At 42.2% G+C, this 72,089-nt stretch overlaps 3 protein-coding genes and 1 long non-coding RNA gene across 4 annotated transcripts in view; all 4 read right to left on the reverse strand.

The window, feature by feature from the left end:
* Nucleotides 1-24,924: 24,924 nt before the first annotated feature.
* LOC147020778 (uncharacterized) lies at nucleotides 24,925-28,932 on the reverse strand. Its single transcript, XR_015062111.1, has 3 exons — nucleotides 26,977-28,932; nucleotides 26,554-26,655; nucleotides 24,925-25,799 (listed from the first exon to the last, which is right to left on the reverse strand). It is a non-coding gene; the product is annotated as an uncharacterized LOC147020778 (long non-coding RNA).
* Nucleotides 28,933-30,759: 1,827 nt separating this feature from the next.
* LOC147020779 (ubiquitin carboxyl-terminal hydrolase 17-like protein 5) lies at nucleotides 30,760-42,137 on the reverse strand. Its single transcript, XM_085893808.1, has 8 exons — nucleotides 41,984-42,137; nucleotides 34,737-34,824; nucleotides 33,257-33,324; nucleotides 32,577-32,647; nucleotides 32,305-32,387; nucleotides 31,989-32,100; nucleotides 31,612-31,752; nucleotides 30,760-30,948 (listed from the first exon to the last, which is right to left on the reverse strand). Exons 1-8 carry the CDS (start codon nucleotides 42,135-42,137, stop codon nucleotides 30,760-30,762), a joined length of 906 nt encoding a protein of 301 aa, XP_085749934.1.
* A 22,294-nt stretch (nucleotides 42,138-64,431) lies between these two features.
* LOC147020780 (uncharacterized) lies at nucleotides 64,432-65,758 on the reverse strand. Its single transcript, XM_085896729.1, has 2 exons — nucleotides 65,055-65,758; nucleotides 64,432-64,918 (listed from the first exon to the last, which is right to left on the reverse strand). Exons 1-2 carry the CDS (start codon nucleotides 65,201-65,203, stop codon nucleotides 64,666-64,668), a joined length of 402 nt encoding a protein of 133 aa, XP_085752855.1. The 5' UTR covers nucleotides 65,204-65,758; the 3' UTR covers nucleotides 64,432-64,665.
* LOC147020781 (ubiquitin carboxyl-terminal hydrolase 17-like protein 5) overlaps nucleotides 65,363-72,089 on the reverse strand; it is a 12,597-nt gene continuing 5,870 nt past the window's right edge. Inside the window, exons 4-10 of the mRNA XM_085893809.1 lie at nucleotides 67,535-67,602; nucleotides 66,857-66,927; nucleotides 66,585-66,667; nucleotides 66,268-66,379; nucleotides 65,891-66,031; nucleotides 65,693-65,746; nucleotides 65,363-65,482 (exon numbers count right to left, since the gene is read on the reverse strand). Of these exons, the coding sequence (XP_085749935.1) occupies nucleotides 65,363-65,482; nucleotides 65,693-65,746; nucleotides 65,891-66,031; nucleotides 66,268-66,379; nucleotides 66,585-66,667; nucleotides 66,857-66,927; nucleotides 67,535-67,602 (649 nt within the window). The remainder of the gene's footprint in view (nucleotides 65,483-65,692; nucleotides 65,747-65,890; nucleotides 66,032-66,267; nucleotides 66,380-66,584; nucleotides 66,668-66,856; nucleotides 66,928-67,534; nucleotides 67,603-72,089) is intronic.

The raw sequence follows: 72,089 nt of genomic DNA on the forward strand, positions 1-72,089 counted from the left end.
AATTCCAAATGGTTCCAAAGTGTAAATTCTAATGTGTTCTAAAGTGTAAATTCCAAATGGTGCCAAAGTGTTAATTCTAATGTGTTCTAAAGGGTTCTAAAGTGTAAATTCCAAATGGTTCTAAAGTGTAAATGACAAATGGTTCCAAAGTGTAAAATCTAATGTGTTCTAAAGTGTAAATTCCAAATGGTTCCAAAGTGTAAATTCTAATGTGTTCTAAAGTGTAAATTCCAAATGGTTCCATAGTGTAAATTCTAATGTGTTCTAAAGTGTAAATTCCAAATGGTTCTAAAGTGTAAATTCCAAATGGTTCTAAAGTGTAAATTCCAAATGTTTCCAAAGTGTAAATTCTAATGTGTTCTAAAGTGTAAATTCCAAATGGTTCCAAAGTGTAAATTCCAATGTGTTCTAAAGTGTAAATTCCAAATGGTTCTAAAGTGTAAATTCTAAATGGTTCCAAAGTGTAACTTCTAATTTGTTCTAAAGTGTAAATTCTAAATGGTTCTAAAGTATAAATTCTAAAGGGTTCTAAAGTGTAATTTATCAAGGGTTATAAAGTATAAATTCCAAATGGTTCCAAAGTGTAAATTCTAATGTGTTCTAAAGTGTAAATTATAATGTGTTCTAAAGTGTAAATTCCAAATGGTTCCAAAGTGTAAATTCTAATGTGTTCTAAAGTGTAAATTTTAAATGGTTCTAAAGTGTAAATTCTAAAGGTTTCTAAAGTGTAATTTATCAAGGGTTCTAAAGTGTAAATTCCAAAAGGTTCCAAAGTGTAAATTCTAATGTGTTCTAAAGTGTAAATTCCAAATGGTTCAAAAGTGTAAATTCTAATGTGTTCTAAAGTGTAAATTCTAAATGGATCTAAAGTGTAAATTCTGAAGGGTTCTAAAGAGTAATTTATCAAGGGTTCTAAAGTATAAATTCCAAATGGTTCGAAAGTGTAAATTCTAATGTGTTCTAAAGTGTAAATTATAATGTGTTCTTAAGTGTAAATTCTAAATGGTTCTAAAGTGTAAATTCCAAATGGTTCCAAAGTGTAAATTATAATTTGTTCTGAAGTGTAAATTCAAATGTGTTCTAAAGTGTAAATTCTAAATGGTTCTAAAGTGTAAATTCTAAAGGGTTCTAAAGTGTAATTTATCAAGGGTTCTAAAGTGTAAATTCCAAATGGTTCCAAAGTGTAAATTCTAATGTGTTCTAAAGTGTAAATTCCAAATGGTGCCAAAGTGTTAATTCTAATGTGTTCTAAAGGGTTCTAAAGTGTAAATTCCAAATGGTTCTAAAGTGTAAATGACAAATGGTTCCAAAGTGTAAAATCTAATGTGTTCTAAAGTGTAAATTCCAAATGGTTCCAAAGTGTAAATTCTAATGTGTTCTAAAGTGTAAATTCCAAATGGTTCCATAGTGTAAATTCTAATGTGTTCTAAAGTGTAAATTCCAAATGGTTCTAAAGTGTAAATTCCAAATGGTTCTAAAGTGTAAATTCCAAATGTTTCCAAAGTGTAAATTCTAATGTGTTCTAAAGTGTAAATTCCAAATGGTTCCAAAGTGTAAATTCCAATGTGTTCTAAAGTGTAAATTCCAAATGGTTCTAAAGTGTAAATTCTAAATGGTTCCAAAGTGTAACTTCTAATTTGTTCTAAAGTGTAAATTCTAAATGGTTCTAAAGTATAAATTCTAAAGGGTTCTAAAGTGTAATTTATCAAGGGTTATAAAGTATAAATTCCAAATGGTTCCAAAGTGTAAATTCTAATGTGTTCTAAAGTGTAAATTATAATGTGTTCTAAAGTGTAAGTTCTAAATGGTTCTAAAGTGTAAATTCCAAATGGTTCCAAAGTGTAAATTATAATGTGTTCTAAAGTGTAAATTCTAAATGGTTCTAAAGTGTAAATTCTAAAGGGTTCTAAAGGGTAATTTAACAAGGGTTCTAAAGTGTAAATTCCAATTATTTCCAAACTGTAAATTCTAATGTGTTCTAAAGTGTAAATTTCAAATGGTGCCAAAGTGTAAATTCTAATGTGTTCTAAAGTGTAAATTCCAAATGGTTCTAAAGTGTAAATTCCAAATGGTTCCAAAGTGTAAATTCTAATGTGTTCTAAAGTGTAAATTCAAAATGGTTCTAAAGTGTAAATTCTCAAGGGTTCTAAAGTGTAAATTCCAAATGGTTCCAAAGTGTAAATTCTAATGTGTTCTAAAGTGTAAATTCAAAATGGTTCTAAAGTGTAATTTATCAAGGGTTTTAAAGTGTAAATTCAAAATGGTTCCAAAGTGTAAATTCTAATGTGTTCTAAAGTGTAAATTCCAAATGGTTCCAAAGTGTAAATTCTAATGTGTTCTAAAGTGTAAATTTTAAATGGTTCTAAAGTGTAAATTCTAAAGGTTTCTAAAGTGTAATTTATCAAGGGTTCTAAAGTGTAAATTCCAAAAGGTTCCAAAGTGTAAATTCTAATGTGTTCTAAAGTGTAAATTCCAAATGGTTCAAAAGTGTAAATTCTAATGTGTTCTAAAGTGTAAATTCCAAATGGTTCTAAAGTGTAAATTCCAAATGGTTCTAAAGTGTAAATTCCAAATGTTTCCAAAGTGTAAATTCTAATGTGTTCTAAAGTGTAAATTCCAAATGGTTCCAAAGTGTAAATTCTAATGTGTTCTAAAGTGTAAATTCTAAATGGATCTAAAGTGTAAATTCTGAAGGGTTCTAAAGAGTAATTTATCAAGGGTTCTAAAGTATAAATTCCAAATGGTTCGAAAGTGTAAATTCTAATGTGTTCTAAAGTGTAAATTATAATGTGTTCTTAAGTGTAAATTCTAAATGGTTCTAAAGTGTAAATTCCAAATGGTTCCAAAGTGTAAATTATAATTTGTTCTGAAGTGTAAATTCAAATGTGTTCTAAAGTGTAAATTCTAAATGGTTCTAAAGTGTAAATTCTAAAGGGTTCTAAAGTGTAATTTATCAAGGGTTCTAAAGTGTAAATTCCAAATGGTTCCAAAGTGTAAATTCTAATGTGTTCTAAAGTGTAAATTCCAAATGGTGCCAAAGTGTTAATTCTAATGTGTTCTAAAGGGTTCTAAAGTGTAAATTCCAAATGGTTCTAAAGTGTAAATTACAAATGGTTCCAAAGTGTAAAATCTAATGTGTTCTAAAGTGTAAATTCCAAATGGTTCCAAAGTGTAAATTCTAATGTGTTCTAAAGTGTAAATTCCAAATGGTTCCAAAGTGTAAATTCCAATGTGTTCTAAAGTGTAAATTCCAAATGGTTCTAAAGTGTAAATTCTAATGTGTTCTAAAGTGTAAATTCTAAATGGTTCTAAAGTGTAAATTCTAAAGGGTTCTAAAGTGTAATTTATCGAGGGTTCTAAAGTGTAAATTCCAAATGATTCCAAAGTGTAAATTCTAATGTGTTCTGAAGTGTAAATTCCAAATGGTTCCAAAGTGTAAATTCTAATGTGTTCTAAAGTGTAAATTCCAAATGGTTCTAAAGTGTAAATTCTAAATGGTTCCAAAGTGTAACTTCTAATTTGTTCTAAAGTGTAAATTCTAAATGGTTCTAAAGTATAAATTCTAAAGGGTTCTAAAGTGTAATTTATCAAGGGTTATAAAGTATAAATTCCAAATGGTTCCAAAGTGTAAATTCTGATGTGTTCTAAAGTGTAAATTATAATGTGTTCTAAAGTGTAAGTTCTAAATGGTTCTAAAGTGTAAATTCCAAATGGTTCCAAAGTGTAAATTATAATGTGTTCTAAAGTGTAAATTCTAAATGGTTCTAAAGTGTAAATTCTAAAGGGTTCTAAAGGGTAATTTATCAAGGGTTCTAAAGTGTAAATTCCAATTATTTCCAAACTGTAAATTCTAATGTGTTCTAAAGTGTAAATTTCAAATGGTGCCAAAGTGTAAATTCTAATGTGTTCTAAAGTGTAAATTCCAAATGGTTCTAAAGTGTAAATTCCAAATGGTTCCAAAGTGTAAATTCTAATGTGTTCTAAAGTGTAATTTCAAAATGGTTCTAAAGTGTAAATTCTCAAGGGTTCTAAAGTGTAAATTCCAAATGGTTCCAAAGTGTAAATTCTAATGTGTCCTAAAGTGTAAATTCAAAATGGTTCTAAAGTGTAATTTATCAAGGGTTTTAAAGTGTAAATTCAAAATGGTTCCAAAGTGTAAATTCTAATGTGTTCTAAAGTGTAAATTCCAAATGGTTCCAAAGTGTAAATTCTAATGTGTTCTAAAGTGTAAATTTTAAATGGTTCTAAAGTGTAAATTCTAAAGGTTTCTAAAGTGTAATTTATCAAGGGTTCTAAAGTGTAAATTCCAAAAGGTTCCAAAGTGTAAATTCTAATGTGTTCTAAAGTGTAAATTCCAAATGGTTCAAAAGTGTAAATTCTAATGTGTTCTAAAGTGTAAATTCCAAATGGTTCTAAAGTGTAAATTCCAAATGGTTCTAAAGTGTAAATTCCAAATGTTTCCAAAGTGTAAATTCTAATGTGTTCTAAAGTGTAAATTTCAAATGGTTCCAAAGTGTAAATTCTAATGTGTTCTAAAGTGTAAATTCTAAATGGATCTAAAGTGTAAATTCTGAATGGTTCTAAAGAGTAATTTATCAAGGGTTCTAAAGTATAAATTCCAAATGGTTCCAAAGTGTAAATTCTAATGTGTTCTAAAGTGTAAATTATAATGTGTTCTTAAGTGTAAATTCTAAATGGTTCTAAAGTGTAAATTCCAAATGGTTCCAAAGTGTAAATTATAATTTGTTCTGAAGTGTAAATTCAAATGTGTTCTAAAGTGTAAATGCTAAATGGTTCTAAAGTGTAAATTCTAAAGGGTTCTAAAGTGTAATTTATCAAGGGTTCTAAAGTGTAAATTCCAAATGGTTCCAAAGTGTAAATTCTAATGTGTTCTAAAGTGTAAATTCCAAATGGTGCCAAAGTGTTAATTCTAATGTGTTCTAAAGGGTTCTAAAGTGTAAATTCCAAATGGTTCTAAAGTGTAAATTACAAATGGTTCCAAAGTGTAAAATCTAATGTGTTCTAAAGTGTAAATTTCAAATGGTTCCATAGTGTAAATTCTAATGTGTTCTAAAGTGTAAATTCCAAATGGTTCTAAAGTGTAAATTCCAAATGGTTCTAAAGTGTAAATTCCAAATGTTTCCAAAGTGTAAATTCTAATGTGTTCTAAAGTGTAAATTCCAAATGGTTCCAAAGTGTAAATTCCAATGTGTTCTAAAGTGTAAATTCCAAATGGTTCTAAAGTGTAAATTCTAATGTGTTCTAAAGTGTAAATTCTAAATGATTCCAAAGTGTAAATTCTAATGTGTTCTGAAGTGTAATTTATCAAGGGTTCTAAAGTGTAAATTCCAAATGATTCCAAAGTGTAAATTCTAATGTGTTCTGAAGTGTAAATTCCAAATGGTTCCAAAGTGTAAATTCTAATGTGTTCTAAAGTGTAAATTCCAAATGGTTCTAAAGTGTAAATTCTAAATGGTTCCAAAGTGTAACTTCTAATTTGTTCTAAAGTGTAAATTCTAAATGGTTCTAAAGTATAAATTCTAAAGGGTTCTAAAGTGTAATTTATCAAGGGTTATAAAGTATAAATTCCAAATGGTTCCAAAGTGTAAATTCTAATGTGTTCTAAAGTGTAAATTATAATGTGTTCTAAAGTGTAAGTTCTAAATGGTTCTAAAGTGTAAATTCCAAATGGTTCCAAAGTGTAAATTATAATGTGTTCTAAAGTGTAAATTCTAAATGGTTCTAAAGTGTAAATTCTAAAGGGTTCTAAAGGGTAATTTATCAAGGGTTCTAAAGTGTAAATTCCAATTATTTCCAAACTGTAAATTCTAATGTGTTCTAAAGTGTAAATTTCAAATGGTGCCAAAGTGTAAATTCTAATGTGTTCTAAAGTGTAAATTCCAAATGGTTCTAAAGTGTAAATTCCAAATGGTTCCAAAGTGTAAATTCTAATGTGTTCTAAAGTGTAAATTCAAAATGGTTCTAAAGTGTAAATTCTCAAGGGTTCTAAAGTGTAAATTCCAAATGGTTCCAAAGTGTAAATTCTAATGTGTTCTAAAGTGTAAATTCAAAATGGTTCTAAAGTGTAATTTATCAAGGGTTTTAAAGTGTAAATTCCAAATGGTTCCAAAGTGTAAATTCTAATGTGTTCTAAAGTGTAAATTCTAATGTGTTCTTAAGTGTAAATTCTAAATGGTTCTAAAGTGTAAATTCCAAATGGTTCTAAAGTATAAATTCTAAAGTGTAATTTATCAATGGTTCTAAAGTGTAAATTTTAAAGGGTTCTAAAGTGTAAATTATAGAGGGTTCTCAAGTGTAAATTCTTGAGGGTTATAAAGTGTAAATTATAGAGGGTTCTAAAATGTAAATTATAGAGGGTTCTCAAGTGTAAATTATAGAGGGTTCTAAAGTGTAAAATATAGAATTTGTGGTCACAGTCAGCTGAACTGTCCCACCAACGGGTCGAACTCGCACACACACAGCACACACCGGACGCATAAATGGCTCCTTCAACATACGTCGAGATAGCATGATGTTTTCTCCAAAGTGTTATATTCCACAACGGAATATAAATGTGTATTTGTTTTTAAAATCACAGGTGTCAATGAAATAGTTTCTTTGAAAGAAGTTTTCTTCCATTCTCAGGACGATGTTCGGGTAACCATTGTACGGAGCTGCCTTGTGTGCAAAGAGAGTTGTTGAAATGTACGACTCGCATGTTAATGGGAATATTACAGAAATTAACATGTAATTGATCACTTTGCAATAACATTTATATCACTCTTTGTCCATTTGGCTGAAACAGGTTTAAAATTGAAAAATGAAAACCCTGAAATGCCACGATCGTGGAGGTCGAGTGCTGCAGAGCATCAAAGTCCTGTTCTCCAAGTGTGACGTCAATGATTCAGGAAAAGCTCCACCAGGAACGTTTAACCTTTAACCTTTCCCGGGGGCGGGGGGGGTGTACAAGGCATTCATATAGAAACAGAATCTTGGAGGGGGAAGTAGTGGCAACCAGAATTTGCAATAAAGAGGGGAGGGGGCACAGCATAATTGTGGAGGGGGAGGGGGCACAAGTATAATTTTTATGGACGGGGAGCGGCACAAGTATAATTTATATGGAGCGGGAAGGGGGGCACAAGTATAATTTTATGGAGGGGGAGGGGGGCACAAATATAATTTTATGGAGGGGGAGGGGGGCACAAGTATAATTTATATGGAGGAGGAAGGGGGGGGTACAAGTATAATATTAATAATTAAGGAGGGGCTGTACACGAACATTGTGCGAGATCTTTCACGAACAACAGAATTCCCTCCTGGGGGAGTGGGTATTTACCAGTAAACTAAAAACATGGAATGAAAATATTTCAAACTTTACACCCACAAGGATTTGTGGGAAAAGGCGGGAAAAGGATCGGTTTCAGTTTTTTCATTCTCACACCCTCAGAATGATGCACTTGTAAACCTGGAATCTTAAAACGGTCAAACAACTCCCAGGATGGAGGGGTCTTGGTGGTGAGTATAGGGGACTATGATGGAGTTGTTGTCGATCAGGATGTGTGGATCATTATTCATGCATCAATGAATCTCCCTGTGACGTTTCTTTCCGGTGCACACGAGCTAGTACTGCAGTATACGATGATAACTCCACCAAACACCGTTAATGATGGTGTTTCACTCTCGTCGGGCACATTGTACTCACTTTGGAGCCGTGAAATGAAGGGCCATGGAAGGAACGGTGCCCTTGTGTCTGACATCGCCTTGATGATGTGTTGGCGCATCGTACACAATGTGCATGATGAAGTGTGCTCACCTGCACGTGATAAAAAACAAAAACTTGATGATCATGCCACTGAATGATTATGGTTGTAGGGTAGAGAAACTAAGTGAAGATATAGATGAACAGGACGAGGTACACACCATCACCCCCACGACTCCCCGACAGCAGGTGGTTCACCAAGGGTGCTGTGTACGTCAGGCATTGGAGCGTGGCGTTCAAAAACAAGTGTTACCACCGTTCTTCAAACCTGCCCCAATGCCTCGACTTCTTCGCCACTCCAAGGAGAGCTCACCCGGTGTGTGATGGTCAGGTGTGGGAACATGTCTCCCATTGTGATCATCATCTGCAGGAAGCAAAACCCAAATATGGTGTCATATACATATATTTGGCATCAACTCCATGATATCACGGTACGAGTTCAACAACACACCGGTGTAGATCCAGAAAGCCAAAAGGAAAACCCACATTTGGTGGTGTTTGGTTCGCAATGGGGGGTCTTGTCACTGTTGAGAGACGCGTTCAGCGCCCTCTCAACATTCACGTTCTGCCTCATCGCAGATTCTGCAGGAATGGAAAACAGAGATAAAGGGTTACTGAGAGATAAAATAAATAAATAAACAAATAAATACACAAGAAAACAAATAAATAAACAAATAAATAAATACACAAGAAAATAAATAAATACACAAGAAAACAAATAAATAAATACACAAGAAAATAAATAAATAAATACACAAGAAAACAAATAAATAAATAAATACACAAGAAAACAAATAAAAAAATTAATACACAAGAAAATAAATAAATAAACAAACAAATAAATACACAAGAAAACAAATAAATAAATACACAAGAAAACAAATAAATAAATAAATACACAAGAAAACAAACAAAAAATTAATACACAAGAAAACAAATAAATAAATAAATACACAAGAAAACAAATAATAAATATCTCAATAACGATCATAATCTTGATCCAGTAACAATCATGATGTTGATCCAGTAAAAATCATGATCTTGATACAGTAACGATCACGATCTTGATCCAGTAACAATCATAATCTTGATCCAGTAACAATCATGATCTTGATCCAGTAACGATCACAATCTTAATCCAGTAACAATCATGATCTTGATCCAGTAATAATCATGATCTTGATCCACATTCTTTCATGAAGATAACAATTCCCTGAAGATTTTTCCTCCTCTCAACATCACTGTCATCTCCTTGTTGAGAATTTCTCTCTTTCTTTGTGAATTAAAGAATAAAACAAATTCAAACAACGGTCTCCAACCTCCTGCCCTCCCTCACCTGTACTCCCTCACCTATACTCCAACCACCTGTACTCCCTCCACCTGTAGTCCCTCACCTGTACTCCAACCACCTGTACTCCAACCACCTGTACTCCCTCATCTGTACTCCACCACCTGTACTCCAACCACCTGTACTCCACCCACCTGCCCTTCCTCACCTGTACTCCACCCATCTGCCCTCCCTCACCTGTACTCCACCCATCTGCCCTCCCTCACCTGTACTCCACCACCTGCCCTCCCTCACTTGTACTCCACCCACCTGCCCTCCCTCACCTGTACTCCACCCACCTGTCCTCTCTCACCTGTACTCCACCCACCTGCCCTCCCTCAATTGTACTCCACCCACCTGCCCTCCCTCACCTGTACTCCACCCTCCTGCCCTCTCTCACCTGTACTCCACCCACCAGCCCTCCCTCACCTGTACTCCACCCACCTGCCCTCCCTCACTTGTACTCCACCCACCTGCCCTCCCTCACCTGTACAACTAGAACGGGCACTCATAGAGCGCATACCTTCGCCGCCACTACTTTTTTGTTCTTGGTATGAGTGTGGGGAACTGGTTTGATGCAAATCGAATAAGAATTGACTGAGTTATGCCGAAAACCGCATATTTTTCAAGGGCGTGACCCCCCCCCCCGACATTTTACCCTAACCTAACCGGTGACATGTGTTATGACGTCATTGTGTCACAAGATTGGGCATTAAATTCTGAACATTTTGGTGCTGGGTTCATGTAAAGCGGACAAGAATTGACCGTGTTATGACAAAACCGCATATTTTTCAAGGTCGTGACCCCCCTGACCTTTGACCCCTAACCGGTAACAAGAGTATGGGCGTCATTGTGTCATATTGCATATCACAAGATGAGGCGTTGAATTCTGAACATTTTGGCGTTAGTTGCATGCAAATTGAATAAAAATTGACCGTGTTATCGTAAAAAGACGATTTTGACCTTTTCGTGACCTTGACCTTGACCTTTGACCCGAACGATCCCAAAATCTAATCGAATGCTTCCTGGCTAATAACCAATCATCTCACCAAATTTCATGCAATTCGGTTTAACATTTTTTGAGTTTTACGAATCACAAGATTACAAACAAATAAATAAATAAATAAATAAATACACGCCGACCAAACCCTAACCCTTTCACAGAATACGAAGGTAACAAGTCGAAGTGAACGAGGAACAGGGTCCAACACAAACGATAAAAGTCCAAACGGTTGAACCTCCAAAGAGCGTGACAGTTATCAACTCGGACCAAACACAACTGCAGAGTCACGTCACATTTTGTTGCTTAGCAACAGCACAAAAATAACCGACATCCAGGTCTCTTATTCCGACCAACGGAACGTTTTTTCCACAATCGATTTCATTTGTTTGATTTGATGATAAATTTACATTAAAAACTGAATAAATGTTTTTTAAACTAAGTTAACCAAACCCAGATAACCAAACTAAGTTAACCAGCACTTTTCGAGGTTCACGGGATGACAGGTCAGAGGGAGCGGACTTCACTCTCATCCACCTGGTGGGGGTTAAACTGCCAGTCTGACTGTAAACTGTCGTCCTGGTGATGTTCAGCGCAGGGTGATGCATCAATGAGCACACCTGATCCTTTGGAAACGACGTTAAGTCGGCTATCCAATCTGCTAGCATTCACCGAAGGACGTTAAATATCCCTTAAAGGACGTTATTGGGTTAAGTATGATTTATTAATTGGTTTCAATGACTGAAGAAAACTAAAATCGAATGTGCGAGAATGTTTTTATTTCATGACTCGTAAACTGTAATTGTTATATTCTCCTCTGACATTTATATCATTTCATCACTCACGTCGGGTTTTTTGTTTTTCCCCAGGAAACTCCAGATCCTCGTAATTAATACATGCTCCAGGCGGTGTATTGGTACGATTTATTGTGTGTGATCGTTTGGCAAACATCTGCGCTGACTAATTAAATTAAATTTTTGACTAAATTTCGTTAGATTTTTTCGAATTATCCGTTCACATCATAACTGTGAATGTGAAGAAGATCCGATTTTAATATCGAAACGGATTGGAAGACACCACGTCAGTTTCACACAAAAAACCGTTAATCACGTGACTCGTTTTCCTTCTCTCTGAAAGACGTCACGGTGACGACATTGGATTGATCACGTGACTCCTTTTCTCTGAAAGACGTCACGGTGATGACATGAGATTGATCACGTGGTACAGGCGGTAACTTCCGGTAAACATGAAGGATCGTCCAGATGAACCGCTGAAGGAGGTTGGTGCCTGCACGGCAAAGCCCATTCACTGTATTTATCATTTTTGTTTGTGTTTGTGGAATAATGGTGATTTATTTCGTCGTGGTTTGGTGTAACGATGGTTTTTAAAAGGGTTCGGGGTTCGAATTTCATCTGATACCTGCAGAGAGTGATCGACGACGGAGCGGTTTGAGGTGATGGTCAGAAGGAACTGAACACCGGAACACAATGGAGATCGTGTGTGTGTGTGTGTGTGTGTGTGTGTGTGTGTGTGTGTGTGTGTGTGTGTGTGTGTGTGTGTGTGTGTGTGTGTGTGTGTGTGTGTGTGTGTGTGTGTGTGTGTGCAGGTCATGTTACATCGGCTCTGATAACTCGTCATCATGATGAAGGGAATGAGATATTTACATTCCCAGATATTTAATTGTTTGGGGTATTTACCGGAAAGTTCACTCACGTCACAATGGTCCCATTGTTCACGCAAACAAAGCAGCACGTCATCAATCATGCTCTGATCACGTGGATGGTTCTAGAACCATGACACAGCTGCATCACCTTTGAAAATCAGAACTACAACACGGCTGCAAACCTCTCCACGTCTGGGAAATATTGTATCAAGATGAATTATAATTGCTCACCTTGTACATCGGATGTTTTTATCCCACACACGTGACCTGAGGTGCAGGGTTCAACAATTGGTTTACTTCTGTCCGTCTGTCCTTCTGTCTACAAATGTCGGTTGATTATTGAGGAACAACTTGATTTCAATTTAATGTTTTATTTTGAACATAAATCTGAAAACGAACCTGATGTTTAACACTACTTTGCTCTGAATTCGTCCCGAGCACACACGTACACAGAGGAGTGATCATTTTTTACTCTCTCCCTCTCTCTCTGTCTGTCTGGAAATCAAACAAAATTTAAAATTATTCCAAACAGGAAACTTCCTGTTATTCATGACGTCACAAAGGACACAAACAACCAAAACATTTTCAAGCAAATTTCACTGGATCACAAGGGTCAAGAGAACTGGTGATTTGGAAAAAAATGTATTTATTACAGGGTTACTGAGAACCGAGAATGATCAATGCAGAGACATACTTCAAGGGCACTCGGTCGAGCGCATACCTCTGCTCCGCAATGCCTGATCCAGTGAAACATATCGAGACGAATAACTTTTTGAAATATCGTGCCATATATCGGTTTTTGCCCCATCTCTTAATGGTGAAGAATCACTTTGAAAATTAAATAATTATCACATCCGGATCTTCAGGAAAATTCTATCAATTCTTTCTGGTCACTCACCCAACATGCCCTCCAAGTTTTGTCCGAATCCATCCACAACTTGGGATATCATGCTAATTATCGATTTTGGCCCCATCTCTCAATGGTGAAGAATCACTTTCATAATTCTACCTGCCGGATCCGGATCCGGTTCTTCACCAAAATCGAATCAGTTTGTCCTTATCACACATCCAACCTGTCCAAATGTCATCCAAATCTGTCCACAACATTTTGAGATATCCTGCACATAAACAGACAGAAAGGTGAAAACATACCCTCCTTACACCTTCGGTGGTGGGGGTAACAAACCCTTCTAAAAGGTTATCTCAAGACGAGAAAAATGAGTTTAAATAATCGAACATTTGCCATATTTGCCAAGATGAAATCACCGACGTCAAGGTGAGAGATCATTGTCGTATTTCAGGAAAATACGGAGGACCTGCTCATCAAAGTCGTAATCTCAATTACAAACTTCCTTTTTCATTCCTGTCTTTATTTACAATAATGCAAACTACAACAAACTCAATTTGTTCATACATGAACTCTCGACAGTTGGGAACATATCTCCTCTTCCTAACACAGACCAGAACTACATCTCTTGCACCAAATCAATTTGAATGAAGCACAAAACTCTTATAAGATTTCTTGATTAGTGCAAATGTATTGATCCAGTTCATTATCGAAATTTGCTTCAAGTTTCATATCATTTTCTAATATCCAGTCATTTCTCAAATCAGGATGAAATGGAACTCTTTTCATTAAGAGGTGTAGAGTAGGTATATCATTTTGACTACATGGACCACTTTGACAGATTTAATGAAACACAACTCCCTCCTCAAGAGAACTTTTTCACAAACTTAATAAACGTCATATTGATGATAAAGAATATCAACGCACACAGAAAAATTTGTGGAATGAGGTCAATATCAAAAACCTACGTGAATACCACGACCTCTGTGTCAAGACTGATGTTCTGCTGTTGGCCGATGTGTTTGAAGCCTTTCGAGAGGTCTTTCAGAATAAGGATTCCTCAGGATTAGACCCAGCTCATTATTATACAGCACCCGGTCTCACTTGGAGTGCGATGTTAAAGATGGAATGGATCTGGGGATGGATTCCTTCAAAAAGAGTGGGGATGGTGGGAGAGCGACAAGGGGCTCACCCACCTCCAGACAGACCGAGCTCCTGCTCCTGAGGAGCTGCTGCGGGTCATCAGGTGCAACCACCAGACCGACTGCAGCAGCTTGAGGTGCACATGCAAGAAGCACGACGTTGAGTGTACTCCTGCTTGTGGAAACTGGAGAGGGTCAAGTTGAACAAACAACACAGCTGGCATTTGGCGAAAATGAAGATGATGAAATTGTTGGCATCTGAATGCATATTGTACATTGACACAGATTACCCATGGTGGGGAGATGCTGGCAAGATGGCAACTACTCATCTTCTGTGCAGATCGATGCTTCTCTTGCATAATATTGTTACGAATCTGGAACCCATCACACACAACAGCCAGAGTCCTTATAGATCAGTTATATCGGTAAGTATGTGTTTCTAGGTAGGGTCCCGCCCTATGTTTAATGGGTGATTAATTGTATGTGCGTTGTGAATTATTTTATAGTTGGGATTTTTACACCACCAACAACGACAACAACGCCCATCTTTGCTTCTTCACCACCAACAACAACTACAGCTACTACTACTACATCCACTACAACAACGCCACCCCGCACTCGACCGGTCGCCATTACACACGTGTTTTTGGCTGAGGACGTGGGCGGAGCCTTCGTTGCCTCGGGTCGAAGCTCCGTTCCGAGGAGGGGCAGAGAGCGTTTCCTCCAGCCAATGAGCGGAGGGCGAGCACCACACACGTGCCCCAGCCAATCGGGAGGCCGCCATGAGTCGCCTGACAACCCACCGTCCAATCAGGAGGCGAGTAGCGGGGAGAGAAGCGCCTCCCTCCTCAAGAAAGCGGAGAGGACGGCAGTTCGGAGGATCGTGGCGATTGCGGCAGACGGTCGGAGATTGGCTTGGTCTGGACCAGTTTTTCGGGAGACCGTGTGATTGTGGCGACTGCAGAGGGTTCTGCAGATGGTCGTAGTTGGAGCAGTCTGCGGTCCTTTGGAGGGCAGGTCTGGTGGTCGAGCAGCCAGGATCCTAAGCCGTGGACTTCGGGTCGTGGGTTCGAGTCCCACCAGTGGTTCGGAGTCGGTGTGGCCACACGAAGCGGACAGGTACCCCGGCCCGGCTTGACCGAGATCGACCTACGGGTCCAGTTATTTTGGGTGTGTTTGTGTGTGTGTGTGTGTGTGTGTGTGTGTGTGTGTGTGTGTGTGTGTGTGTGTGTGTGTGTGTGTGTGTCCGTGGGCCACATCTGTTAAATAGAGCTGTTTAAGTGTTTTCTTTTCATATTACATTTCTTTTATTTGTGATAACTCTGCTCTGTGTCTCCCCTCCCCGAATATTGCTATAAATAAATCCCTTTTGTAAAATGTTCCAGCTCGTTTCTGTGTTTCTTTCATTGGCTTGGCACGCTGTGTATTGAGAGATAGCGAGGGTAAATTGTTCATTTGGTCCGGCGCGGCTCTGGTAACTCCGCTCGGTTTCGCCGGATCCGAGTCGTTACCTGCGTCTCGGATCGGACAGACTCGACCGAGGGTGTGGTTCCACGGTAGTTAGACTGCGTGGGTATTGAGGTATATTGAAATTAGGCAAGTAACCCTGGAGTAGGAACTTGGGTGGAGCCAAAAGCCAATGGGTGGAGAGAGGCAGAGCCAGCAAGCAAATTGGTAAAAAAGACTGAGCCGCAGGCGAATGGGTAGGTTGTCGATCCCAAGTCAGACAGAACGAGCCAACAGGAATGAAGAAAGGAACGATGGGCAGGAACAACGCCGACTCTGGAACGACACACGAGGAACGACGACGACTACGACCGTCCTTTTATAGATCCGGTGGGGCGGGGTCGATGACCCGAAGCGGTGTCGTCACCCGAATCGGGCGCTCTGGTTGGGCCCCGACCAGCACACGAGCTGGTCGCCATGACTGGAAGCGGCTCCACTTCACTTCCGGCCAGATGGTTCCAAGCTGAGGAATCGTCTCGCTCCGAGCACCATGACATGAATGACCTTGCACCGAACTCCGTGATATGAATAGCTTTGCACCGAACCCCGTGCCGTGTCCCGGCGACCCGTGGTTGGCGCTGGTCCATGTGCCTGCTCCACGGTGCACCACGCGGCCCGAGCGATCCGGCCGCACAGCATGCCTCTGCCTGGTAGCAGCTGCATCGAGGCGTAGGTGTGGGAGGATGTTGGCCGTCTGCAGGAGACATTTGTTGCCGTCGTGGTGAGTGAAGACCGATGGTAAGATGTCATTGTAACCCCATGCGCAGACCCGACAAAAGACGTGGGTAATTCGTGCCCCGTTCTTCATGATGATAAAGTATCATGGCCGTGCGCGAGTCCACCATTAAGCACATGGTCAGCGTGCGGGTCCACCCACCATCGAGCATCGTGTTTGCGGTTATCAAAGGCGGTGGGATGCACGGTGCCAGCCCTAATCTGTGTCAGGGAATTAAGGGAAAAGTTTGGATATAATTATGTATGTCGGGTTGAGTTGAAGAAGAAGATAGATATGATTATTAAATGGAGAGATGGGTTGAAAAGAACACGCCTCGTGCGGCCTGTACAGAGGGTGGAGGTTGTTTATTGTTTGCTGCATCGCTTGCCCTTCGTAAAGATGTATACATTGTGTGTGGCTGCAGTTTTTACAGGTGGCTGTCTGAGTGCAGTGCCTGCTTTGATTTTTTCAGGAAGAAGATGAAAAGAGTAGGAATGAAGACAAATATAAGACCTAACTGTGAGATCCACACAACCCACTGTCCCGTTGCCCTGCTAGACAAAAGGGAAGGGACTATCTGAACGTATATTAATGGAATAACTGTCGAGAGACCGCTGTATGGTGGTTGCTATTGCTTTGGAGGGAGGTGGTTTCCAAAACCGCAACAATATCATGGACATTTAAAAATGGTAATGTCCTGGAATTATATCGTGCCAGTGTGGATTCAACTCCAAGGATGGGGGTCTGGGTCTCGGATCAGGGACCAGCAGGAGAACCTTGTAGGTGTCGAGATGATGATGGCCCACTCTGCTCCTGGTTTTTCCAAATTTTTAAGGCCTCACATAGACTATCCTGAGGTGCTTTTTGTGTTGTTAATAATGTTAAATGGACAATATGCATCAAACGTTTTTGAATCAAACCTTGTGTTTTTATACAAGAGTCTACAGGCTCATGGAGGAGTTAAACAACAAAGGGCAGCCAGCTTACAAACCACCAAAGGGTATGGTGGTGGTTGTGGGTGTAGACATACAAAAGGAGGAATCACACAAAAAGCCAGGTGTGTCCTTGATCTGCCCCCACACCGCATCAGTATTTCACATGTTGATTGAACACATGAATATAGTCCATAACGGGCAATAACGAGAACTATACTGGGAAGAACGTATACCTCCACCAGGCTGAACAGTTGATATTTGATCCCACTGATAGGATGGATCTGGATCAGGACCTGAACCTGAACGAAATTACCATCGGCTTGTTCTTGTCATCTCACCAACTCATCAACCTCGTTTTGTCATAAGTCATCCACAACTTTTTGAAATATCGTGCCACATATTGTTTTTCATCCTATCTCTAAATGATGAAGAATCACTTTAAAATTCTTGTATTTTTCACCAAAATCTAACGATTTCGTCCTTGGCACACACCCAACTTCTCCACTAAATTTTGTCCGAATCCATCTTCAACTTTTTGAGATATCCTGGTCACAGACAACCAGACACACAGGCGTGAAAACATAACCTCCGTCGACCTTCAGTGGGAGGTAAGGAAAGGAAACCCAACTGCCCCAGACCACGTCAGGTCCAACTCATGCACGAGAGGCTCGCCCAGGTGTAAGGCACCACCAGGAAGCAATCAGCACCCTGGGATCCCTCCAGGGCCCAGGCTCTCTTTCTCTCTTGGGAGAACTATTCACACAAGTACTTCAGCTTGCAGCATTGAGGCCAAGAGGACCCGAAGGTCTTCAACATCAGCAACTGAGCTACACTTTCTCCATCACACCATTTACGAACCTCTTGCACTGCACACTCCAACTGACTAGTTCTGTACATGTACCTTGATTGAAATACTGTTCCGAATCTGGAAACCATGCGCACTCAACATTCAGGTCCCAAAGTTAGTTATTTCGATAGTATGTCTTTATAGTTAGAATCCTTCCTTCTGTCTAATGGGAATTACATGTGTGCGCTTCGAGTTATTTTTTCGCTCGGTTTTTCCTTGTCAACTACTACGACATCCACTACAACAACGCCACCATCCCACACTCGACCGGTCGCCATTGCCCACGTGTTTTCGGCTGAAGGCTTGGGCGGAGCCTCAAACCCCTCAGATCGAGGCTCCGTCCCAAGGAAGAGCATGGACCGTTTCCACAAATTATCGCTTGCATTGAAGTAACAACTGCTGTGATACTTACACACACAGAGTTAATTAAAATCATTTACCTCCCTGTCTTTGCTTGCCATGACATTCGCTGCCATTGACCATTGCCACTCCTACGCCACGGTAACTAATGCACCGATCTCCATCGTAACCGTAATAACGTGACGTCATTATCGGCCGGCCGCGCACTGGCCGACACAGCCACGCCTGCGCAGCAACGTGTCCTTTCATTGGTTGGTAAATTAATGGCCATAACTTGGGAAGCACTTATCCGATTAATATCAAACTTTGAAAAGGCACGTCAACAGGGCCCCAGCAATATACCTGGCACGTTTCAATTAGATCGGACCAGTGGTTGTTGAGAAACAGCGGTCACACACACACACACACACACACACACACACACACACACACACACACACACACACACACACACACACACACACACACACACACACACACACACACATTGCTGGAATTATAGGGAGATAAATAAACCCCTGTTAAATGTTCCAGTTCGTTGTTCGTGCTTTCGTTGGCCTAGCATGGTGCGGGTTTGAGAATTAGTAAGGCCGTTCGGGCCGGTAAGTTGCCACTTGGACCGACGGATCTTGGTAATCCCTGCTCGGTTTACACCCGGATCTGGCTTGGTAAACGGTCCGTTCCGCCCGAGGTCCGTCGAGGGTGTGGTTTTCCCCGGTCGTTGGACGACGTGGGTATTTAGGTATATTGAAATTAGGCAACTAACCCTACCCCACGCCGTCAAAATATTGGCGACCACGTTCCGCCAAGGGATCCATGAACTCTCGGACTTATCCGAGAGTCACGACCTAAATTCCGGGTGTTCGGTGGGAGACGACTCCACTGCTCCACCAAGTGGTCGTTTATCGCCACCGACCACCCCCCCCGGCCCGCAACAATACATAATTTCACCCCCACCTTGGCGTTTGTGTCTATTTGCAATGGGCATGATGTTACACAATCAAACTTCATGAAGAAGTTGTTGCAAGGTCAGGTCAGGTATGGGAGCATGTGCCAGAACAGCGCGTCGCTGCGTCCACTTTCCGCCGGTACTCCAGGGGCCTCCGTCTGGCCATCCCCCAGGCAGATGCCAGGCCCATCCCCATCTCCTTGAGATGATGGTCAACCTGCTGCAACCATGAGGCACGTGGTCGGCCCACTGGCCTCCTCCACTCATGAGACTCCCTCGCTGAGAGAATCTGGTGAGCAGGATCAGCGTCAGGAAAACGAGCCACATGCCCATACAGCCGCAGCTGACGCTCACGGACTATGCAGGTAACAAATCTCATCCGAGTCTCTCTCAGCAACCACTCGTTGGACACAAAATCCGACCAGCGATAGCCAAGGATTCTCCGAAGAGACCTGGTACCAAAGGAATTAAGTCTCCGTCTCAGATCCTTGGTCAAAGTCCAAGTCTCGCACCCATAGAGCAAGACTGGAAGTACCAAGGACCTGAAGACTCGGACTTTCGTCCTCCCGCACAGGTACCGGCAGCGCCACACCCCATGATCCAGTGAATCCATGACTCCCCAGGCCCGACCCAGACGTCTATTGACCTCCGGCTCACAACCTGCGGAGACATGAATATCACTGCCAAGGTAAGTGAATCTATCCACGACCTCAACATCCTCACCACAAACAGACACAGACAGGACAGCAGCATCCAAGATGTCACCGAAAGCCTGGATCTTAGTTTTGACCCAAGAAATCCGTAATCCCAACGGCTCCGACTCCTCATTCAGCACCTCGAGGGCCCCCAAAAGGATGTCTAAAGTCTCCGCAAAGATGACTGCATCATCTGCAAAATCAAGGTCCGAGATCTTGACATTGCCAAACGATGCACCGCAACTTGATCTGTCCGACATCCTCCCTAGAATCCAGTCCATACAAGTGCTGAAAAGTGTGGGGGCAAGTACACATCCCTGACGAACTCCAGTAACAACTGGAAATAAGTCAGAGATGGTACCACCACACTTCACAGCACTCTCAGTACCAGAGTAGAGTTCAGACATCAGATCGATCAGTTTTGGTGGCACCCCACGAAGACCAAAAATCCTCCAGAGGACATCCCGATTCACTGAATCGAACACTTTACAGAGATCAACATAGGCTGCAAGCAGCCCCTGCCGAAACTCTCGTCTGCGTTCGGTGAGGACATGAAGTGCAAGGATACGGTCAATCGTTGACCTCTTTGGTGTAAAGCCTGACTGCTCTGGACGCTGTTGCTCAAGCAGATGGTGGCGAACCCTATCAAGAATTATCCAAGCAAAGACCTTGCCCGGCACTGAGAGCAGCGTCACCCCTCGGTAGTTGTTGCAGTCTTGGCGATCACCCTTCCCTTTCCAGAGAGGGACAACAAGGTCCCTCTTCCAGTCAGCTGGGATGATGCCTGTGTTCCAGGCAGAGCACAAAACTGCATGCAACGACACGAGTGCAGCATTTCCCCCAGCCTTGAGAAGTTCAGCATGGATGCCACAGATCCCTGGAGCTTTGCCCCGTTTCAACTGGTTCACCGCAGCCCGTGTTTCCACAAGCGATGGTGGACCACAGTTGATTCGAGGGTCAGCAACAGGGATTGTAACACCCTTGACGTCCAACTCGGCAGCTGGGGGATCAGCCTGGTACAACCGCTCAAAGTAACCGGCCCAGCGGGCCTTCACTTCAGACTCCTCTGTCAAGAGCCTACCACTCTCTGCTCGAACTGCAGTGCTCCGAGGGATGGGCTTGGATGAACGTAATGCGTGAATTCCCCTGTAAGCGGGACGAGAATCAACTGTCCACAGGTGATGCTCTACCCCCTCACGATTCCTCGCACATAGGCCTCCTTGTCCACCCTCAGTGCACGTACAGTTTTACGCCTCAGCTCCCTGAACAGCTCAGCTCTGCCATTCAGCCTGGCCCTGCGACTCTGGTCAATGGTATCCAGTGTCCCTTGAGAGACAAAATTCTTCTTTGCCCTGCGGTGAACTCCAAGGCATCCACCGGCAACATCAAGGACCGTGGTCTTGAAGGTGCTCCACAACTCTTCAGGACCCCCAAAGCACCCAGACCCCCAAGTGTCCACTCAGCCTGTTCGCAAACTCCTCAGCTACTCTCTCATCCCTGAGCTTGGCAACATCCAGCCTAGGCTGGGATGGTACCATTCTCCAGGATTTAAGGTGCAGCTTTAGAGTTGCTACAACAAGCCTGTGGTCAGTATTGAGGAACTGAGCACTCCGGTAGACCCTGCAGTTCTGGATCATCCTCCAACGACCGTCAATGAGGACATGGTCAATCTCCTTTGCCACACCGCCAGCGTTGGAATACCAAGTCCAGCGATGAGCTTGCGGGCGCTGAAACCATGAACCAGCCACCCTAAGTCCATGACTTCTTGCAAAGTCAAGGAACTTAGTGCTATTCTGGTTCATAGTTCCTGACCCATGGGGACCAACACACACCTCATAACCATCCCTATCAGTTCCAGTCGATGCATTGAAATCCCCCAAGACTAGAAGTGTATCTCGTCTGGGGCACTGATCAACCACAGACTCGAGTGTGGCGTAGAATGTGTCCTTCACGGTGAGATCACTCGCCTCAGTCGGAGCATAAATAGAGACCAGGGAAATGACACCTAAGGAGTGGCGAATCCTTAATCTCATAATGCGCTCGTTGACCGGTGTTACCTCAATTATCATTGGGGTCAGCTTATTGGACATAGCTACAGCAACTCCTTGGGTATGGTAACCATCAGAGCGACCAGACCAATAGTAGGTGTAACCACCCATCATGATCTCGCCGCAATCCGGTCTCCGAACCTCAGAGAGAGCTGCAATCCCGATGTCCAAACGCTTGAGCTGAGATGATAACAGAGACAGGTGATCATCCTCTCTGAGGGATAGGACATTCCAGGCACCCACCCAAAGGGACCGCCTCAGGTTAACCCAAGGAGACCGCCGTCTGGTAGACGACACCTCAGCACCACTCCGACACACTCTCCCGCAATCTGACCCAGGGAGGTTACCCCGTGGTTTCCCTCCTATCAAATATTGGGGGTCCCGAAGGCTTTGCCCCAATCCTGTCATCCGGTGAGCTGCCCTGCGAAGGGAAGCTGCACAGGAGGTACTCCCACGGAGTGGGTTTTCAGATTTTTTTGCGTTTTTGCGTTTTGCGGAATGAAGGGTTTTACGGTGGCCGGAGTGCAAATCCTGCCACCAACCTCCTAATAAGAAGTAACCCAACTGCAGGAGGACGTCCGCAGACACAGTTGGGCACTAGATATGGATGGCCGTTGGCTCACAAGGAGCTCCTCCGCCCTTTGACAGGTTTTGTTTTTAATCCTGCTGGGTGTCCATATCCAAACACCCTCCTCACCAGAAAACCTGGTTGGGGAGACGGTTTAGTCGCCGACAACCCGACCATGGAACAGGTTAGTACAGGTTTACATGGTACCTGGAGCAGGTCACAGATCGAACCTGACCTGACAGATCCACACGTTGGATTGCAAGGAATCCATCCAAAGACAGGGAGATCCACACATTGGATTTTGTGTTGCAAGGAAGCACAAAAATTAAGAAAACTGTCTTCAACTTGTGTGCACATCAACGTTGAGGCAGAATGAAGCCAAAAAGTGGATATCTTGGTCTTGTTACCTGTATCATTTCCACAACCAGAAGAATGTCTTGGAACCCACCTTCAGGCGAAGCAGAACTTTGTCTCCCAAATGACACTTAATTCCATTGATGAGAGTCGCAGGCCAGACTGAATGGCAGAGCTGAGCTGTTCAGCAAGTTGAGGCTTAAAACTGTACGCGCTGCAATGAGGGCGGACAAGGAGTCGTGTGTGCGAGGAATCTGTGGTCAAGTGAACTTGTCCTGCTTATAGAGGAATTAGTGCATTGCGTTCCTCCAAGCCTATCCATCGGTGCACTGCAGTTTGAGCGGAGTGTGGTTGGCTTTTGACAGAGGAGTCCGAAGTTAAGGCCCGCCGGGCTGGTTACTTTAAGCGGTTCTACCAGGCTGACCATCAGGCTGTTGAGTTGGATATCAGGGGTGTAACTATCACTATTGCTGGCGCTCCAATCAACTGTGAACCACCATCATTTGTCGAAACGCAGGCTACGGTGAACCGGTTGAAATGAGGTAAAGCTCATGGGATTTGTAGCATCCATGCTGAACTTCTTAAGGCTGTTGAAAACGCTGCACTCGTGTCGTTGTATACATTACTATTCTATGTCTGATCACAGGCATCATCCCAACTGACTGGAAGAGGGGCCTTGTTGGCCCTCTCTCTAAAAGGAAGGGTGATCATCAGGACTGCAACATCCACTGAGGGGTGACATTGCTCTCAGTGCCAGGCAAGGTCTTTCCTCGGATAATTCTTGATGGAGCTCGCCACGATCTGCCTCAGCACCAGTACCCAGAGCAGTGAAACACCAAAGAGGTCAATGAATGACCGTTTTGTTGCTCTTTGGGTCCTCACGGAATGTCGATGAGAGTTTCAGCAGGGGATGCTCACAGCCTATGTTGAACACTGCAAAGCATTCGATTCCGTGAATCTGGATGCCCTCTTGAAGATTCTCAGTCTTCATGGATGCCACCAAACCTGATCAATCTGAATTCTGAACTGTACTCTGGAACTGAGCGTGTTGTGAGGTGTGGTCGTTCCATCTCTGACATTTCCAGTTGTTACTGGAGTTCTTCAGAGGTGTGTACTGGCCCCCACATTTTTCAGCACTTTTATGGACTGGATTCTGGGGAGGAAGTCGGAGAGATCAAGTTGCGGTGCATTGTTTAGGAATATCACGATCTCTGACCTTGATTAAACAGATGATTCAGTCATCTTTGCGCAGATGCTGGATATCCTTCTGGGGCTGCTCGACGCATTGAATGAGGAGTCGGAGCCATTGGGATTACCGGTTTCCTGCATAAAAACGAAGATCGAGGCTTTCAATGACATCTTGGATGCTGTTATCTTGTCTATACCTGTTTGTGGCAAGGATGTTGGACTCACACAGAGATTCACTTATCTTGGCAGTGATACTCATGTATCTGCATGTTGTGAACCAGAGGCCAATAGACGTCTGAGTCAGACCTGGGGAGTCATGGATTCACTTGATCATGGGATGTGGCGCTGTCGGTACCTATTTAGGAGGACCAAAGTCCGAGTCTTTAAGTCCTTGGTGCTTCCAGTCTTGCTCTATGGATGTGACACTTGGACTCTGACCAGAGATCTGAGATGAAGACTTAACTCTTTCAGTGACATGTTTCTTTGGAGAATTGTTGGCCATTGTTGGTCAGACTTTATGTACAACGAGCGGTTGCTGAGAGAGATTCAGATGAGATTTGCTTTCTGTATAGTCCGTGAGCGTCACCTGCTGCTGGATGGACATGTGGCTCATTTTCCCGACACTGATCCTGCTCACCACTTTGGACTCGTGAGTAGAGGAGGCCAAAAGGCTGATCACGTGCCTCGTGGTTGCACCAGGTTGATAGGCATCTCAAGGAAATGGGGACGTGCCAGGCATCTGCTGGGGGGGGTAGCCAGACGGAGCTGAAAGTGGACACTGTGACATGCTGCTCCGGCGCATGCTCCCATAACTGGCCTGACCTGACGTTAACTTTTGCAGAGAAATCTGTCAACACGGCTGGTGTATCAGTTTACCACATCAGAAATACCTTTTGGCTCACTGAGAATGTCCATCAATGTTTAAAACCTGTGAATGAATCAGGAGGCAGAAAACATTTCACAACTATTCTTCTCAACAAATGACAACAAAGAACATTCCATGAACTTCGTATTTATTAAAACAACACAATGGTCATATCAGCACAGAGTAAGAAGTGGAGAAAAGAGGAAATTCACACCAGAATAATTTTAATAAAGAAAGACAACTTTGTGAATCCGTTAACACGAAACCATTGACTTTTGGTCGTAACCACTCAAGAGAAATGTTTCGCACAAAAAGATATGAAATAAAACAATGTACGAAAACACTTATCAAGGTAACACTGAATTGGGGGGAAAACAGACAAAACTGGAGAATTTTAAACACATGAACACAAAGATCATCTCAACACCGATAAGAACTCAAGAACCAATCAAATAACGAGATGTCTCCGACTCAAGTTTCATCTCAACACACTGGAGTGTTAATAAATGTACAAAGATGAGTTTCATTCCTTCTTTCATTTCAATGTGAAACACAAGAAAAAACGAGGAGATGACATCTTCAGCATCACAAAGAGTGAGAGCGACTACTTCACACCTGTAGTACACCTGGATTACATTTTTTGAGGAGACACCATCTCCTTACTGGGTGGTCATTGGTTCCTGAAGGAAGCTCATCCGCCCTTTGTCAGGTGCTGTTTTTAGTCTTGACAGGATGACACAGTCACCCTCCACACAAACAAGGCCAGCGAGGGCGGGTCGGTGTTGTCGCTGACATTCCGACCATGCTGCAGGTCGCACTGAGTTACATGTTCACATTGACGGTCCCAAAAGACAGACCTGACGTCGTGTTGCAATAACCAGAAGAGAATTTTCATTCCAGTCGAGTAGTCATGTTAAACATGTCAGGAGATTCACACAGGAGTGTTACAGCCTTGAAAATAAACATCTCTTGGCTTCAATCCTGGGATGGAGACATTGTGGTTCGGTCGAGTCTTCTCAGGGATCGCGAATCTATAAAAAAAATTTTTTTTATATAAATGTCATTTATCCTGAAAAAAACATTGTTTTCAGCGCATGGAGAAATGAATATCCTGCATGTGAAACACCAGGGTGACAGTTTATATCCGTGTCGGGATTCAAACCCAGGTGATGTCATGATCTACCTGTGTATCACAGCAATGGTTTATGTGACGCTTAATATTTCAAAGCTGCGAACCAAGTGTTGTGTCATAAACAGGGTCCAGGGAGTTTGGGAATGAATAAAGGGGAGAACACAGCTCCAGAAGGGGAGAACACAGCTTCAGAAGGGGAGAACACAGCTTCAGAAGGGGAGAACACAGCTTCAGAAGGGGAGAACACAGCTCCAGAAGGGGAGAACACAGCTTCAGAAGGGGAGAACACAGCTTCAGAAGGGGAGAACACAGCTTCAGAAGGGGAGAACACAGCTTCAGAAGGGGAGAACACAGCTTCAGAAGGGGAGAACACAGCCCCAGAAGGGGAGAACACAGCTCGAGAAGGGGAGAACACAGCTTCAGAAGGGGAGAACACAGCTTCAGAAGGGGAGAACACAGCTCGAGAAGGGGAGAACACAGCTTCTATAAGGGGTGAGCAAGTGGAGCATTGTAAGAGAAGCGAGTGAAGCATTCCATGAGGAGTGAGTGGAGCATTCTTCGAGGAGTGAGTGGTGCGCCCCTTTGGTTCGTTCCAGCGAGGAATGTGCAAGGGCAAGGATATTACAAAACGTGCAAGAAGAGAAATATTTTACCAGGATGAACTCCATTCGTCTTTCAAATGTTGAACGGCAGACATCTTGTCTCTCCATCCACATGGAATGAGATATAGAAGACACTGGACACAGCATATTCCACTGGTTGGTGCAAGAACAAAGAATAAGTTCCAATAAAAAATGATTCAAGAAGCATTTACTCTCCTGACATGATCAGATATCCTGAATGAAGAAAGATTCCAGACCAATCGCAGTTCATCTTAGCTTTGTGTATCATAATACTAAAACCACAAGAATCTCATCTGTGAGAGTGATTTGAAATCGATGCTTATCGACATTTACGGATAAAAATCAAATCCTACCAAGGTAATTTATAAATAAATAATAATCCCACTGACAAAAGTACATAAATAAATAAAGAAGAGCGACACACGGTCGGCCCTTTGCTGTTTCAAACCGTACCTGGGTTCCTCTGCAGGTGCCGATCCAGGTACGTTCAATCAGAACACAGCACAAGATGAAGAAGCAATGGACAACCCCAATTTACAGGAGAAGTCACATGGGTTTTCAGCACAAACACAGGACACGTGAATGAAGAAAAGGGAGCGAGATGACAATCCTGGTGTTTATACCATGTTTATAACATCCTCCTGCTGGAATCCCTGTACTCCTTCCTCCATGACGTGACCTTCTAGGCGGTTCACCTGCAACAATAGAATTACACAAACACACGAGGATATGACAAGAAGGGGTACAAAAGGTGACATCTTGTGAGATCATTTCACTTCTGAAAAACTTTGAAAAACAGGATTGTCACAAACATTCCAAGGGGAACTGTACGATCACTTGGAAAACATGGCAAGGAAGGTTCAGATGAAGGGACTCGCACAAGGTTGTAACAATTAGTGAGTGTTTTACCAAATGAGTGTTACAATAGCTCACGATGAAAACCTCTCGTGGAGAAAGATAAACACCATGATGATCCCCAGCAATCTGCATCCATCACAGACTCTTGGAAAATACAAAACAGGAGACAAAGACAAAATGAAGAACCAATTCCGGGAACACAAAATTCTCGTTTGGTGGAACAGAGATGATAATGGAGGTGTCCTGGTGTTTATAACATGGTGTAATTTCAATGTGCAGTTACAGGTGAAAGGAGGACAGCGTTTGCTCAGGTGAAGAAAAGCTTGCAGGTAGACAGGCAGGTAGGCCTCTGATATTCGTGGACCAGAGTGAAAAGGTGTGAATGTGAACAACGATGGGATCATGAGGGTAGTGGGGGAGGGGGGCAAGGTAGTGTGATTGAGCAAGATGTAGGGATGGAGGTGCAGGCTCGATCGGGGTGAGAGGCAAGAGGAAGCCCAATGGTGTTGAGAGGGAAATGTGGAGCAGTTTGTGTGTGTTTCGTACAAAACGATTTATGTTTGGAAACCGTGAGTGTTCTTGGAAAAGTGTTCACACCTGTCAGGACTGGGGTGAAGAGCTGGGTTACTGAATGCTTCGAAGGAGGTCGTACTAAACCTTCGTGGCAGAATAAGCTGAGAGTGCTTACATATTGGCCAGGAAGGTAAAAGTGAAAAAGTGAGTGTGCCTGAAGGAAGATTAGTGTTTGAGACAGATGGAGAAGAAGAAGCGATGGACAACTCCGATTTACAGAAGAAGTCACCAGGGTTTTCAGCACAAACACAGGACACATGAATGAAGAAAAGGGAGCGAGATGACAACCTCCACGTGGTGCTCCTGTTAAATGATATTCAACCATTTTACACTCTGAAGTTATCAGGACTGATGTCATTAACTGACCAATACCACCGACGCACTCGGGACAAACCCGAGCAATGGGGCTCGAGATTGCGAAGCACTAAATAAAGTCCTTTTCAAGGTCAAAAGCCATGGACCACAACTAGACCAGTAGGTCCCTCCTCCACATCCCCCAACTCATTGTTGAGGGGCTGACATTTCCTAATTGTGAGATCCTCGCCAACATCCTGAAGGACTACAACATTGACGTAGCCATACTCCGGGAAACTCATCACGAGGATGACAAAAAGGCTGCAAAGAGAAAGATTGGAGATTAGCTCTCCACCAACTCACACCTGAGGCAGCGACATGGCTGCAGAACCTGGACATGAAACTTTAGCGCAATCCATATTGGTCGTTCACAAGAAGAAAGATGTGAAGAAATAAAACATTAAAATAATTGTTGATGGATATGCAGGCTTAAACATTTCAAAAACAATTGAAATTTAAAAAGTGACGTCATGTCCTGTGAACCAATCCATGAGGATACAGTCTTGGTGGAGGAGGCATTGATGGCTTTGTCGAGCATCTCCACTGTATCCCGACAGGAAAAAAGCTCTGTTGTAAAACAGCCTCAATCTGCCACCACACCGAGGTCGAAATGCCAGGTCAGGTGAGCTGCAATGAGGTGAGGCAACCACAACCATCAATACAAGGCTCAAAACCATGTGAATATCTGTCAGAGCCCAGACTGATGGAATGATACCCGGAAAGGTATGATGGACAATGAGAACGAATACTTCTTGATCGAAGCTCGCTACGGAGGGAAATTTCATTCCGATCGGCTGAACTATCGTCGAGTTATGTAAAAAAATATTAAAATTACTACCATTAGGTCATGACCTTAAAAATTAGGTCAACATCAAAAGACATGATATCAACCCCACCGACTTCACATTCACATTATTGATGTAAAATTTCATTGCGAAAGTTCCAGCGGGCTCCGATATCCAGCTCGGTAATTGATACGGTTTGGGAATTTCGAGTGTAAGGAGTGCAGGAAGAAAATAATGATCATAATAACTTTCTAAATGGGGGTTTACTACTCCGAGGGGTCGAAGAAACTTGTGGTTCCAATTAAAAATAGGGGACGATAATTGCGGAAACAAACCCGACAACAGCAACAAGCCTTCCCCAAGCAAGGGGGAGGCTCAACAAACGATATTTGATGAAGGAGCACACCTGGTGTTCGAGTTGTGCCGGCAGGTGAAGGGGAACTCGGCACAACCTTCCATTCGTTCCTCGTTCTTCATCTTGACTGCATTCACCGGACCCATCGCCAGTGTGTGTGGTCCCTTTCAGTGTATTATTCTTCCTTTCTCTTTTCTTTGTACTCTTCTGCTCCCACAATTCCTCCTCGTCCTCATCGTCACACTCTCTCTTCCTTTTGCTGCCCTTCTCCCGCTGTGGCTCTTGGGGAGCGATTTCCAATGGAGACCTTGATAGGAGGGAAACGGAATGTTGAAGGTCACTTCCATTTGTGATGAAATCATGACCCCCCTCGCCCCATGATGGCTCACATCTTAAAGTCCCAAGCGAGTCACACCTCGTCCAGCCATCTTCCCTCTACAAAGTCAAAATGTTCAGTGTCCCCGAGAGGAACGTGTCCGTCCTTAAGATGGTGTTGAAGTGTTGGGTAGGAGTAATAAAGTGAGTCATAAACAGCAGAGGTGGAGAGTAAGCGGAAACCGAATCTTCTGATCACCAGCAACCGCTGACGAAGGTATTCATTAACCCCTTCGTTAGCATCAGTTGGTGGAGGTTAAAGATCCCACGGTTCCACCACAAAGTGTCCGTGAGCTCTCACCGGTACACTGGACCATTGACAAGTTCCTGCTCGAACCAACAGCCATGCTTCGAGCAATGATGTAACCCAGCAGGCATGTACTGCATCCGAAACGAATGGACCCTTCATCAAGTTGTCATCCTTCCATGTTAATATGCAAATGTACATCCACAGATATATCAATATTTACAGGATTAACAAATACAAGGGAGTTCCTGCACTTCCTCCCGTACATGCTCCGATATCATGACATTGCACAAAGTGATGGAGTTAGAAAGGGGACTCACAGCTCTTGGCAAGAAACGTCACCACGTCCCACATTGGCATCTCCACGACACAACCTCTTGGCCTCTCCTCCATCATGTGTCTCTTTTCTTTTCCTTTTGTTTTTACAAGTAGTGCTGGTGCCGTTCAGATCTTTCTGTACCCTTGGTATGGGGTTGGCATGGTGTTGGCACACACTTGGGAGTGTTGGTAAATGCTTTCCCCTGATCTTGATCTTGATGCGTGGAAGGGTCTTTGTTTGCTTGATACTGCTGAAAGACATATGGACCAAGGCAGGCTTACGGAAAAAGGAAACTGATACATGGAAACATCAGCTCACAGAGACGGGAATTAAAAACAAATAAAATAAATAAATTATTGCGAGAGATGATTTACACACTCACATACCTCGTTGGGAGCTTCACATCTTCTGAATTCTTCCCTTCTGTACCTGTATTCCCATCAAGACCATCAGGTGACCGCACATAGAAGAGGAGATAAGCCTGTTGGTGCATCACCTCGGTCACGTTCACCTTGTTCACGAATGCATCATCCATTTTAAACCAGGTGCCGTGACTCACCTGTGGGGAAGTGCATCAAATATCATCCTTGCATTGTGACAAAAGCTCAACATATCGAAGAACAATTCACTCCTTTCATATTTGTAGTTTGTGGTGGTCGTGACAATGGCTTGGCAAAGTTGATAAGTCTCAATGTCACTGCAGAGCAGAAACGTAAAGCTTATCTTTTACAAAGAGCAAGAGTGTGAGGCCTGTACCATTGTCAGGGATTTGGAACTTCATTACATTGGGCGAGTCGTTGTGTCGATACTCAGTCTGAACTCCACATTTCCACACCGATTGGCAAGGTAAATTAAAACCACCCATTGTTTTACTTACACAAGAGATGATGTTTTGGCGGCACCTACCCTTCTGTGAAGGATCGGACGTAGGATGAGATCGCCTGGTTTCACGCCATTTTACGTCTGTGATGGATAAAACCAAGAACGGACTGGACACTCAACAACTAATAATGTTCCTCATGACCTCATCAAATGTTGTCCATTGTTCACTCAATAGACTCATGAACTGAGGTTCCATCTGGATGGTCACAATGGATAATCAAAATGTGATTCAATCACGTAACCTGAAGAACATGTTCCCCTCGGCCTGGAGGGCTGCTGTACATCCTATTGGACACAACAAGGTCACGCAGCAGATAATGGTCTCACGTGGATCACTCACCTTGACAAAACTGAAATAGTGACCTTTACAACTTCTTTTCCCATGATGGACGAGAACAGCATAAAGGAAGTAGTATCTTGGAGGCCCGTCTGGTTGTGACATGTGGGGACGAAGATTCAGCTTTTCAACATATGGGAAGTTCTGTGGATAAATGATCACGTCATTGGAGGTCAAAAGTTCAAACACCAATTCAGTCCAAATCAGAAAGTCATTGCTGAATTCTAACCAGGTGTATCGAGCATTTTAGAGGTGAAATTGGTGACGTAGTGAGCACCTTGTGGAATGGGGCTTGATGAGGTCTTGGATCAGAAACAAAAATCACATCCGATCGTGTAAGTGTCCTGGTGCACAGGTGTTCCAGATAAGGACAAACGTACCTTTGAGATCTTTCCCCCAGTGACACAGGAAAACCTCTTCAGTGTGAAGGTGAGGACGTTTGGTGGGTCGTAAATTGTGGTAGCCATTGTGGCAGGTCTCTTTGAGTTGCACCTGGAAATCATCACCACAATCCCATCAAACGTGATCATGAGATATATAAACAACACTGGGGGTTCTGGTCACGTGGTGATCAGTCACCAGAAAAGTTGTTTTTTAAGAGACAGATAACTTTGAGAAACGTTTCCATTGTTATAAAGATCTTTCCCTGCACAATGCAGATCAACATTTGGAACAACAGACGAAAGGTGCACCCACCGTTCACAGAAATAAGCATTGTCTCCAAACAGGTCGTCTCTCCTTGAAAAATGCTGAAGGGACTCCTCGATACCCGAAAAATTCTGTGGAAGGACAGGGAAATAGGTCAAAGGTCATGGAATCAGCACACGATCATTATTGTGAAGTTCGAGCACACCCCCCACCACCAGATTTATTTAGTTTATCACTTACATTTGTCTACCTGCACCAGGTCACGGCACGGCGAGTAAAACGAAACGGCAAAAATATTTTATAAAAAACTGAATCCCAACCTCAATATCGAGGAGAACGTCCCTCATCGGCTCGTTCCTGTTCGACTTGTGATGGCAAGTTAAACACTCAACTGATGGAGAAACGGACAATGGTTACCACAACACAGAGAATGTGATAACTGTTGTTTCACTCTTCCATGAGCCTACACTTGTGCATCAACACACTGGTTCGACCTCATAGTCAAGGAGTTTCAGTTTGTACCTTATGGGTTTAAAAACCCATTTATCATTGTCAAAAGATACAAAATATATATTATAGGCATCAACTAGTCCTTAACTAACATGAGAACACACACAAACACACACACACACACACACACACACACACACACACACACACACACACACACACACACACACACACACACACACACACACACACACACACACACACGTGGAGTGGAATTCTAACCAAGAGATTGGCAGGTTCACTGAGAGTGATTCAAATGTGGTCAACGGATTAAAGTACAACCAAGATGGAGTTCATCAAAACTGAACAAATAAATAATGTTGCACACAATAAAACCTGTGTTATGTGATCCCCTTCCAATCAAATAAAAGCGGCCATACTGTACAGGTACCCAATGTGGTATTTACCATTACAGGGTGCTCATGTGTGCATCATCAGTTGGTCACAGAAGGCCGCAAGACGTTTGATCCACTCATTGTGATGGACTCACCTTGTGTTTGTAGGTACCCTTCAAATGTCCGACTGATCACCTTGGACGAACAGCAATGCTGACAGAGGCTGTGAAGTACAAAAGATGAATGTACAAACAGTAAGTCATAAACTCACTGAGTTTGGGGTCTGAGTGTAGCTGGTTACTTCCTCACCAGTGAGTATTCGTGTTTATTGAGTTTTATCCCTGGGGATGGGGATGAAGTTAGCAATAAATCTCAAAATCAAACATTATGCCACCACATCAGGATCCAGCACGAGCTCAACCCTGACTGGTCACGCTGTCCTTCCCTCTCCACTCTCACATACTCTATGTCAGTATTAGTCTGTCTTTGTACTCCCTTCTCATTACTTATCATGTATGTGTGCACCCTGACCATCATATCCTCCCTCTCCACCCTCCAACCCACAACTACTCTAGTACTTTTAACATCTTAACTCCTCCACTATCGACAGTTCTCCGTCGATCATTCCCATATTGTCTTGTCTGATTCATTACTTGCAGGGCTCCCCGGTATAGTTTTATGGGACGTAAAACACTTCCCAAAAAAAACAACAAACATTTCCTTCCCTTGATTGATTAAGGGTGGAAGATAAATATCTGGAGATAAATAGCAAGTTACAAATTCAAGAAGAAATGGAGGTGTCGAATTCAACTGGAATGTGGTGAACAAATGAAACATGGATCGTGACACTCACGATCAAAAGGGAAGTGCTCCAGGAGCTGTTTCATACCTAAAGGTCCCAAAAAATGATCACACCCATGTTCAGTAAGATTATATTAATTACTCACCATATTGGGAATTATCAATCATATCAATTAGTGGTAGTGTACCACAAGGCACTCTCATTATCCTACTAACTCGATGGCGGCTGTGGGGTTGTCAGGTGGCGTCGTTCACTGTCAGGATACGAAAGGTGTGTTATCACAGTGAAAATGGATTAAATCCAGGACAAAGTGGAATCAGCGAATCCTTTTGAGAAATTTGTGAGTTTTGCTTCATCAAGGTTCTGAAAGAGGTGTGATGATAAAACTATTGGTAGTCAAAGGATATGATGTAATTTACAAACATCTTACACTCTTTGTTCGTTCAACCATGTCCTCAGACCTGTTTGGGGGTTCGTGTCATGAGGCACTTTCTACCCTAACCCCCACCCTTCCAAAAGGCAGGAGGGACAATTGACCCCCCACCCCAACCCCTCCCACGTCCCCCATCCCTGGAAGTCACGAAAATATTTGTATCAAACTAAACATCGCTGTGCTGACTTTATTCATAAAGCAAAGGCGGCAAAATGGTGGTGACCTCGCAGCCTGACTGAAAAACACGAGATATGTCCATGAAAAGGGAGAGGGAGACACAATGGATCACATTGAGATCTCCCAGCTGTGGAATCATGAACCTGGAAAAGGTTAGGTTCATAGAAGTTGATAAAACATAAAACAGAATGGATAGAAAAGGAAGAGGATGTGAAGCTCTCACGTATCATCTCGCTGCATGGCATCCAAGAGAAACCCGAGGAACTCGTGCGCGTCTTCCTGATTACCTTGAACAAAATGTTGTGCAATACCTGCAACCATTCAAACAACAATCGAAATGATCTTAAAATCCATTTATCATAAAATCAAAGCAATCTGTGAATTAAAACTGTGCAAGGAGAACACACACACACACACACACACACACACACACACACACACACACACACACACACACACACACACACACACACACACTCCCACAATTGTGACAACTCAATAAAAAAACCTCAACCTCCCCCTGCCAACTCTGTCTCCTCTTCATTCACTGCCACCCCCCCCCCCAGCCCCAGATCCTCAACCTCCCCCTTCCATAGCTGTTACATCTTTACTCTCACCCTCCTCCCATTCAGAAAAGCAAATGGGCATCCCCACGTCGAAACAGTGGAATACGTAAGGCTCACTGTTGCCCAATCAAGTGATCACCGACTTCACAGAAACCCATCACAATTTTAAGAGAAACAAGGAGCTGATACTCTCGGTCCCCCAACTTTTGGGTGGTATGAGGAATCGATCATTATCGAATGAAAGCTAAATCTTGAACTGCTTTTGAAACATCACGTGCACAAGCCAAGTTACTGAGATGGTTTCCAGGGCAACAAAAATCAGCCAATCACAGCCATGATCTCATCACGTTGGGATAATGTCCTGAGGAACATATATCTACAATATGGAAGTTCAACGGTTTTGTAAACATCACGGACACAAAAGTACATGGACGGATGATCGATGATGGATGATTGGTGGATAATTCTACAGGGTTATAAAGTGTAACTTATTAAGGGTTCGAAAGTGTAAATTATAGAGGATTCTGAAGTGTAAATTATAGAGGGTTCTAAAGTGTAAATTATAAAGGGTTCTAAAGTGTAAAGTATAGAGAGTTGTGAAGTGTAAATTATAGAGGGTTTAAAGTGTAAATTCTAAAGGGTTCTAAAGTAAATTATAGAGGGTTCTAAAGTATAAATTCCAAATGCTTCCAAAGTGTAAATTCTAATGTGTTCTAAAGTGTAAATTCTCAATGGTTCTGAAGTGTAAATTCCAAATGGTTCCAAAGTGTAAATTCTAATGTGTTCTACAGTGTAAATTCTAAATGGTTCTAAAGTGGAAATTCTAAAGGGTTCTAAAGTGTAATTTAGCAAGGGTTCTAAAGTATAAATTCCAAATGGTTCCAAAGTGTAAATTATAATGTGTTCTAAAGTGTAAATTCTAAATGGTTCTAAAGTGTAAATTCCAAATGGTTCCAAAGTGTAAATTCTAATGTGTTCTAAAGTGAAAATTCCAAGTGGTTCCAAAGTGTAAATTATAATGTGTTCTAAAGTGTAAATTCTAAATGGTTCTAAAGTGTAAATTCGAATGTGTTCTAAAGTGTAAATTCGAAATGGTTCTAAAGTGCAAATTCTAAAGGGTTTTAAAGTGTAATTTATCAAGGGTTCTAAAGTATAAATTCAAAATGGTTCCAAAGTGTAAATTCTAATGTGTTCTTAAGTGTAAATTATAATGTGTTCTAAAGTGTAAATTCTAAATGGTTCTAAAGTGTAAATTCTAAATGGTTCTAAAGTGTAAATTCTAAAGGGTTCTAAACTGTAATTTATCAAGGGTTCTAAAGTGTAAATTCCAAATGATTCCAAAGTGTAAATTGTAATGTGTTCTGAAGTGTAAATTCCAAATGGTTCCAAAGTGTAAATTCTAATGTGTTCCAAAGTGTAAATTCCAAATGGTTCTAAAGTGTAAATTCTAAATGGTTACAAAGTGTAACTTCTAATGTGTTCTAAAGTGTAAATTCTAAATGGTTCTAAAGTGTAAATTCTAAAGGGTTCTAAAGTGTAATTTATCAAGGGTTCTAAAGTATAAATTCCAAATGGTTCCAAAGTGTAAATTCTAATGTGTTCTACAGTGTAAATTCTAAATGGTTCTAAAGTGTAAATTCCAAATGGTTCCAAAGTGTAAATTATAATGTGTTCTAAAGTGTAAATTCCAAATGGGTCCAAAGTGTAAATTCAAATGTGTTCTAAAGTGTAAATTCTAAAAGGTTCTAAAGTGTAATTTATCAAGGGTTCTAAAGTGTAAATTCCAAATGGTTCCAAAGTGTAAATTCTAATGTGTTCTAAAGTGTAAATTCCAAATGGTTCTAAAGTGTAAATTCCAAATGTTTCCAAAGTGTAAAATCTAATGTGTTCTAAAATGTAAATTCCAAATGGTTCCAAAGTGTAAATTCTAATGTGTTCTAAAGTGTAAATTCGAAATGGTTCTAAAGTGTAAATTCTAAAGGGTTCTAAAGTGTAATTTATCAAGGGTTCTAAAGTATAAATTCCAAATGGTTCCAAAGTGTAAATTCTAATGTGTTCTACAGTGTAAATTCTAAATGGTTCTAAAGTGTAAATTCCAAATGGTTCCAAAGTGTAAATTATAATGTGTTCTAAAGTGTAAATTCCAAGTGGGTCCAAAGTGTAAATTCAAATGTGTTCTAAAGTGTAAATTCTAAAGGGTTCTAAAGTGTAATTTATCAAGGGTTCTAAAGTGTAAATTCCAAATGGTTCGAAAGTGTAAATTCTAATGTGTTCTAAAGTGTAAATTCCAAATGGTTCCAAAGTGTAAATTCTAATGTGTTCTAAAGTGTAAATTCCAAATGGTTCTAAAGTGTAAATTCCAAATGTTTCCCAAGTGTAAAATCTAATGTGTTCTAAAATGTAAATTCCAAATGGTTCCAAAGTGTAAATTCTAATGTGTTCTAAGGTGTAAATTCGAAATGGTTCTAAAGTGTAAATTCTAAAGGGTTCTAAAGTGTAATTTATCAAGGGTTCTAAAGTATAAATTCCAAATGGTTCTAAAGTGTAAATTCTAATGTGTTCTTAAGTGTAAATTATAATGTGTTCTAAAGTGTAAATTCTAAATGGTTCTAAAGTGTAAATTCTAAATGGTTCTAAAGTGTAAATTCTAAAGGGTTCTAAACTGTAATTTCTCAAGGGTTCTAAAGTGTAAATTCCAAATGATTCCAAAGTGTAAATTCTAATGTGTTCTGAAGTGTAAATTCCAAATGCTTCCAAAGTGTAAATTCCAAATGGTTCTAAAGTGTAAATTCTAAATGGTTCCAAAGTGTAACTTCTAATGTGTTCTAAAGTGTAAATTCTAAATGGTTCTAAAGTGTAAATTCTAAAGGGTTCTAAAGTGTAATTTATCAAGGGTTCTAAAGTATAAATTCCAAATGGTTCCAAAGTGTAAATTCTAATGTGTTCTACAGTGTAAATTCTAAATGGTTCTAAAGTGTAAATTCCAAATGGTTCCAAAGTGTAAATTATAATGTGTTCTAAAGTGTAAATTCCAAATGGGTCCAAAGTGTAAATTCAAATGTGTTCTAAAGTGTAAATTCTAAAGGGTTCTAAAGTGTAATTTATCAAGGGTTCTAAAGTATAAATTCCAAATGGTTCCAAAGTGTAAATTCTAATGTGTTCTACAGTGTAAATTCTAAATGGTTCTAAAGTGTAAATTCCAAATGGTTCCAAAGTGTAAATTATAATTTGTTCTAAAGTGTAAATTCCAAATGGGTCCAAAGTGTAAATTCAAATGTGTTCTAAAGTGTAAATTCTAAAGGGTTCTAAAGTGTAATTTATCAAGGGTTCTAAAGTGTAAATTCCAAATGGTTCCAAAGTGTAAATTCTAATGTGTTCTAAAGTGTAAATTCCAAATGGTTCTAAAGTGTAAATTCCAAATGTTTCCAAAGTGTAAAATCTCATGTGTTCTAAAATGTAAATTCCAAATGGTTCCAAAGTGTAAATTCTAATGTGTTCTAAAGTGTAAATTCGAAATGGTTCTAAAGTGTAAATTCTAAAGGGTTCTAAAGTGTAATTTATCAAGGGTTCTAAAGTATAAATTCCAAATGGTTCCAAAGTGTAAATTCTAATGTGTTCTACAGTGTAAATTCTAAATGGTTCTAAAGTGTAAATTCCAAATGGTTCAAAGTGTAAATTATAATGTGTTCTAAAGTGTAAATTCCAAATGGTTCCAAAGTGTAAATTCTAATGTGTTCTAAGGTGTAAATTCGAAATGGTTCTAAAGTGTAAATTCTAAAGGGTTCTAAAGTGTAATTTATCAAGGGTTCTAAAGTATAAATTCCAAATGGTTCTAAAGTGTAAATTCTAATGTGTTCTAACGTGTAAATTATAATGTGTTCTCAAGTGTAAATTCTAAATGGTTCCAAAGTGTAAATTATAATGTGTTCTAAAGTGTAAATTCCAAATGGGTCCAAAGTGTAAATTCAAATGTGTTCTAAAGTGTAAATTCTAAAGGGTTCTAAAGTGTAATTTATCAAGGGTTCTAAAGTGTAAATTCCAAATGGTTCCAAAGTGTAAATTCTAATGTGTTCTAAAGTGTAAATTCCAAATGGTTCCAAAGTGTAAATTCTAATGTGTTCTAAAGTGTAAATTCGAAATGGTTCTAAAGTGTAAATTCTAAAGGGTTCTAAAGTGTAATTTATCAAGAGTTCCAAAGTGTAAATTACAAATGATTCCAAAGTGTAAATTCTAATGTGTTCTAAAGTGTAAATTCTAATGTGTTCTAAAGTGTAAATTCGAAATGGTTCTAAAGTGTAAATTCTAAAGGGTTCTAAAGTGTAATTTATCAAGGGTTCTAAAGTGTAAATTCCAAATGATTCCAAAGTGTAAATTCTAATGTGTTCTAAAGTGTAAATTCTAATGTGTTCTTAAGTGTAAATTCTAAATGGTTCTAAAGTGTAAATTCCAAATGGGTCCAAAGTGTAAATTCAAATGTGTTCTAAAGTGTAAATTCTAAAGGGTTCTAAAGTGTAATTTATCAAGGGTTCTAAAGTGTAAATTCCAAATGGTTCCAAAGTGTAAATTCTAATGTGTTCTAAAGTGTAAATTCCAAATGGTTCCAAAGTGTAAATTCTAATGTGTTCTAAAGTGTAAATTCCAAATGGTTCTAAAGTGTAAATTCCAAATGTTTCCCAAGTGTAAAATCTAATGTGTTCTAAAATGTAAATTCCAAATGGTTCCAAAGTGTAAATTCTAATGTGTTCTAAAGTGTAAATTCGAAATGGTTCTAAAGTGTAAATTCTAAAGGGTTCTAAATTGTAATTTATCAAGGGTTCTAAAGTGTAAATTCCAAATGGGTCCAAAGTGTAAATTCAAATGTGTTCTAAAGTGTAAATTCTAAATGGTTCTAAAGTGTAAATTCTAAAGGGTTCTAAAGTGTAATTTATCAAGGGTTCTAAAGTGTAAATTCCAAGTGGTTCCAAAGTGTAAATTCTAATGTGTTCTAAAGTGTAATTTCCAAATGGTTCCAAAGTGTAAATTCTAATGTGTTCTAAAGTGTAAATTCCAAATGGTTCTAAAGTGTAAATTCCAAATGGTTCCAAAGTGTAAATTCTAATGTGTTCTAAAGTGTAAATTCGAAATGGTTCTAAAGTGTAAATTCTAAAGGGTACTAAAGTGTTATTTATCAAGGGTTCTAAAGTGTAAATTTCAAATTATTCCAAAGTGTAAATTCTAATGTGTTCTTAAGTGTAAATTCTAAATGGTTCTAAAGTATAAATTCTAAAGTAATTTATCAAGGGTTCTAAAGTGTAAATTTTAAAGGGTTCTAAAGTGTAATTATAGAGGGTTCTTAAGTGTAAATTATTGAGGGTTCTAAAGTGCAAATTATAGAGGGTTCTGAAGTGTAAATTCTAATGTGTTCTAAAGTGTAAATTCTCATGTGTTCTTAAGTGTAAATTCTAAATGGTTCTAAAGGGTAAATTCCAAATGGTTCTAAAGTATAAATTCTAAAGTGTAATTTATCAAGGGTTCTAAAGTGTAAATTTTAAAGGGTTCTAAAGTGTAAATTATAGAGGGTTCTCAAGTGTAAATTCTTGAGGGTTCTAAAGTGTAAATTATAGAGGGTTCTCAAAGTGTAAATTTTAAAGTGTTCTAAAGTGTAAATTATAGAATTTGTGGTTGGAGTCAGCTGAACTGTCCCACCAACGGGTCGAACTCGCACACACACACAGCACACACCGGACGCATGCATGGCTCCTTCAACATACGTCGAGATAGCATGATGTTTTCTCCAAAGTGTTATATTCCACAACGGAATATAAATGTGTATTTGTTTTTAAAATCACAGGTGTCAATGAAATAGTTTCTTTGAAAGAAAGTTTCTTCCATTCTCAGGACGATGTTCAGGTAACCATTGTACGGAGCTGCCTTGTGTGCACAGAGTTGTTGAAATGTACGACTCGCATGTAAATGGGAATATTACAGAAATTAACATGTAATTGATCACTTTGCAGTAACATTAATATCACTGTTTGTCCATTTGGCTGAAACAGGTTTAAAATTGAAAAATGAAAACCCTGAAATGCCACGATCGTGGAGGTCGAGTGCTGAAGAGCATCAAAGTCCTGTTCTCCAAGTGTGACGTCAATGATTCAGTAAAAGCTCCACCAGGAACGTTTAACCTTTAACCTTTCCCGGGGGGGGGTGCACACGGCATTCATATAGAAACAGAATCTTGGAGGGGGAAGTGGTGGCAACCAGAATTTGCAATAAAGAGGGGAGGGGGGCACAGCATAATTTTGGAGGGGGAGGGGGCACAAGTATAATTTTTATGGAGGGGGAAGGGGGCACAAGTAGAATTTATATGGAGGGGAGGGGGCACAAGTATAATTTTTATGGAGGGGAGGGGGCACAAGTATAATTTTTATGGAGGGGGAGGGGGCACAAGCATAATTTTATGGAGGGGGAGGGGGGAACAAATATAATTTTTATGGAGGGGGAGGGGGGCACAAGTATAATTTATCTGGAGCAGGAAGGGGGGTACAAGTATAATATTTATAATTAAGGAGGGGCTGTACACGAACATTGTGCGAGATCTTTCACGAACAACAGAATTCCATCCTGGGGGAGTGGGTATTTACCAGTAAACTAAAAACATGGAATGAAAATATTTCAAACTTTACACCCACAAGGATTTGTGGGAAAAGGATCGGTTTCAGTTTTTTCATTCTCACACCCTCAGAATGATGCATTTGTAAACCTGCAATCTAAAAACGGTCAAACAACTCCCAGGATGGAGGGGTCTTGGTGGTGAGTATAGTGGACTATGATGGAGTTGTTGTCGATCAGGATGTGTGGATCATTATTCATGCATCAATGAATCTCCCTGTGACGTTTCTTTCCAGTGCACACGAGCTAGTACTGCAGTATACGATGATAACTCCACCAAACACCGTTAATGATGGTGTTTCACTCTCGTCGGGCACATTGTACTCACTTTGGAGCCGTGAAATGAAGGGCCATGGAAGGAACGGTGCCCTTGTATCTGACATCGCCTTGATGATGTGTTGGCGCATCGTACACAATGTGCATGATGAAGTGTGCTCACCTGCACGTGATAAAAAAACAAAAACTTAATGATCATGCCACTGAATGATTATGGTTGTAGGGTAGGGAAACTAAGTGAAGATATAGATGAACAGGGCGAGGTACACACCATCATCGCCATGACTCCCTGACAGCAGGTGGTTCACCAAGGGTGCTGTGTACGTCAGGCATTGGAGCGTGGCGTTCAAAAAACAAGTGTTACCACCGTTCTTCAAACCTGCCCCAATGCCTCGACTTCTTCGCCACTCCAAGGAGAGCTCACCCGGTGTGTGATGGTCAGGTGTGGGAACATGTCTCCCATTGTGATCGTCATCTGCAGGAAGCAAAACCCAAATATGGTGTCATATACATATATTTGGCATCAACTCCATGATATCACGGTACGAGTTCAACAACACACCGGTGTAGATCCAGAAAGCCAAAAGGAAAACCCACATTTGGTGGTGTTTGGTTCGCAATGGGGGGTCTTGTCACTGTTGAGAGACGCGTTCAGCGCCCTCTCAACATTCACGTTCTGCCTCATCGCAGATTCTGCAGGAATGGAAAACAGAGATAAAGGGTTACTGAGAGATAAAATAAATAAATAAACAAATAAATACACAAGAAAACAAATAAATAAACAAATAAATAAATACACAAGAAAATAAATAAATACACAAGAAAACAAATAAATAAATACACAAGAAAATAAATAAATAAATACACAAGAAAACAAATAAATAAATAAATACACAAGAAAATAAAGAAAAAATTAATACACAAGAAAACAAATAAATAAATAAACAAACAAATAAATGCACAAGAAAACAAATAAATAAATACACAAAGAAAACAAATAAATAAATAAATACACAAGAAAACAAATAAAAAAATTAATACACAAGAAAACAAATAAATAAATAAATACACAAGAAAACAAATAAATAAATACACAAGAAAACAAATAATAAATATCTCAATAACGATCATAATCTTGATCCAGTAACAATCATGATGTTGATCCAGTAAAAATCATGATCTTGATCCAGTAACAATCAAAATCTTGATCCAGTAACAATCATAATCTTGATCCAGTAACAATCATTATCTTGATCCAGTAACAATCATGATCGTGATCCAGTAACGATCACAATCTTGATCCAGTAATGATCATGATCTTAATCCAGTAATGATCTTGATCCACTAACGATCTTGATCCAGTAACAATCATAATCTTGATCCAGTAACAATCATGATCTTGATCCAGTAACGATCACAATCTTAATCCAGTAACAATCATGATCTTGATCCAGTAACAATCACGATATTGATCCAGTAATGATCTTGATCCAGTAACAATCATAATCTTGATCCAGTTACAATCATGATCTTGATCCAGTAACGATCTTGATCCAGTAACAATCATAATCTTGATCCAGTAACAATCATGATCTTGATCCAGTAACGGTCACGATCTTAATCTCGTAACAATCACGATCTTGATCCAGTAACAATCCTGATCTTGATCCAGTAACGATCATGATCTTGATCCAGTAACAATCATGATCTTGACCCATTAACAATCATGATCTTGATCCAGTAACAATCATAATCTTGATCCAGTAATAATCATGATCTTGATCCAGTAACGATCACAATTTTAATCCAGTAACAATCATGATCTTGATCCAGTAAAAATCATGATCTTGATCCAGTAACGATCATGATCTTGTTCCATTAACGATCATGATCTTGATCCAGTAACAATCATGATCTTGATCCAGTAACGATCATGATCTTGATCCAGTAACAATCATGATCTTGATCCAGCAACAATCATGATCTTGATCCAGTAACGATCATGATCTTGATCCAGTAACAATCATGATCTTGATCCAGTAATAATCATGATCTTGATCCACATTCTTTCATGAAGATAACAATTCCCTGAAGATTTTTCCTCCTCTCAACATCACTCTCATCTCCTTGTTGAGAATTTCTCTCTTTCTTTGTGAATTAAAGAATAAAACAAATTCAAACAACGGTCTCCAACCTCCTGCCCTCCCTCACCTGTACTCCCTCACCTATACTCCAACCACCTGTACTCCCTCCACCTGTACTCCCTCATCTGTACTCCACCACCTGTACTCCAACCATCTGTACTCCACCCACCTGCCCTCCCTCACCTGTACTCCACCCACCTGCCCTCCCTCACTTGTACTCCACCCACCTGCCCTCCCTCACCTGTACTCCACCCACCTGCCCTTGCTTACCTGTACTCCACCCTCCTGCCCTCCCTCACTTGTACTCCACCCACCTGCCCTTCCTTACCTGTACTCCACCCTCCTGCCCTCCCTCACTTGTACTCCACCCACCTGCCCTCCCTCACCTGTACAACTAGAACGGGCACTCATAGAGTGCATCCCTTCGCCGCCACTACTTTTTTTGTTCTTGGTATGAGTGTGAGGAACTGGTTTGATGCTGGTTTCATGCAAATAGAATAAGAATTGACTGAGTTATGCCGAAAACCGCATATTTTTCAAGGGCGTGACCAGCCCCCCCGTCATTTTACCCCAACCGGTGACATGTTATGACGTCATTGTGTCACAAGATTGGGCATTAAATTCTGAACATTTTGGTGCTGGGTTCATGTAAAGCCGACAAGAATTGACCGCGTTATGACAAAAACCGCATATTTTTCAAGGTCGTGACCCCCCTGACTTTTGACCCCTAACCGGTAACAAGAGTATGGGCGTCATTGTGTCATATTGCATATCACAAGATGAGGCGTTGAATTCTGAACATTTTGGCGTTAGTTGCATGCAAATTGAATAAAAATTGACCTTGATATCGTAAAAAGACGATTTTGACCTTTTCGTGACCTTGACCTTGACCTTTGACCCGAACGATCCCAAAATCTAATCGAATGCTTCCTGGCTAATAACCAATCATCTCACCAAATTTCATGCAATTCGGTTTAACACTTTTTGAGTTTTACGAATCACAAGATTACAAATAAACAAACAAACAAACAAACAAACAAATAAATAAATAAATAAATACACGCCGACCAAACCCTAACCCTTTCACAGAATACGAAGGTAACAAGTCGAAGTGAACGAGGAACAGGGTCCAACACAAACGATAAAAGTCCAAACGGTTGAACCTCCAAAGAGCGTGACAGTTATCAACTCGGACCAAACACAACTGCAGAGTCACGTCACATTTTGTTGCTTAGCAACAGCACAAAAATAACCGACATCCAGGTCTCTTATTCCGACCAACGGAACGTTTTTTCCACAATCGATTTCATTTGTTTGATTTGATGATAAATTTACATTTAAAATGTGAATAAATGTTTTTTAAACTAAGTTAACCAAACCCAGATAACCAAACTAAGTTAACCAGCAATTTTCGAGGTTCACGGGATGACAGGTCAGAGGGAGCGGACTTCACTCTCATCCACCTGGTGGGGGTTAAACTGCCAGTCTGACTGTAAACTGTCGTCCTGGTGATGTTCAGCGCAGGGTGATGCATCAATGAGCACACCTGATCCTTTGGAAACGACGTTAAGTCGGCTATCCAATCTGCTGGCATTCACCGAAGGATGTTAAATATCCCTTAAAGGACGTTATTGGGTTAAGTATGATTTATTAATTGGTTTCAATGACTGAAGAAAACTAAAATCGAATGTGCGAGAATGTTTTTATTTCATGACTCGTAAACTGTAATTGTTATATTCTCCTCTGACATTTATATCATTTCATCACTCACGTCGGGATTTTTGTTTTTCCCCAGGAAATTCCACATCCTCGTAATTAATACATGCTCCAGGCGGTGTATTGGTACGCTTTATTGTGTGTGATCGTTTGGCAAACATCTGCGCTGACTAATTAAATTAAATTTTTGACTAAATTTCGTTAGATTTTTTCGAATTATCCGTTCACATCATAACTGTGAATGTGAAGAAGATCCGATTTTAATATCGAAACGGATTGGGAGACACCACGTCAGTTTCACACAAAAAACCGTTAATCACGTGACTTGTTTTCCTTCTCTCTGAAAGACGTCACGGTGACGACATTGGATTGATCACGTGACTCCTTTTCTCTGAAAGACGTCACGGTGATGACATGAGATTGATCACGTGGTACAGGCGGTAACTTCCGGTAAACATGAAGGATCGTCCACCTGAACCGCTGAAGGAGGTTGGTGCCTGCACGGCAAAGCCGATTCACTGTATTTATCATTTTTGTTTGTGTTTGTGGAATAATGGTGATTTATTTCGTCGTGGTTTGGTGTAACGATGGTTTTTAAAAGGATTCGGGGTTCGAATTTCATCTGATACCTGCAGAGAGTGATCGACGACGGAGCGGTTTGAGGTGATGGTCAGAAGGAACTGAACACTGGAACACAATGGAGATCGTGTGTGTGTGTGTGTGTGTGTGTGTGTGTGTGTGTGTGTGTGTGTGTTTGTGTTTGTGTTTGTGTGTGTGTGTGTGTGTGTGTGTGTGTGTGTGTGTGTGTGTGTGTGTTTGTGTTTGTGTTTGTGTTTGTGTTTGTGTTTGTGTGTGTGTGTGTGTGTGTGTGTGTGTGTGTGTGTGTGTGCAGGTCATGTTACATCGGCTCTGATAACTCGTCATCATGATGAAGGGAATGAGATATTTACATTCCCAGATATTTAATTGTTTGGGGTATTTACCGGAAAGTTCACTCACGTCACAATGGTCCCATTGTTCACGCAAAGCAGCACGTCATCAATCATGCTCTGATCACGTGGATGGTTCTAGAACCATGACACAGCTGCATCACCTTTGAAAATCAGAACTACAACACGGCTGCAAACCTCTCCACGTCTGGGAAATATTGTATCAAGATGAATTATAATTGCTCACCTTGTACATCGGATGTTTTTACCCCACACACGTGACCTGAGGTGCAGGGTTCAACAATTGGTTCACTTCTGTCCGTCTGTCCTTCTGTCTACAAACGTCGGTTGATTATTGAGGAACAACTTGATATCCATTTAATGTTTTATTTTGAACATGAATCTGAAAACGAACCTGATGTTTAACACTACTTTGCTCTGAATTCGTCCCGAGCACACACGTACACAGAGGAGTGATCATTTTTTACTCTCTCCCTCTCTCTCTGTCTGTCTGGAAATCAAGCAAAATTTAAAATCATTCCAAACAGGAAACTTCCTGTTATTCATGACGTCAAAAAGGACACAAACAACTAGAACATTTTCAAGCAAATTTCACTGGATGACAAGGGTCAAGAGAACTGGTGATTTGGAAAAAAATGTATTTATTACAGGGTTACTGAGAACCGAGATTGATCAATGCAGAGAATACTTCAAGGGCACTCGGTAGAGCGCATACCTCTGCTCCGCAATGCCTGATCCAGTGAAACATATCGAGACGAATAACTTTTTGAAATATCGTGCCATATATCGGTTTTTGCCCCATCTCTTAATGGTGAAGAATCACTTTAAAAATGAAATAATTATCACATCCGGATCTTCAGGAAAATTCTATCAATTCTTTCTGGTCACTCACCCAACATGCCCTCCCAGTTTTGTCCGAATCCATCCACAACTTGGGATATCATGCTATTTATCGATTTTGGCCCCATCTCTCAATGGTGAAGAATCACTTTCATAATTCTACTTGCCGGATCCGGATCCGGTTCTTCACCAAAATCGAATCAGTTCGCCCTTATCACACATCAAACCTGTCCAAATGTCATCCAAATCTGTCCACAACATTTTGAGATATCCTGCACATAAACAGACAGAAAGGTGAAAACATACCCTCCTTACACCTTCGGTGGTGGGGGTAACAAACCCTTCTAAAAGGTTATCTCAAGACGAGAAAAATGAGTTTAAATAATCGAACATTTGCCATATTTGCCAAGATGAAATCACCGACGTCAAGGTGAGAGATCATTGTCGTATTTCAGGAAAATACGGAGGACCTGCTCATCAAAGTCGTAATCTCAATTACAAACTTCCTTTTTCATTCCTGTCTTTATTTACAATAATGCAAACTACAACAAACTCAATTTGTTCATACATGAACTCTCGACAGTTGGGAACATATCTCCACTTCCTAACACAGACCAGAACTACATCTCTTGCACCAAATCAATTTGAATGAAGCACAAAACTCTTATAAGATTTCTTGATTAGTTGAAATGTATTGATCCAGTTCATCATCGAAATTAGCTTCAAGTTTCATATCATTTTCTAATATCCAGTCATTTCTCAAATCAGGATGAAATGGAACTCTTTTCATTAAGAGGTGTAGAGTAGGTATATCATTTTGACTACATGGACCACTTTGACAGATTTAATGAAACACAACTCCCTCCTCAAGAGAACTTTTTCACAAACTTAATAAAAGTCATATTGATGATAAAGAATATCAACGCACACAGAAAAATTTGTGGAATGAGGTCAATATCAAAAACCTACGTGAATACCACGACCTCTGTGTCAAGACTGATGTTCTGCTGTTGGCCGATGTGTTTGAAGCCTTTCGAGAGGTCTTTCAGAATAAGGATTCCTCAGGATTAGACCCAGCTCATTATTATACAGCACCCGGTCTCACTTGGAGTGCGATGTTAAAGATGGAATGGATCTGGGGATGGACTCCTTCAAAAAGAGTGGGGATGGTGGGAGAGCGACAAGGGGCTCACCCACCTCCAGACAGACCGAGCTCCTGCTCCTGAGGAGCTGCTGCGGGTCATCAGGTGCAACTACCAGACCGACTGCAGCAGCTTGAGGTGCACATGCAAGAAGCACGACGTTGAGTGTACTCCTGCTTGTGGAAACTGGAGAGGGTCAAGTTGAACAAACAACACAGCTGGCATTTGGCGAAAATGAAGATGATGAAATTGTTGGCATCTGAATGCATATTGTACATTGACACAGATTACCCATGGTGGGGAGATGCTGGCAAGATGGCAACTACTCATCTTCTGTGCAGATCGATGCTTCTCTTGCATAATATTGTTACGAATCTGGAACCCATCACACACAACAGCCAGAGTCCTTATCGATAAGTTATATCGGTAAGTATGTGTTTCTAGGTAGGGTCCCGCCCTATGTTTAATGGGTGATTAATTGTATGTGCGTTGTGAATTATTTTATAGTTAGGATTTTTACACCACCAACAACGACAACAACGCCCATCTTTGCTTCTTCACCACCAACAACTACAGCTACTACTACTACTACTACTACATCCACTACAACAACGCCACCCCGCACTCGACCGGTCGCCATTAAACACGTGTTTTTGGCTGAGGACATGGGCGGAGCCTTCGTTGCCTCGGGTCGAAGCTCCGTTCCGAGGAGGGGCAGAGAGCGTTTCCTCCAGCCAATGAGCGGAGGGCGAGCACCACACACGTGCCCCAGCCAATCGGGAGGCCGCCATGAGTCGCCTGCCAACCCACCATCCAATCAGGAGGCGAGTAGCGGGGAGAGAAGCGCCTCCCTCCTCAAGAAAGCGGAGAGGACGGCAGTTCGGAGGATCGTGGCGATTGCGGCAGACGGTAGGAGATTGGCTTGGTCTGGACCAGTTTTTCGGGAGACCGTGTGATTGTGGCGACTGCAGAGGGTTCTGCAGATGGTCGTAGTTGGAGCACTCTGCGGTCCTTTGGAGGGCAGGTCTGGTAGTCGAGCAGCCAGGATCCTAAGCCGTGGACTTCGGGTCGTGGGTTCGAGTCCCACCAGTGGTTCGGAGTCGGTGTGGCCACATGAAGCGGAAAGGTACCCCGGCCCGGCTTGACTGAGATAGACCTACGGGTCCAGTTAGTGTGTGTGTGTGTGTGTGTGTTTGTGTGTGTGTGTGTGTGTGTGTGTGTGTGTGTGTGTGGGTGTGTGTGTGTGTGTGTGTGTGTGTGTGTGTGTGTGTGTGTCCGTGGGCCAAATCTGTTAAATAGAGCTGTTTAAGTGTTTTCTTTTCATATTACATTTCTTTTATTTGTGATAACTCTGCTCTGTCTCCCCTCCCCGAATATTGTTATAAATAAATCCCTTTTGTTAAATGTTCCAGCTCGTTTCTGTGTTTCTTTCATTTGCTTGGCACGCTGTGTATTGAGAGATAGCGAGGGTAAATTGTTCATTTGGTCCGGCGCGGCTCTGGTAACTCCACTCGGTTACGCCGGATCCGAGTCGTGACCTGCGACTCGGATCGGACAGTCTACCGAGGGTGTGGTTCCACGGTAGTTAGACTGCGTGGGTATTGAGGTATATTGAAATTAGGCAAATAACCCTGGAGGAGGAACTTGGGTGGAGCCAAAAGCCAATGGGTGGAGAGAGGCAGAGCCAGCAAGCGAATTGGTAAAAAAAGACTGAGCCGGGAGGTGAATGGGTAGGTTGTCGATCCCAAGTCAGACAGAACGAGCCAACAGGAATGAAGAAAGGAATGATGGGCAGGAACAACGCCGACTCTGGAACGACACACGAGGAACGACGACGACTGCGACCGTCCTTTTATAGATCCGGTGGGGCGGGGTCGATGACGCGAAGCGGTGTCGTCACGCGAATCGGGCGCTCTGGTTGGGCCCCGACCAGCACACGAGCTGATCGCCATGACTGGAAGCAGCTCCACTTCACTTCCGGCCAGATGGTTCCAAGCTGAGGAATCGTCTCGCTCCGAGCACCATGACATGAATGGCCTTGCACCGAACTCCGTGATATGAATAGCTTTGCACCGAACCCCGTGCCGTGTCCCAGCGACCCGTGGTTGGCGCTGGTCCATGTGCCTGCTCCACGGTGCACCACGCGGCCCGAGCGATCCGGCCGCACAGCATGCCTCTGCCTGGTAGCAGTCGCATCGAGGCGTAGGTGTGGGAGGATGTTGGCCGTCTGCAGGAGACATTTGTTGCCGTCGTGGTGAGTGAAGACCAATGGTAAGATGTCATTGTAACCCCATGCGCAGACCCGACAAAAGACGTGGGTAATTCGTGCCTCGTTCTTTATGATGATAAAGTATCATGGCCGTGCGCGAGTCCACCATTAAGCACATGGTCAGCGTGCGGGTCCACCCACCATCGAGCATCGTGTTTGCGGTTATCAAAGGCGGTGGGATGCACGGTGCCAGCCCTAATCTGTGTCAGGGAATTAAGGGAAAGGTTTGGATATAATTATGTATGTCGGGTTGAGTTGAAGAAGAAGATAGATATGATTATTAAATGGAGAGATGGGTTGAAAAGAACACGCCTCGTGCGGCCTGTACAGTGGGTGGAGGTTGTTTATTGTTTGCTGCATCGCTTGCCCTTCGTAAAGACGTATACATTGTGTGTGGCTGCAGTTTTTACAGGTGGCTGTCTGAGTGCAGTGCCTGCTTTGATTTATTTCAGGAAGAAGAGGAAAAGAGTAGGAATGAAGACAAATATAAGACCTAACTGTGAGATCCACACGACCCACTGTCCCGTGGCCCTGCTAGACAAAAGGGAAGGGACTATCTGAACGTATATTAATGGAATAACTGTCGAGAGACCGCTGTATGGTGGTTACTATTGCTTTGGAGGGAGGTGGTTCCCAAAACCGCAACAATATCATCGACATTTAAAAATGGTAATGTCCTGGAATTATATCGTGCCAGTGTGGATTCAACTCCAAGGATGGGGGTCTGGGTCTCGGATCAGGGACCAGCAGGAGAACCTTGTAAGTGTCGAGATGATGATGGCCCACTCTGCTCCTGGTTTTTCCAAATTTATAAGGCCTCACATAGACTATCCTGAGGTGCTTTTTGTGTTGTTAATAATGTTAAGAGGACAATGTGCATCAAACGTTTTTGAATCAAACCTTGTGTTTTTATACAAGAGTCTACAGGCTCATGGAGGAGTTAAACAACAAAGGGCAGCCAGCTTACAAACCACCAAAGGGTATGGTGGTGGTTGTGGGTGTAGACATACAAAAGGAGGAATCACACAAAAAGCCAGGTGTGTCCTTGATCTGCCCCCACACCACATCAGTATTTCACATGTTGATTGAACACATGAACATAGTCCATAACGGGCAATAACGAGAACTATACTGGGAAGAACGTATACCTCCACCAGGCTGAACAGTTGATATTTTGTATCCCACTGATAGGATGGATCTGGATCAGGACCTGAACCTGAACGAAATTACCATCGGCTTGTTCTTGTCATCTCACCAACTCATCAACCTCGTTTTGTCATAAGTCATCCACAACTTTTTGAAATATCGTGCCACATATTGTTTTTCATCCTATCTCTAAATGGTGAAGAATCACTTTAAAATTCTTGTATTTTTCACCAAAATCTAACGATTTCGTCCTTGGCACACACCCAACTTCTCCACTAAATTTTGTCCGAATCCATCTTCAACTTTTTGAGATATCCTGGTCACAGACAACCAGACACACAGGCGTGAAAACATAACCTCCGTCGACCTTCAGTGGGAGGTAAGGAAAGGAAACCCAACTGCCCCAGACCACGTCAGGTCCAGCTCATGCACGAGAGGCTCGCCCAGGTGTAAGGCACCACCAGGAAGCAATCAGCACCCTGGGATCCCTCCAGGGCCCAGATTCTCTTTCTCTCTTGGGAGAACTATTCACACAAGTACTTCAGCTTGCAGCATTGAGGCCAAGAGGACCCGAAGGTCTTCAACATAAGCTACTGAGCTACACTTTCTCCATCACACCATTTACGAACCTCTTGCACTGCACACTCCAACTGACTAGTTCTGTACATGTACCTTGATTGAAATACTGTTCCGAATCTGGAAACCATGCGCACTCAACATTCAGGTCCCAAAGTTAGTTATTTCGATAGTATGTCTTTATAGTTAGAATCCTTCCTTCTGTCTAATGGGAATTTCATGTGTGCGCTTCGAGTTATTTTTTCGCTAGGTTTTTCCTTGTCAACTACTACGACATCCACTACAACAACGCCACCGTCCCGCACTCGACCGGTCGCCATTGCCCACGTGTTTTCGGCTGAAGGCTTGGGCGGAGCCTCAAACCCCTCAGATCGAGGCTCCGTCCCAAGGAAGAGCATGGACCGTTTCCACAAATTATCGCTTGCATTGAAGTAACAACTGCTGTGATACTTACACACACAGAGTTAATTAAAATCATTTACCTCCCTGTCTTTGCTTGCCATGACATTCGCTGCCATTGACCATTGCCACTCCTACGCCACGGTAACTAATGCACCGATCTCCATCGTAACCGTAATAACGTGACGTCATTATCGGCCGGCCGCGCACTGGCCGACACAGCCACGCCTGCGCAGCAACGTGTCCTTTCATTGGTTGGTAAATTAATGGCCATAACTTGGGAAGCACTTATCCGATTAATATCAAACTTTGAAAAGGCACGTCAACAGGGCCCCAGCAATATACCTGGCACGTTTCAATTAGATCGGACCAGTGGTTGTTGAGAAACAGCGGTCACACACACACACACACACACACACACACACACACACACACACACACACACACACACACACACACACACACACACACACACACACACACACACACACACACACACACACATTGCTGGAATTATAGATAGATAAATAAACCCCTGTTAAATGTTCCAGTTCGTTGTTCGTGCTTTCGTTGGCCTAGCATGGTGCGGGTTTGAGAATTCGTAAGGCCGTTCGGGCCGGTAAGTTGCCACTTGGACCGACGGATCTTGGTAATCCCTGCTCGGTTTACACCCGGATCTGGCTTGGTAAACGGTCCGTTCCGCCCGAGGTCCGTCGAGGGTGTGGTTTTCCCCGGTCGTTGGACGACGTGGGTATTTAGGTATATTGAAATTAGGCAACTAACCCTACCCCACGCCGTCAAAATATTGGCGACCACGGTCCGCCAAGGGATCCATGAACTCTCGGACTTATCCGAGAGTCACGACCTAAATTCCGGGTGTTCGGTGGGAGACGACTCCACTGCTCCACCAAGTGGTCGTTTATCGCCACCGACCACCCCCCCCCCGGCCCGCAACAATACATAATTTCACCCCCACCTTGGCGATTGTGTCTATTTGCAATGGGCATGATGTTACACAATCAAGCTTCATGAAGAAGTTGTTGCAAGGTCAGGTCAGGTATGGGAGCATGTGCCAGAACAGCGCGTCGCTGCGTCCACTTTCCGCCGGTACTCCAGGGGCCTCCGTCTGGCCATCCCCCAGGCAGATGCCAGGCCCATCCCCATCTCCTTGAGATGATGGTCAACCTGCTGCAACCATGAGGCACGTGGTCGGCCCACTGGCCTCCTCCACTCATGAGACTCCCTCGCTGAGAGAATCTGGTGAGCAGGATCAGCGTCAGGAAAACGAGCCACATGCCCATACAGCCGCAGCTGACGCTCACGGACTATGCAGGTAACAAATCTCATCCGAGTCTCTCTCAGCAACCGCTCGTTGGACACAAAATCCGACCAGCGATAGCCAAGGATTCTCCGAAGAGACCTGGTACCAAAGGAATTAAGTCTCCGTCTCAGATCCTTGGTCGAAGTCCAAGTCTCGCACCCATAGAGCAAGACTGGAAGTACCAAGGACCTGAAGACTCGGACTTTCGTCCTCCCGCACAGGTACCGGCAGCGCCACACCCCATGATCCAGTGAATCCATGACTCCCCAGGCCCGACCCAGACGTCTATTGACCTCCGGCTCACAACCTGCGGAGACATGAATATCACTGCCAAGGTAAGTGAATCTATCCACGACCTCAACATCCTCACCACAAACAGACACAGACAGGACAGCAGCATCCAAGATGTCACCGAAAGCCTGGATCTTAGTTTTGACCCAAGAAATCCGTAATCCCAACGGCTCCGACTCCTCATTCAGCACCTCGAGGGCCCCCAAGAGGATGTCTAAAGTCTCCGCAAAGATGACTGCATCATCTGCAAAATCAAGGTCCGAGATCTTGACATTGCCAAACGATGCACCGCAACTTGATCTGTCCGACATCCTCCCTAGAATCCAGTCCATACAAGTGCTGAAAAGTGTGGGGGCAAGTACACATCCCTGACGAACTCCAGTAACAACTGGAAATAAGTCAGAGATGGTACCACCACACTTCACAGCACTCTCAGTACCAGAGTAGAGTTCAGACATCAGATCGATCAGTTTTGGTGGCACCCCACGAAGACCAAGAATCCTCCAGAGGACATCCCGATTCACTGAATCGAACGCTTTACAGAGATCAACATAGGCTGCAAGCAGCCCCTGCCGAAACTCTCGTCTGCGTTCGGTGAGGACACGAAGTGCAAGGATACGGTCAATCGTTGACCTCTTTGGTGTAAAGCCTGACTGCTCTGGACGCTGTTGCTCAAGCAGATGGTGGCGAACCCTATCAAGAATTATCCAAGCAAAGACCTTGCCCGGCACTGAGAGCAGCGTCACCCCTCGGTAGTTGTTGCAGTCTTGGCGATCACCCTTCCCTTTCCAGAGAGGGACAACAAGGTCCCTCTTCCAGTCAGTTGGGATGATGCCTGTGTTCCAGGCAGAGCACAAAACTGCATGCAACGACACGAGTGCAGCATTTCCACCAGCCTTGAGAAGTTCAGCATGGATGCCACAGATCCCTGGAGCTTTGCCCCGTTTCAACTGGTTCACCGCAGCCCGTGTTTCCACAAGCGATGGTGGACCACAGTTGATTCGAGGGTCAGCAACAGGGATTGTAACACCCTTGACGTCCAACTCGGCAGCTGGGGGATCAGCCTGGTACAACCGCTCAAAGTAACCGGCCCAGCGGGCCTTCACTTCAGACTCCTCTGTCAAGAGCCTACCACTCTCTGCTCGAACTGCAGTGCTCCGAGGGATGGGCTTGGATGAACGTAATGCGTGAATTCCCCTGTAAGCGGGACGAGAATCAACTGTCCACAGGTGATGCTCTACCCCCTCACGATTCCTCGCACATAGGCCTCCTTGTCCACCCTCAGTGCACGTACAGTTTTACGCCTCAGCTCCCTGAACAGCTCAGCTCTGCCATTCAGCCTGGCCCTGCGACTCTGGTCAATGGTATCCAGTGTCCCTTGAGAGACAAAATTCTTCTTTGCCCTGCGGTGAACTCCAAGGCATCCACCGGCAACATCAAGGACCGTGGTCTTGAAGGTGCTCCACAACTCTTCAGGACCCCCCAAAGCACCCAGACCCCCAAGTGTCCACTCAGCCTGTTCGCAAACTCCTCAGCTACTCTCAGATCCCTGAGCTTGGCAACATCCAGCCTAGGCTGGGATGGTACCATTCTCCAGGATTTAAGGTGCAGCTTTAGAGTTGCTACAACAAGCCTGTGGTCAGTATTGAGGAACTGAGCACTCCGGTAGACCCTGCAGTTCTGGATCATCCTCCAACGACCGTCAATGAGGACATGGTCAATCTCCTTTGCCACACCGCCAGCGTTGGAATACCAAGTCCAGCGATGAGCTTGCGGGCGCTGAAACCATGAACCAGCCACCCTAAGTCCATGACTTCTTGCAAAGTCAAGGAACTTAGTGCTATTCTGGTTCATAGTTCCTGACCCATGGGGACCAACACACACCTCATAACCATCCCTATCAGTTCCAGTCGATGCATTGAAATCCCCCAAGACTAGAAGTGTATCTCGTCTGGGGCACTGATCAACCACAGACTCGAGTGTGGCGTAGAATGCATCCTTCACGGTGAGATCACTCGCCTCAGTCGGAGCATAAATAGAGACCAGGGAAATGACACCGAAGGAGTGGCGAATCCTTAATCTCATAATGCGCTCGTTGACCGGTGTTACCTCAATTATCATTGGGGTCAGCTTATTGGACATAGCTACAGCAACTCCTTGGGTATGGTAACCATCAGAGCGACCAGACCAATAGTAGGTGTAACCACCCATCATGATCTCGCCGCAATCCGGTCTCCGAACCTCAGGGTGAGCTGCAATCCCGATGTCCAAACGCTTGAGCTGAGATGATAACAGAGACAGGTGATCATCCTCTCTTAGGGATAGGACATTCCAGGCACCCACCCAAAGGGACCGCCTCAGGTTAACCCAAGGAGACCGCCGTCTGGTAGACGACACCTCAGCACCACTCCGACACACTCTCCCGCAATCTGACCAAGGGAGGTTACCCCGTGGTTTCCCTCCTATCAAATATTGGGGGTCCCGAAGGCTTTGCCCCAATCCTGTCATCCGGTGAGCTGCCCTGCGAAGGGAAGCTGCACAGGAGGTACTCCCACGGAGTGGGTTTTCAGATTTTTTTGCGTTTTTGCGTTTTGCGGAATGAAGCGTTTTACGGTGGCCGGAGTGCAAATCCTGCCACCAACCTCCTCATAAGAAGTAACCCAACTGCAGGAGGACGTCCGCAGACACAGTTGGGCACTAGATATGGATGGCCGTTGGCTCACAAGGAGCTCCTCCGCCCTTTGACAGGTTTTGTTTTTAATCCTGCTGGGTGTCCATATCCAAACACCCTCCTCACCAGAAAACCTGGTGGGGGAGACGGTTTAGTCGCCGACTAACCAGGCTGACCATCAGGCTGTTGAGTTGGATATCAGGGGTGTAACTATCACTATTGCTGGCGCTCCAATCAACTGTGAACCACCATCATTTGTCGAAACGCAGGCTACAGTGAACCGGTTGAAATGAGGTAAAGCTCATGGGATTTGTAGCATCCATGCTGAACTTCTTAAGGCTGTTGAAAACGCTGCACTCGTGTCGTTGTATACATTACTATTCTATGTCTGATCACAGGCATCATCCCAACTGACTGGAAGAGGGGCCTTGTTGGCCCTCTCTCTAAAAGGAAGGGTGATCGTCAGGACTGCAACATCCACTGAGGGGTGACATTGCTCTCAGTGCCAGGCAAGGTCTTTCCTCGGATAATTCTTGATGGAGCTCGCCACGATCTGCCTCAGCACCAGTACCCAGAGCAGTGAAACACCAAAGAGGTCAATGAATGACCGTTTTGTTGCTCTTTGGGTCCTCACGGAATGTAGATGAGAGTTTCAGCAGGGGATGCTCACAGCCTATGTTGAACACTGCAAAGCATTCGATTCCGTGAATCTGGATGCCCTCTTGAAGATTCTCAGTCTTCATGGATGCCACCAAACCTGATCAATCTGAATTCTGAACTGTACTCTGGAACTGAGCGTGTTGTGAGGTGTGGTCGTTCCATCTCTGACATTTCCAGTTGTTACTGGAGTTCTTCAGAGGTGTGTACTGGCCCCCACATTTTTCAGCACTTTTATGGACTGGATTCTGGGGAGGAAGTCGGAGAGATCAAGTTGCGGTGCATTGTTTAGGAATATCACGATCTCTGACCTTGATTAAACAGATGATTCAGTCATCTTTGCGCAGATGCTGGATATCCTTCTGGGGCTGCTCGACGCATTGAATGAGGAGTCGGAGCCATTGGGATTACCGGTTTCCTGCATAAAAACGAAGATCCAGGCTTTCAATGACATCTTGGATGCTGTTATCTTGTCTATACCTGTTTGTGGCAAGGATTTTGAACTCACACAGAGATTCACTTATCTTGGCAGTGATACTCATGTATCTGCATGTTGTGAACCAGAGGCCAATAGACGTCTGAGTCAGACCTGGGGAGTCATGGATTCACTTGATCATGGGATGTGGCGCTGTCGGCACCTATTTAGGAGGACCAAAGTCCGAGTCTTTAAGTCCTTGGTGCTTCCAGTCTTGCTCTATGGATGTGACACTTGGACTCTGACCAGAGATCTGAGATGAAGACTTAACTCTTTCAGTGCCATGTTTCTTTGGAGAATTGTTGGCCATTGCTGGTCAGACTTTATGTACAACGAGCGGTTGCTGAGAGAGATTCAGATGAGATTTGCTTTCTGTATAGTCCGTGAGCGTCACCTGCTGCTGGATGGACATGTGGCTCATTTTCCCGACACTGATCCTGCTCACCACTTTGGACTCGTGAGTAGAGGAGGCCAAAAGGCTGATCACGTGCCTCGTGGTTGCACCAGGTTGATAGGCATCTCAAGGAAATGGGGACGTGCCAGGCATCTGCTGGGGGGGGTAGCCAGACGGAGCTGAAAGTGGACACTGTGACATGCTGCTCCGGCGCATGCTCCCATAACTGGCCTGACCTGACGTTAACTTTTGCAGAGAAATCTGTCAACACGGCTGGTGTATCAGTTTACCACATCAGAAATACCTTTTGGCTCACTGAGAATGTCCATCAATGTTTAAAACCTGTGAATGAATCAGGAGGCAGAAAACATTTCACAACTATTCTTCTCAACAAATGACAACAAAGAACATTCCATGAACTTCGTATTTATTAAAACAACACAATGGTCATATCAGCACAGAGTAAGAAGTGGAGAAAAGAGGAAATTCACACCAGAATAATTTTAATAAAGAAAGACAACTTTGTGAATCCGTTAACACGAAACCATTGACTTTTGGTCGTAACCACTCAAGAGAAATGTTTCACACAAAAAGATATAAAATAAAACAATGTACGAAAACACTTATCAAGGTAACACTGAATTGGGGGGAAAACAGACAAAACTGGAGAATTTTAAACACATGAACACAAAGATCATCTCAACACCGATTGGAACTCAAGAACCAATCAAATAACGAGATGTCTCCGACTCAAGTTTCATCTCAACACACTGGAGTGTTAATAAATGTACAAAGATGAGTTTCATTCCTTCTTTCATTTCAATGTGAAACACAGAAGAAAAAACGAGGAGATGACATCTTCAGCATCACAAAGAGTGAGAGCGACTACTTCACACCTGTAGTACACCTGGATTACATTTTTTTTGGAGACACCATCTCCTTACTGGATGGTCATTGGTTCCTGAAGGAAGCTCATCCGCCCTTTGTCATGTGCTGTTTTTAGTCTTGACAGGATGACACAGTCACCCTCCACACAAACAAGGCCAGCGAGGGGGGGTCGGTGTTGTCGCTGACATTCCGACCATGCTGCAGGTCGCACTGAGTTACATGTTCACATTGACGGTCCCAAAAGACAGACCTGACGTCGTGTTGCAATAACCAGAAGAGAATTTTCATTCCAGTCGAGTAGTCATGTTAAACATGTCAGGAGATTCACACAGGAGTGTTACAGCCTTGAAAATAAACATCTCTTGGCTTCAATCCCGGGATGGAGACATTGTGGTTCGGTCGAGTCTTCTCAGGGATCGCGAATCTATAAAAAAAAAAAATTTTTTTATATAAATGTCATTTATCCTGAAAAAAACATTGTTTTCAGCGCATGGAGAAATGAATATCCTGCATGTGAAACACCAGGGTGACAGTTTATATCCGTGTCGGGATTCAAACCCAGGTGATGTCATGATCTACCTGTGTATCACAGCAATGGTTTATGTGACGCTTAATATTTCAAAGCTGCGAACCAAGTGTTGCGTCATAAACAGGGTCCAGGGAGTTTGGGAATGAATAAAGGGGAGAACACAGCTCCAGAAGGGGAGAACACAGCTCCAGAAGGGAGAACACAGCTCCAGAAGGGGAGAACACAGCTTCAGAAGGGGAGAACACAGCTCCAGAAGGGAGAACACAGCTCCAGAAGGGAGAACACAGCTTCTATAAGGGGTGAGCAAGTGGAGCATTGTAAGAGAAGCGAGTGGTGCGCCCCTTTGGTTCGTTCCAGCGAGGAATGTGCAAGGGCGAGGATATTACAAAACGTGCAAGAAGAGAAATATTTTACCAGGATGAACTCCATTCGTCTTTCAAATGTTGAACGGCAGACATCTTGTCTCTCCATCCAGATGGAATGATATATAGAAGACACTGGACACAGCATATTCCACTGGATGATGCAAGAACAAAGAATAAGTTCCAATAAAAATGATTCAATAAGCATTTACTCTCCTGACATGATCAGATATCCTGAATGAAGAAAGATTCCAGACCAATCGCAGTTCATCTTAGCTTTGTGTATCATAATACTAAAACCACAAGAATCTCATCTGTGAGAGTGATTTGAAATCGATGCTTATCGACATTTACGGATAAAAATCAAATCCTACCAAGGTAATTTATAAATAAATAATAATCCCACTGACAAAAGTACATAAATAAACAAAAGAAGAGCGACACACGGTCGGCCCTTTGCTGTTTCAAACCGTACCTGGGTTCCTCTGCAGGTGCCGATCCAGGTACGTTCAATCAGAACACAGCACAAGATGAAGAAGCAATGGACAACCCCAATTTACAGGAGAAGTCACATGGGTTTTCAGCACAAACACAGGACACGTGAATGAAGAAAAGGGAGCGAGATGACAATCCTGGTGTTCATACCATGTTTATAACATCCTCCTGCTGGAATCCCTGTACTCCTTCCTCCATGACGTGACCTTCCAGGAGGTTCACCTGCAACAATAGAATTACACAAACACACGAGGATATGACAAGAAGGGGTACAAAAGGTGACATCTTGTGAGATCATTTCACTTCTGAAAAACTTTGAAAAACAGGATTGTCACAAACATTCCAAGGGGAACTGTACGATCACTTGGAAAACATGGCAAGGAAGGTTCAGATGAAGGGACTCGCACAAGGTTGTAACAATTAGTGAGTGTTTTACCAAATGAGTGTTACAATAGCTCACGATGAAAACCTCTCGTGGAGAAAGATAAACACCATGATGATCCCCAGCAATCTGCATCCATCACAGACTCTTGGAAAATACAAAACAGGAGACAAAGACAAAATGAAGAACCAATTCCAAGAACACAAAAATCTCGTTTGGTGGAATAGAGATGATAATGGAGGTGTCCTGGTGTTTATAACATGGTGTAATTTCAATGTGCAGTTACAGGTGAAAGGAGGACAGCGTTTGCTCAGGTGAAGAAAAGCTTGCAGGTAGACAGGCAGGTAGGCCTCTGATATTCGTGGACCAGAGTGAAAAGGTATGAATGTGAACAACGATGGGATCATGAGGGTAGTGGGGGAGGGGGGCAAGGTAGTGTGATTGAGCAAGATGTAGGGATGGAGGTGCAGGCTCGATCGGGGTGAGAGGCAAGAGGAAGCCCAACGGTGTTGAGAGGAAAATGTGGAGCAGTTTGTGTGTGTTTCGTACAAAACGATTTATGTTTGTAAACCGTGAGTGTTCTTGGAAAAGTGTTCAAACCTGTCACGACTGGGGTGAAGAGCTGGGTTACTGAATGCTTCGAAGGAGGTCGTACTAAACCTTCGTGGCAGAATAAGCTGAGAGGGCTTACGTATTGGCCAGGAAGGTAAAAGTGAAAAAGTGAGTGTGCCTGAAGGAAGATTAGTGTTTGAGACAGATGGAGAAGAAGAAGACGCGATGGACAACTCCGATTTACAGAAGAAGTCACCGGGGTTTTCAGCACAAACACAGGACACATGAATGAAGAAAAGTGAGCGAGATGACAACCTCCACGTGGTGCTCCTGTTAAATGATATTCAACCATTTTACACTCTGAAGTTATCAGGACTGATGTCATTAACTGACCAATACCACCGACGCACTCGGGACAAACCCCAGCAATGGGGATCGAGATTGCGAAGCACTAAATAAAGTCCTTTTCAAGGTCAAAAGCCATGGACCACAACTAGACCAGTAGGTCCCTCCTCCACATCCCCCAACTCATTGTTGAGGGGCTGACATTTCCTAATTGTGAGATCCTCGCCAACATCCTGAAGGACTACAACATTGACATAGCCATACTCCGGGAAACTCATCACGAGGATGACAAAAAGGCTGCAAAGAGAAAGATTGCAGATTAGCTCTCCACCAACTCACACCTGAGGCAGCGACATGGCTGCAGAACCTCGACATGAAACTTTAGCGCAATCCATATTGGTCGTTCACAAGAAGAAAGATGTGAAGAAAAAAAACATTAAAATAATTGTTGATGGATGTGCAGGCTTAAACATTTCAAAAAACAATTGAAATTTAAAAAGTGACGTCATGTCCTGTGAACCAATCCATGAGGATACAGTCTTGGTGGAGGAGGCATTGATGGCTTTGTCGAGCATCTCCACTGTATCCCGACAGGAAAGAAGCTCTGTTGTAAAACAGCCTCAATCTGCCACCACGCCAAGGTAGAAATGCCAGGTCAGGTGAGCTGCAATGAGGTGAGGCAACCACAACCATCAATACAAGGCTCAAAACCATGTGACTATCTGTCAGAGCCCAGACTGATGGAATTATACCCGGAAAGGTATGATGGACAATGAGAACGAATACTCCTTGATCGATGCTCGCTACGGAGGGAAATTTCATTCCTATCGGCTGAACTATCGTCGAGTTATGTAAAAAAATATTAAAATTACTACCATTAGGTCATGACCTTAAAATTTAGGTCAACATCAAAAGACATGATATCAACCCCACCGACTTCACATTCACATTATTGATGTAAAATTTCATTGCGAAAGTTCCAGCGGGCTCCGATATCCAGCTCGGTAATTGATACGGTTCGGGAATTTCGAGTGTAAGGAGTGCAGGAAGAAAATAATGATCATAATAACTTTCTAAATGGGGGTTTACTACTCCGAGGGGTTGAAGAAACTTGTGGTTCCAATTAAAAATAGGGGACGATAATTGCGGAAACAAACCCGACAACAGCAACAAGCCTTCCCCAAGCAAGGGGGAGGCTCAACAAACGATATTTGATGAAGGAGCACACCTGGTGTTCGAGTTGTGCCGACAGGTGAAGGGGAACTCGGCACAACCTTCCATTCGTTCCTCGTTCTTCATCTTGACTGCATTCACCGGACCCATCGCCAGTGTGTGTGGTCCCTTTCAGTGTATTATTCTTCCTTTCTCTTTTCTTTGTACTCTTCTGCTCCCACAATTCCTCCTCGTCCTCATCGTCACACTCTCTCTTCCTTTTGCTGCACTTCTCCCGCTGTGGCTCTTGGGGAGCGATTTCCAATGGAGACCTTGGTAGGAGGGAAACGGAATGTTGAAGGTCACTTCCATTTGTGATGAAATCATGACCCCCCTCGCCCCATGATGCCCCACATCTTAAAGTCCCAAGCGAGTCACACCTCGTCCAGCCATCTTCCCTCTACAAAGTCAAAATGTTCAGTGTCCCCGAGAGGAACGTGTCCGTCCTTAAGATGGTGTTGAAGTGTTGGATAGGAGTAATAAAGTGAGTCATAAACAGCAGAGGTGGAGAGTAAGCGGAAACCGAATCTTCTGATCACCAGCAACCGCTGACGAAGGTATTCATTAACCCCTTCGTTAGCATCAGTTGGTGGAGGTTAAAGATCCCATGGTGTCCACCACAAAGTGTCCGTGAGCTCTCACCGGTACACTGGACCATTGGCAAGTTCCTGCTCGAACCAACAGCCATGCTTCGAGCAATGATGTAACCCAGCAGGCATGTACTGCATCCGAAACGAATGAACCCTTCATCAAGTTGTCATCCTTCCATGTTAATATGCAAATGTACATCCACAGATATATCAATATTTACAGGATTAACAAATACAAGGGAGTTCCTGCACTTCCTCCCATAATGCTCCGATATCATGATATTGCACAAAATGATGGAGTTAGAAAGGGGACTCACAGCTCTTGGCAAGAAACGTCACCACGTCCCACATTGGCATCTCCACGACACAACCTCTTGGCCTCTCCTCCATCATGTGTCTCTTTTCTTTTCCTTTTGTTTTTACAAGTAGTGCTGGTGCCGTTCAGATCTTTCTGTACCCTTGGTATGGGGTTGGCATGGTGTTGGCACACACTTGGGAGTGTTGGTAAATGCTTTCTCCTGATCTTGATCTTGATGCGTGGAAGGGTCTTTGTTTGCTTGATACTGCTGAAAGACATATGGACCAAGGCAGGCTTACGGAAAAAGGAAACTGATACATGGAAACATCAGCTCACAGAGACGGGAATTAAAAACAAATAAAATAAATAAATTATTGCGAGAGATGATTTACACACTCACATACCTCGTTGGGAGCTTCACATCTTCTGAATTCGGCCCTTCTGTTCCTGTATTCCCATCAAGACCATCAGGTGACCGCACATAGAACAGGAGATAAGCCTGTTGGTGCATCACCTCGGTCACGTTCACCTTGTTCACGAATGCATCATTCATTTTAAACCAGGTGCCGTGACTCACCTGTGGGGAAGTGCATCAAATATCATCCTTGCATTGTGACAAAAGCTCAACATATCGAAGAACAATTCACTCCTTTCATATTTGTAGTTTGTGGTGGTGGTGACAATGGCCTGGCAAAGTTGATAAGTCTCAATGTCACTGCAGAGCAGAAACGTAAAGCTTATCTTTTACAAAGAGCAAGAGTGTGAGGCCTGTACCATTGTCAGGGATTTGGAACTTCATTACATTGGGCGAGTCATTGTGTCGATACTCAGTCTGAACTCCACATTTCCACACCGATTGGCAAGGTAAATTAAAACCACCCATTGTTTTACTTACACAAGAGATGATGTTTTGGCGGCACCTCCCCTTCTGTGAAGGATCGTACGTAGGATGAGATCGCCTGGTTTCACGCCATTTTACATCTATGATGGATAAAACCAAGAACGGACTGGACACTCAACAACTAATAATGTTCCTCATGACCTGATCAAATGTTGTCCATTGTTCACTCAATAGACTCATGAACTGAGGTTCCATCTGGATGGTCACAATGGATAATCAAAATGTGATTCAATCACCTAACCTGAAGAACATGTTCCCCTCGGCCTGGAGGGCTGCTGTACATCCTATTGGACACAACAAGGTCACGCAGCAGATAATGGTCTCACGTGGATCACTCACCTTGACAAAACTGAAATAGTGACCTTTACAACTTCTTTTCCCATGATGGACGAGAACAGCATAAAGGAAGTAGTATCTTGGAGGCCCGTCTGGTTGTGACATGTGGGGACGAAGATTCAGCTTTTCAACATATGGGAAGTTCTGTGGATAAATGATCACGTCATTGGAGGTCAAAAGTTCAAACACCAATTCAGTCCAAATCAGAAAGTCATTGCCGAATTCTAACCAGGTGTATCGAGCATTTTAGAGGTGAAATTGGTGACGGAGCTCGCACCTTGTGGAATGGTGCCTGATGAGGTCTTGGATCAGAAACAAAAATCACATCCGATCGTGAAAGTGTCCTGGTGTACAGGTGTTCCAGATAAGGACAAACGTACCTTTGAGATCTTTCCCCCAGTGACACAGGAAAACCTCTTCAGTGTGAAGGTGAGGACGTTTGGTGGGTCGTAAATTGTGGTAGCCATTGTGGCAGGTCTCTTTGAGTTGCATCTGGAAATCATCACCACAATCCCATCAAACGTGATCATGAGATATATAAACAACACTGGGGGTTCTGGTCACGTGGGTGATCAGTCACCAGAAAAGTTGTTTTTTAAGAGACAGATAACTTTGAGAAACGTTTCCATTGTTTTAAAGATCTTTCCCTGCACAATGCAGATCAACATTTGGAACAACAGACGAAAGGTGCACCCACCGTTCACAGAAATAAGCATTGTCTCCAAACAGGTCGTCTCTCCTTGAAAAATGCTGAAGGGACTCCTCGATACCGGAAAAATTCTGTGGAAGGACAGGGTAATAGGTCAAAGGTCATGGAATCAGCACACGATCATTATTGTGAAGTTCGAGCACACCCCCCACCACCAGATTTATTTAATTTATCACTTACATTTGTCTACCTGCACCAGGTCACGGCACGGCGAGTAAAACGAAACGGAAAAAATATTTTATAAAAAACTGAATCCCAACCTCAATATCGAGGAGAACGTCCCTCATCGGCTCGTTCCTGTTCGACTTGTGATGGCAAGTTAAACACTCAACTGATGGAGAAACGGACAATGGTTACCACAACACAGAGAATGTGATAACTGTTGTTTCACTCTTCCATGAGCCTACACTTGTGCATCAACACACTGGTTCGACCTCATAGTCAAGGAATTTCAGTTTGTACCTTATGGGATTAAAAACCCATTTATCATTGTCAAAAGATACAAAATATATATTATAGGCATCAACTAGTCCTTAACTAACATGAGAACACACACAAACACACACACACACACACACACACACACACACACACACACACACACACACACACACACACACACACACACACACACACACACACACACACACACGTGGAGTGGAATTCTAACCATGAGATTGGCAGGTTCACTGAGAGTGATTCAAATGTGTTCAACGGATTAAAGCACAACCAAGATGGAGTTCATCAAAACTGAACAAATAAATAATGTGGCACACAATAAAACCTGTGTTATGTGATCCGCTTCCAATCAAATAAAAGCGGCCATACTGTACAGGTACCCAATGTGGTATTTACCATTACAGGGTGCTCATGTGTGCATGATCAGTTGGTCACAGAAGGCCGCAAGACGTTTGATCCACTCATTGTGATGGACTCACCTTGTGTTTGTAGGTACCCTTCAAATGTCCGACTGATCACCTTGGACGAACAGCAATGCTGACAGAGGCTGTGAAGTACAAAAGATAAATGTACAAACAGTAAGTCATGAACTCACTGAGTTTGGGGTCTGAGTGTAGCTGGTTACATACTCACCAGTGAGTATTCGTGTTTATTGAGTTTTATCCCTGGAGATGGGGATGAAGTCAGCAATAAATCCCAAAAAGCAAACATTGTGCCACCACATCAGGATCCACCACGAGCTCAACCACAAACCAACCCTGACTGGTCACGCTGTCCTTCCCTCTCTACTCTCACATACTCTATATCAGTATTAGTCTGTCTTTGTACTCCCTTCTCATTACTTATCATGTATGTGTGCACCCTGACCATCATATCCTCCCTCTCCACCCTCCAACCCACAACTACTCTAGTACTTTTAACATCTTAACTCCTCCACTATCGACAGTTCTCCGTCGATCATTCCCATATTGTCTTGTCTGATTCATTACTTGCAGGGCTACCCAGTATAGTTTTGTGGGACGTAAAACACTTCCCAAAAAAAAGAACAAACATTTCCTTCCCTTGATTGATTAAGGGTGGAAGATAAATATCTGGAGATAAATAGCAAGTTACAAATTCAAGAAGAAATGGAGGTCTCGAATTGAACTAGAATGTGGTGAACAAATGAAACATGGATCGTGACACTCACGATCAAAAGGGAAGTGCTCCAGGAGCTGTTTCACACCTAAAGGTCCCAAAAAATGATCACACCCATGTTCATTAAGATTATATTAATTACTCACCATATTGGGAATTATCAATCATATCAAATAGTGGTAGTGTACCACAAGGCACTCTCATTATCCTACTAACTCGATGGCGGCTGTGGGGTTGTCAGGTGGCGTCGTTCACTGTCAGGATACGAAAGGTGTGTTATCACAGTGAAAATGGATTAAATCCAGGACAAAGTGGAATCAGCGAATCCTTTTGAGAAATTTGTGAGTTTTGCTTCATCAAGGTTCTGAAAGAGGTGTGATGATAAAACTATTGGTAGTCAAAGGATATGATGTATTTTACAAACATCTTACACTCTCTCTTCGTTCAACCATGTCCTCAGACCTGTTTGGGGGTTCGTGTCATGAGGCACTTTCTACCCTAACCCCCACCCTTCCAAAAGGCAGGAGGGACAATTGACCCCACACTGCCCCCCCACCCCTACCCCTCCCACTCCCCCATCTCTGGAAGTCACGAAAATATTTGTATCAAACGAAACATCGCTGTGCTGACTTTATTCATGAAGCAAAGGTGACAAAATGGTGGTGACCTCGCAGCGTGACTGATAAACACGAAATATGTCCATGAAAAGGTAGAGGGAGACACAATGGATCACATTGAGATCTCCCAGCTGTGGAATCATGAACCTGGCAAAGTTTAGGTTCATAGAAGTAGATAAAACATAAAACAGAATGGATAGAAAAGGAAGAGGATGTGAAGCTCTCACGTATCATCTCGCTGCATGGCATCCAAGAGAAACCCGAGGAACTCGTGCGCGTCTTCCTGATTACCTTGAACAAAATGATGTGCAATACCTGCAACCATTCAAACAACAATCTCTCCAAACAACACTCGATATGATCTTAAAATCCATATATCATAAAATCAAAGCAATCTGTGAATTAAAACTGTGCAAGGAGAACAAAACACACGCACACACACGCACGCAATTGTGACAACTCAATAAAAAAACCTCAACCTCCTCCTGCCAACTCTGTCTCCTCTTCATTCACTGCCACCCCCCCACTCAGCCCCAGATCCTCAACCTCCCCCTTCCAAAGCTGTTACATCTTTACTCTCAACCTCCTCCCATTCAGAAAAGCAAATGGGCATTCCCACGTCGAAACAGCGGAATACGTAAGGCTTCACTGTTGCCCAATCAAGTGATCACCGACTTCACAGAAACCCATCACAATTTTAAGAGAAACAAGGAGCTGATACTCTCGGTCCCCCATCTTTTGGGTGGTATGAGGAATCGATCATTATCGAATGAAAGCTAAATCTTGAACTGCTTTTGAAACATCACGTGCACAAGCCAAGTTTCTGAGATGGTTTCCAGGGCAACAAAAATCAGCTAATCACAGCCATGATCTCATCACGTTGGGATAATGTCCTGAGGAACAGATATCTACAATATGGAAGTTCAACGGTTTTGTAAACATCACGGACACAAAACTTCATGGACGGATGATCGATGATGGATGATTGGTGGATAATTCTACAGGGTTATAAAGTGTAACTTATTAAGGGTTTTAAAGTGTAAATTATAGAGGGTTCTAAAGTGTAAATTATAGAGGGTTCTAAAGTGTAAATTATAGAGGGTTCTAAAGTGTAAATTATAAAGGTTTCTGAAGTGTAAATTATAGAGGGTTCTAAAGTGTAAATTATAGAGGGTTCCAAAGTGTAAATTCTAATGTGTTCTAAAGTGTAAATTCTAAATGGTTCTAACGTGTAAATTCTAAAGGGTTCTAAAGTGTAATTTAGCAAGGGTTCTAAAGTGTAAATTCCAAATGCTTCCAAATTGTAAATTCTAATGTGTTTTAAAGTGTAAATTCCAAATGGTTCCAAAGTGTAAATTCTAATGTGTTCTTAAGTGTAAATTCTAAAGGGTTCTAAAGTGTAATTTATCAAGGGTTCTAAAGTATAAATTCCAAATGGTTCCAAAATGTAAATTATAATGTGTTCTAAAGTGTAAATTCTAAATGGTTCTAAAGTGTAAATTCCAAATGGTTCCAAAGTGTAAATTCTAATGTGTTCTAAAGTGTAAATTCCAAATGGTTCCAAAGGGTAAATTCTAATGTGTTCTAAAGTGTAAATTTTAAATGGTTCTAAAGTGTAAATTCTGAAGGTTTCTAAAGTGTAATTTATCAAGCGTTCTAAAGTGTAAATTCCAAATGGTTCTAAAGTGTAAATTCCAAATGGTTCTAAAGTGTAAATTCCAAATGTTTCCAAAGTGTAAATTCGAATGTGTTCTAAAGTGTAAATTCCAAATGGTTCCAAAGTGTAAATTCTAATTTGTGCGAAAGTGTAAATTCCAAATGGTTCCAAAGTGTAAATTCTAATGTGTTATAAAGTGTAAATTCCAAATGGTTCTAAAGTGTAAATTCCAAATGGTTCTAACGTGTAAATTCCAAATGTTTCCAAAGTGTAAATTCTAATGTGTTCTAAAGTGTAAATTCCAAATGGTTCCAAAGTGTAAATTCTAATGTGTTCTAAAGTGTAAATTCCAAATGGTTCCAAAGTGTAAATTCTAAAGGGTTCTAAAGTGTAATTTATCAAGGGTTCTAAAGTGTAAATTCCAAATGCTTCCAATGTGTAAATTCTAATGTGTTCTAAAGTGTAAATTCCAAATGGTTCTAAAGTGTAAATTCCAAATGGTTCCAAAGTGTAAATTCTAATGTGTTCTCAAGTGTAAATTCCAAATGGTTCCAAAGTGTAAATTCTAATGTGTTCTAAAGTGTAAATTTTAAATGGTTCTAAAGTGTAAATTCTAAAGGTTTCTAAAGTGTAATTTATCAAGGGTTCTAAAGTGTAAATTCCAACTGGTTCCAAAGTGTAAATTCTAATGTCTTCTGAAGTGTAAATTCCAAATGGTTCCAAAGTGTAAATTCTACTGTGTTCTAAAGTGTAAATTCCAAATGTTTCCAAAGTGTAAATTCTAATGTGTTCTAAAGTTTAAATTCCAAATGGTTCCAAAGTGTAAATTCTAATGTGTTCTAAAGTGTAAATTCCAAATGGTTCCAAAGTGTAAATTCTAATGTGTTTTAAAGTGTAAATTCCAAATGGTTCCAAAGTTTAAATTCTAATGTGTTCTAAAGTGTAAATTCCAAATGGTTCCAAAGTGTATATTCTAATGTGTTCTAAAGTGTAAATTTTAAATGGTTCTAAAGTGTAAATTCCAAATGGTTCTAAAGTGTAAATTCCAAATGGTTCTAAAGTGTAAATTCCAAATGTTTCCAAAGTGTAAATTCTAATGTGTTCTAAAGTGTAAATTCCAAATGGTTCCAAGGTGTAAATTCTAATGTGTTCTAAAGTGTAAATTCCAAATGGTTCCAAAGTGTAAATTCTAATGTGTTCTAAAGTGTAAATTCCAAATGGTTCTAAAGTGTAAATTCCAAATGTTTCCAAAGTGTAAAATCTAATGTGTTCGAAAATGTAAATTCCAAATGGTTCCAAAGTGTAAATTCTAATGTGTTCTAAAGTGTAAATTCGAAATGGTTCTAAAGTGTAAATTCTAAAGGGTTCTAAAGTGTAAATTCTAAAGGGTTCTAAAGTGTAATTTATCAAGGGTTCTAAAGTATAAATTCCAAATGGTTCCAAAGTGTAAATTCTAATGTGTTCTAAAGTGTAAATTATAATGTGTTCTCAAGTGTAAATTCTAAATGGTTCAAAAGTGTAAATTCTAAATGGTTCCAAAGTGTAACTTCTAATGTGTTCTAAAGTGTAAATTCTAAATGGTTCTAAAGTGTAAATTCTAAAGGGTTCTAAAGTGTAATTTAT

The sequence above is a fragment of the Eptatretus burgeri genome, chromosome 9, assembly GCF_056783735.1.
Source record: "Eptatretus burgeri isolate ZD-2024b chromosome 9, Ebu_testis_v1, whole genome shotgun sequence".
In the NCBI taxonomy this organism is placed as follows: Eukaryota; Metazoa; Chordata; class Myxini; order Myxiniformes; family Myxinidae; genus Eptatretus; species Eptatretus burgeri.

Bases quoted from the DNA above. Each gene is read 5' to 3' on its own strand.
- LOC147020779 (XM_085893808.1), bottom strand. From the start codon at position 42,137: ATGCGCCAACACATCATCAAGGCGATGTCAGATACAAGGGCACCGTTC. The intron at 34,825-41,983 runs GTACTAGCTCGT...GAATGGTTGCAG, and splicing joins AGTTATCATCGTATACTGCA to GTATTGCACAACATTTTGTT. The intron at 32,388-32,576 runs GTTGGGATTCAG...GTCCTTCCACAG, and splicing joins ACGTTCTCCTCGATATTGAG to AATTTTTCGGGTATCGAGGA.
- LOC147020780 (XM_085896729.1), bottom strand. From the start codon at position 65,203: ATGAATGATGCATTCGTGAACAAGGTGAACGTGACCGAGGTGATGCAC. The intron at 64,919-65,054 runs GTATGTGAGTGT...TATGTCTTTCAG, and splicing joins GATGTGAAGCTCCCAACGAG to CAGTATCAAGCAAACAAAGA.